General features: G+C 46.0%; 2 protein-coding genes across 2 annotated transcripts in view; one reads left to right on the top strand and one right to left on the bottom strand.

Moving 5' to 3' along the window:
- pde12 (phosphodiesterase 12) overlaps positions 1-8,224 on the top strand; it is a 23,233-nt gene extending 15,009 nt beyond the window's left edge. Inside the window, exon 3 of the mRNA XM_055869982.1 lies at positions 6,932-8,224. Within this exon, the coding sequence (XP_055725957.1) occupies positions 6,932-7,374 (443 nt within the window). The 3' untranslated portion in view covers positions 7,375-8,224. The remainder of the gene's footprint in view (positions 1-6,931) is intronic.
- A 7,371-nt stretch (positions 8,225-15,595) lies between these two features.
- dennd6aa (DENN/MADD domain containing 6Aa) lies at positions 15,596-64,111 on the bottom strand. Its single transcript, XM_055869981.1, has 18 exons — positions 63,772-64,111; positions 63,493-63,531; positions 63,355-63,397; positions 52,937-53,049; positions 49,696-49,776; positions 48,603-48,708; positions 48,283-48,362; positions 47,746-47,805; positions 47,491-47,546; positions 47,037-47,159; positions 46,083-46,178; positions 43,606-43,766; positions 41,840-41,904; positions 40,704-40,793; positions 34,169-34,332; positions 32,443-32,545; positions 30,063-30,137; positions 15,596-20,063 (listed from the first exon to the last, which is right to left on the bottom strand). Exons 1-18 carry the CDS (start codon positions 63,994-63,996, stop codon positions 19,932-19,934), a joined length of 1,812 nt encoding a protein of 603 aa, XP_055725956.1. The 5' UTR covers positions 63,997-64,111; the 3' UTR covers positions 15,596-19,931.
- Positions 64,112-72,089: the final 7,978 nt, after the last annotated feature.

Raw genomic sequence — 72,089 nt, 5'->3', positions numbered from 1 at the left:
CCCCTAACCACTAGGCTACCTGCCCCCCCCCCCCTCTCTAACCACTAGGCTACCTGCCACCCCCCCCCCTCTAACCACTAGGCTACCTGCCACCCCCCCCCCTCTAACCACTAGGCTACCTGCCCCCCCCCCCCCCTCTAACCACTAGGCTACCTGCCCCCCCCCCCCCCTCTAACCACTAGGCTACCTGCCACCCCCCCTCTAACCACTAGGCTACCTGCCCCCCCCCCCCTCTAGCCACTAGGCTACCTGCCCCCCCCCCCCTCTAACCACTAGGCTACCTGCCCCCCCCCCTCTAACCACTAGGCTACCTGCCCCCCCCCCTCTAACCACTAGGCTACCTGCCCCCCCCCCCCCTCTAACCACTAGGCTACCTGCCACCCCCCCTCTAACCACTAGGCTACCTGCCCCCCCCCCCCTCTAACCACTAGGCTACCTGCCCCCCCCCCCCCTCTAACCACTAGGCTACCTGCCCCCCCCCCCCCCCCCCTCTAACCACTAGGCTACCTGCCCCCCCCCCCCCCCCCCCCCCCCCCTCTAACCACTAGGCCACCTGCCCCCCCCCCCTCTAACCATTAGGCTACCTGCCCCCCCCCCCCCTCTAACCACTAGGCTACCTGCCCCCCCCCCCCCCCCCTCTAACCACTAGGCTACCTGCCCCCCCCCCCCCCTCTAACCACTAGGCTACCTGCCCCCCCCCCCCCCTCTAACCACTAGGCTACCTGCCACCCCCCCTCTAACCACTAGGCTACCTGCCCCCCCCCCCTCTAACCACTAGGCTACCTGCCCCCCCCCCCCCCCCCTCTAACCACTAGGCTACCTGCCACCCCCCCTCTAACCACTAGGCTACCTGCCCCCCCCCCCCCTCTAACCACTAGGCTACCTGCCCCCCCCCCCCCCTCTAACCACTAGGCTACCTGCCCCCCCACCCCCCCCCCCCCTCTAACCACTAGGCTACCTGCCACCCCCCCTCTAACCACTAGGCTACCTTTCCCCCCCCCCCCTCTAGCCACTAGGCTACCTGCCACCCCCCCCTCTAACCACTAGGCTACCTGCCCCCCCCCCCTCTAACCACTAGGCTACCTGCCCCCCCCCCCCCTCTAACCACTAGGCTACCTGCCCCCCCCCCCCCCCCTCTAACCACTAGGCTACCTGCCACCCCCCCTCTAACCACTAGGCTACCTGCCCCCCCCCCCCCCTCTAACCACTAGGCTACCTGCCCCCCCCCCCCCCCTCTAACCACTAGGCTACCTGCCCCCCCCCCCCCCTCTAACCACTAGGCTACCTGCCCCCCCCCCCCCCCCCCCCCCCTCTAACCACTAGGCTACCTGCCACCCCCCCTCTAACCACTAGGCTACCTGCCCCCCCCCCCCCCTCTAACCACTAGGCTACCTGCCACCCCCCCTCTAACCACTAGGCTACCTGCCCCCCCCCCCCCTCTAACCACTAGGCTACCTGCCCCCCCCCCCCCCCCCCCCCTCTAACCACTAGGCTACCTGCCCCCCCCCCCCCCCCCCCCTCTAACCACTAGGCTACCTGCCACCCCCCCTCTAACCACTAGGCTACCTGCCCCCCCCCCCCTCTAACCACTAGGCTACCTGCCCCCCCCCCCCTCTAACCACTAGGCTACCTGCCACCCCCCCTCTAACCACTAGGCTACCTGCCCCCCCCCCCCTCTAGCCACTAGGCTACCTGCCCCCCCCCCTCTAACCACTAGGCTACCTGCCCCCCCCCCCCCCCCCCCCCTCCCTCTAACCACTAGGCTACCTGCCCCCCCCCCCCTCTAACCACTAGGCTACCTGCCCCCCCCCCTCTAACCACTAGGCTACCTGCCCCCCCCCCCTCTAACCACTAGGCTACCTGCCCCCCCCCCCCCTCTAACCACTAGGCTACCTGCCCCCCCCCCCCCCCCCCCCCTCTAACCACTAGGCTACCTGCCACCCCCCCTCTAACCACTAGGCTACCTGCCACCCCCCCTCTAACCACTAGGCTACCTGCCACCCCCCCTCTAACCACTAGGCTACCTGCCCCCCCCCCCCCCTCTAACCACTAGGCTACCTGCCCCCCCCCCCCCCCCCTCTAACCACTAGGCCACCTGCCCCCCCCCCCCTCTAACCATTAGGCTACCTGCCCCCCCCCCCCTCTAACCACTAGGCTACCTGCCCCCCCCCCCCCCCCTCTAACCACTAGGCTACCTGCCCCCCCCCCCCCTCTAACCACTAGGCTACCTGCCCCCCCCCCCCCCTCTAACCACTAGGCTACCTGCCCCCCCCCCCCCCCTCTAACCACTAGGCTACCTGCCCCCCCCCCCCCTCTAACCACTAGGCTACCTGCCACCCCCCCCTCTAACCACTAGGCTACCTGCCCCCCCCCCCTCTAACCACTAGGCTACCTGCCCCCCCCCCCCCCTCTAACCACTAGGCTACCTGCCCCCCCCCCCCCTCTAACCACTAGGCTACCTGCCACCCCCCCTCTAACCACTAGGCTACCTGCCCCCCCCCCCCCCTCTAACCACTAGGCTACCTGCCCCCCCCCCCCCCCCCTCTAACCACTAGGCTACCTGCCCCCCCCCCCCCCCCTCTAACCACTAGGCTACCTGCCACCCCCCCCTCTAACCACTAGGCTACCTGCCCCCCCCCCCTCTAACCACTAGGCTACCTGCCCCCCCCCCCCCCCTCTAACCACTAGGCTACCTGCCCCCCCCCCCCCCCCTCTAACCACTAGGCTACCTGCCCCCCCCCCCCTCTAACCACTAGGCTACCTGCCCCCCCCCCCCCCTCTAACCACTAGGCTACCTGCCCCCCCCCCCCCCTCTAACCACTAGGCTACCTGCCACCCCCCCCTCTAACCACTAGGCTACCTGCCCCCCCCCCCCTCTAACCACTAGGCTACCTGCCCCCCCCCCCCCTCTAACCACTAGGCTACCTGCCCCCCCCCCCCCCCCCTCTAACCACTAGGCTACCTGCCCCCCCCCCCCCCTCTAACCACTAGGCTACCTGCCACCCCCCCCTCTAACCACTAGGCTACCTGCCCCCCCCCCCCTCTAACCACTAGGCTACCTGCCCCCCCCCCCCCCCCCCGCCCCCACCCCTCTAACCACTAGGCTACCTGCCCCCCCCCCCTCCCCCCTCTAACCACTAGGCTACCTGCCACCCCCCCCTCTAACCACTAGGCTACCTGCCACCCCCCCTCTAACCACTAGGCTACCTGCCCCCCCCCCCCCCCCTCTAGCTACTAGGCTACCTGCCACCCCCCCTCTAACCACTAGGCTACCTGCCCCCCCCCCTCTAACCACTAGGCTACCTGCCCCCCCCCCCCTCTAACCACTAGGCTACCTGCCCCCCCCCCCTCTAACCACTAGGCTACCTGCCCCCCCCCTCTAACCACTAGGCTACCTGCCCCCCCCCCCCTCTAACCACTAGGCTACCTGCCCCCCCCCCTCTAACCACTAGGCTACCTGCCCCCCCCCCCCCCCCCCTCTAACCACTAGGCTACCTCCCCCCCCCCCCCCCTCTAACCACTAGGCTACCTCCCCCCCCCCCCCCCCTCTAACCACTAGGCTACCTGCCACCCCCCCTCTAACCACTAGGCTACCTGCCCCCCCCCCCCCCTCTAACCACTAGGCTACCTGCCACCCCCCCTCTAACCACTAGGCTACCTGCCCCCCCCCCCTCTAACCACTAGGCTACCTGCCCCCCCCCCCTCTAACCACTAGGCTACCTGCCACCCCCCCCTCTAACCACTAGGCTACCTGCCCCCCCCCCCCCTCTAACCACTAGGCTACCTGCCCCCCCCCCCCCCCCTCTAACCACTAGGCTACCTGCCCCCCCCCCCCCCCCCCTCTAACCACTAGGCTACCTGCCCCCCCCCTCTAACCACTAGGCTACCTGCCCCCCCCCCCCCCCCTCTAACCACTAGGCTACCTGCCCCCCCCCCCCCCCTCTAACCACTAGGCTACCTGCCCCCCCCCCCCCCCCCCCCCCAACCACTAGGCTACCTGCCCCCCCCCCTCTAACCACTAGGCTACCTGCCCCCCCCCCCCCCTCTAACCACTAGGCTACCTGCCCCCCCCCCCCCCCCCCCCCCTCTAACCACTAGGCTACCTGCCCCCCCCCCCCCCCCCCCTCTAACCACTAGGCTACCTGCCACCCCCCCTCTAACCACTAGGCTACCTGCCCCCCCCCCCCCCTCTAACCACTAGGCTACCTGCCCCCCCCCCCCCCCCCCCCTCTAACCACTAGGCTACCTGCCCCCCCCCCCCCCCCCCCCCCTCTAACCACTAGGCTACCTGCCCCCCCCCCCCCCTCTAACCACTAGGCTACCTGCCCCCCCCCCCCCCTCTAACCACTAGGCTACCTGCCCCCCCCCCCCTCTAACCACTAGGCTACCTGACACCCCATGTTGTGTTATGCAGCACAACATTACCTATTTCACACTACTGGGCTGGCCCGGTTACACATACCATACTGAGCCAAGCTGGAACCATGCTGTAAATTAAATATCCAAGCCAGCCTATCACAGTTTGAGTTGCTGTAAACTAAATATCCAAGCCAGCCTATCACAGTTTGAGTTGCTGTAAACTAAATATCCAAGCCAGCCTATCACAGTTTGAGTTGCTGTAAACTAAATATCCAAGCCAGCCTATCACAGTTTGAGTTGCTGTAAACTAAATATCCAAGCCAGCCTATCACAGTTTGAGTTGCTGTAAACTAAATATCCAAGCCAGCCTATCACAGTTTGAGTTGCTGTAAACTAAATATCCAAGCCAGCCTATCACAGTTTGAGTTGCTGTAAACTAAATATCCAAGCCAGCCTATCACAGTTTGAGTTGCTGTAAACTAAATATCCAAGCCAGCCTATCACAGTTTGAGTTGCTGTAAACTAAATATCCAAGCCAGCCTATCACAGTTTGAGTTGCTGTAAACTAAATATCCAAGCCAGCCTATCACAGTTTGAGTTGCTGTAAACTAAATATCCAAGCCAGCCTATCACAGTTTGAGTTGCTGTAAACTAAATATCCAAGCCAGCCTATCACAGTTTGAGTTGCTGTAAACTAAATATCCAAGCCAGCCTATCACAGTTTGAGTTGCTGTAAACTAAATATCCAAGCCAGCCTATCACAGTTTGAGTTGCTGTAAACTAAATATCCAAGCCAGCCTATCACAGTTTGAGTTGCTGTAAACTAAATATCCAAGCCAGCCTATCACAGTTTGAGTTGCTGTAAACTAAATATCCAAGCCAGCCTATCACAGTTTGAGTTGCTGTAAACTAAATATCCAAGCCAGCCTATCACAGTTTGAGTTGCTGTAAACTAAATATCCAAGCCAGCCTATCACAGTTTGAGTTGCTGTAAACTAAATATCCAAGCCAGCCTATCACAGTTTGAGTTGCTGTAAACTAAATATCCAAGCCAGCCTATCACAGTTTGAGTTGCTGTAAACTAAATATCCAAGCCAGCCTATCACAGTTTGAGTTGCTGTAAACTAAATATCCAAGCCAGCCTATCACAGTTTGAGTTGCTGTAAACTAAATATCCAAGCCAGCCTATCACAGTTTGAGTTGCTGTAAACTAAATATCCAAGCCAGCCTATCACAGTTTGAGTTGCTGTAAACTAAATATCCAAGCCAGCCTATCACAGTTTGAGTTGCTGTAAACTAAATATCCAAGCCAGCCTATCACAGTTTGAGTTGCTGTAAACTAAATATCCAAGCCAGCCTATCACAGTTTGAGTTGCTGTAAACTAAATATCCAAGCCAGCCTATCACAGTTTGAGTTGCTGTAAACTAAATATCCAAGCCAGCCTATCACAGTTTGAGTTGCTGTAAATTAAATATCCAAGCCAGCCTATCACAGTTTGAGTTGCTGTAAACTAAATATCCAAGCCAGCCTATCACAGTTTGAGTTGCTGTAAACTAAATATCCAAGCCAGCCTATCACAGTTTGAGTTGCTGTAAACTAAATATCCAAGCCAGCCTATCACAGTTTGAGTTGCTGTAAACTAAATATCCAAGCCAGCCTATCACAGTTTGAGTTGCTGTAAACTAAATATCCAAGCCAGCCTATCACAGTTTGAGTTGCTGTAAACTAAATATCCAAGCCAGCCTATCACAGTTTGAGTTGCTGTAAACTAAATATCCAAGCCAGCCTATCACAGTTTGAGTTGCTGTAAACTAAATATCCAAGCCAGCCTATCACAGTTTGAGTTGCTGTAAATTAAATATCCAAGCCAGCCTATCACAGTTTGAGTTGCTGTAAATTAAATATCCAAGCCAGCCTATCACAGTTTGAGTTGCTGTAAACTAAATATCCAAGCCAGCCTATCACAGTTTGAGTTGCTGTAAACTAAATATCCAAGCCAGCCTATCACAGTTTGAGTTGCTGTAAACTAAATATCCAAGCCAGCCTATCACAGTTTGAGTTGCTGTAAACTAAATATCCAAGCCAGCCTATCACAGTTTGAGTTGCTGTAAACTAAATATCCAAGCCAGCCTATCACAGTTTGAGTTGCTGTAAACTAAATATCCAAGCCAGCCTATCACAGTTTGAGTTGCTGTAAACTAAATATCCAAGCCAGCCTATCACAGTTTGAGTTGCTGTAAACTAAATATCCAAGCCAGCCTATCACAGTTTGAGTTGCTGTAAACTAAATATCCAAGCCAGCCTATCACAGTTTGAGTTGCTGTAAACTAAATATCCAAGCCAGCCTATCACAGTTTGAGTTGCTGTAAACTAAATATCCAAGCCAGCCTATCACAGTTTGAGTTGCTGTAAACTAAATATCCAAGCCAGCCTATCACAGTTTGAGTTGCTGTAAACTAAATATCCAAGCCAGCCTATCACAGTTTGAGTTGGCACACTAGTGTGAATCAAGTCCATATTCCAGCCATAAACACATCACATCGTTACAACAGTTCTCTGTCCCCGCCACAGGTGGGAATGTGCGTCTGGTCCAGATGTCAGTAGCTCTGAAACAGCTGCAGCAGGTGATCACCCAGAGTTACCCCGACGCCTCGCTCCTCTTCTGCGGGGACTTCAACAGCACCCCGTCTTCGGGGGTCTTCCAGCTGGTGAACCGGGGGGTTCTGCACAGCACCCACCCAGACTGGAGCTCCAACGGACCGGACGAGCTCTGTCCCATGGAGGTCTCCAACCCCTTCCAGCTGAGTAGCGCCTGCGGCGAGCCGGCCTATACGAACTACGTAGGGGGATTCCACGGTTGCCTGGACTATATCTTCATGGACCCGCGGGTGCTGCAGGTAGATCAGATGATCCCTCTGCCTAGTCACCAGGAGATCACTACCTGTCAGGCCCTTCCCAGCGTCTCACACCCCTCTGACCACATAGCGCTGGTCTGTGACCTCAGGTGGAACTGAAGTTAAGCTCTTCCCTCTGTATACAGCAGTCTGTGGCGGATCAACCATGTCTTTCTCTAAACTAGGACCATTACAGTGTGTCTCTGTACCGTGTCTGTCTCTAAACTAGGACCATTACAGTGTGTCTCTAAACCATGTCTGTCTCTAAACCAGGACCCTTACAGTCTGTCTCTGTACCGTGTCTGTCTCTGTACCGTGTCTGTCTCTGTACCGTGTCTGTCTCTGTACCGTGTCTGTCTCTGTACCAGGACCATTACAGTGTGTCTCAGGGTTCAGGCCATAAAGCTTCTCAGAGTAGGACCGCTGATCTAGGATCAGGCCATAAAGCTTCTCAGAGTAGGACCGCTGATCTAGGATCAGGCCATAAAGCTTCTCAGAGTAGGACCGCTGATCTAGGATCAGGCCATAAAGCTTCTCAGAGTAGGACCGCTGATCTAGGATCAGGCCATAAAGCTTCTCAGAGTAGGACCGCTGATCTAGGATCAGGCCATAAAGCTTCTCAGAGTAGGACCGCTGATCTAGGATCAGGCCATAAAGCTTCTCAGAGTAGGACCGCTGATCTAGGATCAGGCCATAAAGCTTCTCAGAGTAGGACCGCTGATCTAGGATCAGGTCATAAAGCTTCTCAGAGTAGGACCGCTGATCTAGGATCAGGCCATAAAGCTTCTCAGAGTAGGACCGCTGATCTAGGTTTTCCCTTTTTAGAGCATTCTGATTATATACTGGATATGGGGGGAGCTGATCCTGGATCTGTAGTCCTACTCTCGAGATGCTTTCTGAGTACGTGCCCCCCCCCCCCCCGAGACACTTTCTGAGTACGTGCCCAGTGCTTGAGACACCGACCAGGCCCCCCCCCCCTCCCCCTCCCGAGACACTTTCTGAGTACGTGCCCAGTGCTTGAGACACCGACCAGGCCCCCCCCCCCCCCCCCCCGAGACGCTTTCTGAGTACGTGCCCAGTGCTTGAGAAACCGACCAGGCCCCCCCTCCCGAGACGCTTTCTGAGTACGTGCCCTTGAGAAACCGACCAGGCCCCCCCCCCCCCCGAGACGCTTTCTGAGTGCGTGCCCTTGAGAAACCGACCAGGCCCCCCCCTCTCCCGAGACGCTTTCTGAGTACGTGCCCTTGAGAAACCGACCATGGCCCCCCTCCCCTCCCGAGACGCTTTCTGAGTACGTGCCCTTGAGAAACCGACCAGGCCCCCCCCCCCCCCCGAGACGCTTTCTGAGTACGTGCCCAGTGCTTGAGAAACCGACCAGGCCCCCCCCCCTCCCGAGACGCTTTCTGAGTACGTGCCCAGTGCTTGAGAAACATTAATCTAGTCAAATCCATAAACAATGGGATGTGGAGGATCTGTTAACAGTTTGAGTAATGAAATGGTTTGTTCTTCACTATATCCTCCAACCAACAAGTTGATCCATGTATGACTGCTGTTTATCTTATAGGACCTTTTCCCTTTGATTATATTCAGTTGTAATTTAATTGAATAAAGAGGAGTCTTGCTCTCCATCACACAAACCCTTCAGTGATGGAAACACTTGTTTTGTTGCTTCTGAATTGAGTTGCAATGTGATGGTGTTTACCCATAAAGAAAACCACTGCAGATATAGTTACATTCATTCAGTGATCAAACAGATACTATCACAGTGTAATACAGAGGGCATCATAATACAAATATTATGTATGGAATATAACATAGCATGAAACAGATGGCACTTCTCAGAAAGACACTTCTCTGGTCTGGTAAAAACGTGCTGAAGAAAACAGTCTTGTATATAGTAGACCAAGTTAAGAAAACAGACTAATATATAGTAGACCAAGTTAAGAAAACAGACCAATATATAGTAGACCAAGTTAAGAAAAAAGACCAATATATAGTAGACCAAGTTAAGAAAACAGACTAATATATAGTAGACCAAGTTATGAAAAAAGACCAATATATAGTAGAACAATTATGAAAACAGACCAATATATAGTAGACCAAGTTAAGAAAACAGACCAATATATAGTAGACCAAGTTAAGAAAACAGACCAATATATAGTAGACCAAGTTAAGAAAAAAGACCAATATATAGTAGACCAAGTTAAGAAAACAGACTAATATATAGTAGACCAAGTTAAGAAAACAGACTAATATATAGTAGACCAAGTTAAGAAAACAGACTAATATATAGTAGACCAAGTTAAGAAAACAGACTAATATATAGTAGACCAAGTTAAGAAAACAGACTAATATATAGTAGACCAAGTTAAGAAAACAGACTAATATATAGTAGACCAAGTTAAGAAAAAAGACCAATATATAGTAGACCAAGTTAAGAAAACAGACCAATATATAGTAGACCAAGTTAAGAAAACAGACCAATATATAGTAGACCAAGTTAAGAAAACAGACTAATATATAGTAGACCAAGTTAAGAAAACAGACCAATATATAGTAGACCAAGTTAAGAAAACAGACCAATATATAGTATATATAGTATATAGAAAACAGAGCGTCTGCTAAATGACTTAAATGTAAATGTAAAACAGACCAATATATAGTAGACCAAGTTAAGAAAACAGACTAATATATAGTAGACCAAGTTAAGAAAACAGACCAATATATAGTAGACCAAGTTAAGAAAACAGACCAATATATAGTAGACCAAGTTATGAAAACAGACCAATATATAGTAGACCAAGTTAAGAAAACAGACCAATATATAGTAGACCAAGTTATGAAAACAGACCAATATATAGTAGACCAAGTTAAGAAAACAGACCAATATATAGTAGACCAAGTTATGAAAACAGACTAATATATAGTAGACCAAGTTATGAAAACAGACTAATATATAGTAGACCAAGTTAAGAAAACAGACCAATATATAGTAGACCAAGTTAAGAAAACAGACCAATATATAGTAGACCAAGTTAAGAAAACAGACTAATATATAGTAGACCAAGTTATGAAAACAGACCAATATATAGTAGACCAAGTTAAGAAAACAGACTAATATATAGTAGACCAAGTTATGAAAACAGACCAATATATAGTAGACCAAGTTATGAAAACAGACTAATATATAGTAGACCAAGTTAAGAAAACAGACCAATATATAGTAGACCAAGTTATGAAAACAGACCAATATATATAGTAGACCAAGTTAAGAAAACAGACCAATATATAGTAGACCAAGTTAAGAAAACAGACTAATATATAGTAGACCAAGTTAAGAAAACAGTAGACCAAGTTATGAAAACAGACCAATATATAGTAGACCAAGTTATGAAAACAGACCAATATATAGTAGACCAAGTTAAGAAAACAGACCAATATATAGTAGACCAAGTTAAGAAAACAGACTAATATATAGTAGACCAAGTTATGAAAACAGACCAATATATAGTAGACCAAGTTATGAAAACAGACCAATATATAGTAGACCAAGTTATGAAAACAGACCAATATATAGTAGACCAAGTTATGAAAACAGACCAATATATAGTAGACCAAGTTAAGAAAACAGACCAATATATAGTAGACCAAGTTAAGAAAACAGTAGACCAAGTTATGAAAACAGACCAATATATAGTAGACCAAGTTATGAAAACAGACCAATATATAGTAGACCAAGTTAAGAAAACAGTAGACCAAGTTAAGAAAACAGACCAATATATAGTAGACCAAGTTATGAAAACAGACTAATATATAGTAGACGTATAACGTCTGAGAAAATGGTGTGAAGAATTAACAAAAAATCAGGAGAGAGTACCAGACTTGAATGTAGCACTAACTAGTTGCCTTGAACGCAGCTCCCTAGCAACTCAACAAGCACCAGCTGCTACAAATTGCCAAATCGGCCTCCACACCGGTTTGCAACACTTTAACTAGTTGCCTTGAAAGCTGCTCCTCAAAAATCATCAGCTGCAACTCATTGCTAACCAGCCTCCCAACACCTGCCCTCACTCTCCTTAAATCACCGCTACCACCCTTGTTAAACCTCACTAAACTAACATTCCTCTTTGTTCTGCAGTGCATGGCGCGTTACCAGCATGATCAAGTGGTGCCTCCCTTGATCTCTAGTATCTCTTAGGTTCTTCCAAGGATCTCCTGGGGGTGGATTGTTATCACCACAGCAGCCTAATTATCATGGCCTGGCGATGACGTCTACTTGAAACATTCATCTGCAGCCCTCTGCTTCATCCGGTCCGTTCCCCTCTCTCTTGAATCCATCTGCAGCCCTCTGCTTCATCCGGTCCAGTCCCCTCTCTTGAATCCATCTGCAGCCCTCTGCTTCATCCGGTCCATTCCCCTCTCTTGAATCCATCTGCAGCCCTCTGCTTCATCCGGTCCATTCCCCTCTCTTGAATCCATCTGCAGCCCTCTGCTTCATCCGGTCCAGTCCCCTCTCTTGAATCCATCTGCAGCCCTCTGCTTCATCCGGTCCATTCCCCTCTCTTGAATCCATCTGCAGCCCTCTGCTTCATCCGGTCCATTCCCCTCTCTTGAATCCATCTGCAGCCCTCTGCTTCATCCGGTCCATTCCCCTCTCTTGAATCCATCTGCAGCCCTCTGCTTCATCCGGTCCGTTCCCCTCTCTTGAATCCATCTGCAGCCCTCTGCTTCATCCGGTCCATTCCCCTCTCTTGAATCCATCTGCAGCCCTCTGCTTCATCCGGTCCATTCCCCTCTCTTGAATCCATCTGCAGCCCTCTGCTTCATCCGGTCCATTCCCCTCTCTTGAATCCATCTGCAGCCCTCTGCTTCATCCGGTCCATTCCCCTCTCTTGAATCCATCTGCAGCCCTCTGCTTCATCCGGTCCAGTCCCCTCTCTTGAATCCATCTGCAGCCCTCTGCTTCATCCGGTCCATTCCCCTCTCTTGAATCCATCTGCAGCCCTCTGCTTCATCCGGTCCAGTCTTCTCTCTTGACTCGTTCAGCTAGTCTATCAGACCTGAACCCGACCCTGCACTCTGCCTTGCAACATGACCGCTCTCCTGAAGCGTCTTCGAGTAACGCCACCTTAAAGCTAGCTATTCGTCAGCGTAGGTGGAAACACTTCAGGCTGTGGAGTGAGTTTCCCAGATCCATCTGCTATAAAAACGCAAGCCTCCTCTAGGAGGTGGGAGGACTTTGAGTTCGGTGTCATTCTAGCTAAGCACGGACTCCCACCCAACAATTTTACAGTCTTACTTACAGGGGTCCTGAGCAGAAGCGCCCCCCCCCCCCCCCCAGTCCCAGTTTATCTGTGACGTCACTGACAGACATGGCGTTGGGTAGGTCATGTTTATTGGCGAACACCAGCAGAGCTACTTCTCTCAGCTGGTCCTGTGGGGGATCATTAACAAACACAGTACTTCTCTCATGTTGGTGGCCAATGTGACCGCAGACGAAAGGCTGCTACCAGAAAAGGCTGTGGTGTGTGTGTGTGTACAGATGACGCACCATATTCTGTAGCATCCTTTAATCCTCTCAAGGATCGCTGCTGTCCACCACAAAAGGGCCCTGGATGAACACGTCACAAGAGATGCCATTTTAGGTCCAATAGGTCGGAGTAGGCCAGTGCCTTACAGATGCAATACACTCACACAGATCTTTAATACTCTGTTGGAACACAGACAAGCTTTGAAAAGGAGGAAAATTGGTCCCATAGTTAAGGCTGTTAGGGTTATATACTGCACCTCCATGCTCCTGGGGACTAGGTGTGTGTGTAAATATGAACTCAGCAAAAAAAGAAACGTCTGGTTTTCAGGACACTGTCTTTCAAAGATAATTCGTAAAAATCCAAATAACTTCACAGATCTTCATTGTAAAGGGTTTAAAACACTGTTTCCCATGCTTGTTCATTGAACCATAAACAATTAATGAACATGCACCTGTGGAACGGTCGTTAAGACACTAACAGCTTACAAACGGTAGGTAATTTAGATCACAGTTATCAAAACTTAGGACACTAAAGAGGCCTTTCTACTGACTCTGAAAAACACCAAAAGAAAGATGCCCAGGGTCCCTGCTCCTCTGCGTGAACGTGCCTTAGGCATGCTGCAAGGAGGCATGAGGACTGCAGATGTGGCCGGGGCAATAAATTGCTGATATTCCTGGCAGTGGCAGACCATGTGTAACAACACCTGCACAGGATCGGTACATCCGAACATCACACCTGCGGGACAGGTACAGGATGACAACTGCACGAGTTACACCAGGAACGCACAATCCCTCCATCAGTGCTCAGACTGTCCGCAATAGGCTGAGAGAGGCTGGACTGAGGGCCTGTTGTAAGGCAGGTCCTCACCAGACATCACCGGCAACAACGTCGCCTATGTGTAACGGATGTGAAATGGCTAGCTAGTTAGCGGGTACGCGCTAGTAGCGTTTCAATCAGTTACGTCACTTGCTCTGAAACCTAGATGTAGTGTTGCCCCTTGCTCTGCAAGGGCCGCAGCTTTTGTGGAGCGATGGGTAACGATGCTTCGTGGGTGACTGTTGTTGATGTGTGCAGAGGGTCCCTGGTTCGCGCCCGAGGTCGGGGCGAGGGGACGTACTAAAGTTATACTGTTACATATGGGCACAAATCCACCGTCGCTGGACCAGACAGGACATGCAAAAAGTGCTCTTCACTGATGAGTCGCGGTTTTGTCTCACCGGAGGTGATGGTCGGATTCGCGTTTATCGTTGAAGGAATGAGCGTTACACCGAGGCCTGTACTCTGGAGCGGGATCGATTTGGAGGTGGAGGGTCCGTCATGGTCTGGGGCGGTGTGTCACAGCATCATCGGACTGAGCTTGTTGTCATTGCAGGCAATCTCAATGCTGTGCGTTACAGGGAAGACATCCTCCTCCCTCATGTGGTACCCTTCCTGCAGGCTCATCCTGACATGACCCTCCAGCATGACAATGACAATGCCACCAGCCATACTGCTCGTTCTGTGCGTGATTTCCTGCAAGACAGGAATGTCAGTGTTCTGCCATGGCCAGCGAAGAGCCCGGATCTCAATCCCATTGAGTACATCTGGGATCTGTTGGATCGGAGGGTGAGGGCTAGGGCCATTCCCCCCAGAAATGTCCGGGCTCTTGCAGGTGCCTTTGGTGGAAGAGTGGGGTAACATCTCACAGCAAGAACTGGCAAATCTGGTGCAGTCCATGAGGAGGAGATGCACTGCAGTAATTAATGCAGCTGGTGGCCACACCAGATACTGACTGTTACTTTTGATTTTGACCCCACTCCCCTTTGTTCAGGGACACATTCCATTTCTGTTAGTCACATGTCTGTGGAACTAGTACAGTTTATGTCTCAGTTGTTGAATCTTATGTTCATACAAATATTTACACATGTTAAGTTTTCTGAAAATAAACACAGTTGACAGTGAGAGGACTTTTCTTTATGTACTACAGTTCAAAAGTTTGGGGTCACTTAGAAATGTCCTAAGTGTTTCTAAAATCCCCTATGGGGAACAATGTTGGAAAAACTATTGGAACCATTTCCCTGTTTGACCGCTAGGTTTTATGGGTCATACTGTGGTGCTCTATAGTTTCAATATATATACTTTTTTTTGCTTTTTCAAAGAACCCAAAATGAGCAAAATGTCAACATCTTTAGCAGCCAATCTGGCTCTTCCTCCAGGGGTAGACAGGCTGCGGCATCCCCCGATGTTTCTGCCACACTTACACTGTGCTGCTTATATAGTCTCGAGTAGCAGCTACATCGCACAAGGCCACTGAGTCTGTCACCTAAGAGAGTGTCCACCCTTAGATTGGCAGGTTGGGAGTTCCATCCCCATACAGAAGACTGGATCAATGCTTGGCACTCAACATTAAGGCGATAGATTGAGGGTAAGGCCCTGCGATAAGACTAGCGTCCTGGCCAGGGGGTGTACTTGTACATCAAGCTGCCTCACGCTACACAAAACAGGAGATTGGCTTCTATGAGCCATTCCGCCTCACACAAGCCAAGGGCTTCTTAGTCGATAGGTGTCGACTGTCAGGCGCCACCCACTGGTACAAAGGCGCTAGTGACTGCAGCGATATCTCTCCAACCATTTCCTCCACGTCACTTTCCCCGCTGTTGGAGTCATGAAAGACGATGTTATAAAAACGCTCTTATAGAGAGATAGCAGCCTTGTGAACCAATCAGATTCTATTTCCTGTTATTCTAAATGCTGTGTGTAGTGTGTGTTTTTATACTTTATGTAACAAAACAAACTGGGATGAAAAAAATGAAATACAAAAAAAACATGTATTAGTGAGATCCTAGAGGCCCGTTTATTCATGTTAAAATACCTCCACTCACTGAAAGCCATTGTTGTCTGTAAGCATTAAGTGGTTCCTCAGTACTTCTATTAAAAAGGCATCAATAGTGGTTTCCTCAGTAGTTATTATAGTAAGGCTTCAATACAAAACGATCAAACATTGCAAATGTAAAAATACTGAGTGCCCCAAAGCAATTACGACAGTATATTATGCTTTGTTATCATCCTTATTCTAATTCTTTAACATCTAACCAGCCCATTGGAAGATATTACAAATGTATAGTATTCCGTGTCAGTAATATCTATATTTAGTAAAATAATCATTGTAATATAATGAATATCATCATCATCAACGGTGATGACTGGGTATTTCAACATATGTACAAAACATCACTTTTTTTTTTAGATTCATGGAATATGAGAATAGCCCTTTATACAAAATTCTCTTGTTAAAATAAAGTATTTTCAAAATATAAAACCAATCACAGGTGTGTACCAAACAATATTCATTTAACTGAAATGTTCCCTCAGAGGACAGACAGTTCCAACGGAATTCTGATGGGTTCCGACGGAATTCTGATGGGTTCTGACGGGTTCCAACAGAATGATGGTGTTCCATGGTGTTTGAAGCAGATGAGAATATGACAGGTTACTGAGTGAGCCACTACTGTAGATATCAGAAGTTATTATTAGCCTACCACACAGTCACAGTTCGATATTTAACCTAAAAAAAAAGTCTGTCTTCAGTTCTGTTTTTCCTAACCATCATCCCTTAAGGCACACCCTATGAGAAAAGCGGATCAAGAAAAATAACGTATTCTGTAACATCAAAATATTCAAGAAATCAAATATCAGTTTTCAAAAACGTAAGACGTAAAACCCATAGGTAGTCCAAAGTCCGACAGCAAAATATGTGTTTAGAAAAACATCCTCTGCAGTAATGTTGTTCAGCATACATGTAGATACGTTTAACAGTTCAGAGGAAGAATGCTCTCTACACTAACATATGATGGTCGAGCACACCACACACGGATTACGCTCCAAACAAAACTACTACTCAAAGCATAAAAACAAAGTTGCTTCATTAAAAACAGCATGAATACAAACATAAACCGTATCAACATCCTAGCCTGGGAGACCAGTCTGTTCAGCCAACATCCCACTCCTCTGTGTCATATACCAAAGACAAGGAGTGGAATGATAGCTAAACAGACCGGTACCCAGGCTAACAACATCCATTATGATCAGCAAAATGTGTTTCGGACGATACAGTTGGTGTGAACCAAATCAATGACATTGAGACAGTGGCTGGGTGCCACATGAAACCCAGACAGTGGCAGAGGACCGGTAGGAAACCCCTACTCTGGTTTAGCTAGCCGCTAGAAAGCCCTGGTGTACAAGGACTGTTCATATGGGTTGTGGTGGGCCTACACAGATGAATAATGTGGTACAAGGGGTTGTGGTGGGCCTACACAGATGAATAATGCGATAACAAGGGGTTGAGGTGGGCCTACACAGATGAATAATGTGGTAACAAGGGGTTGAGGTGGGCCTACACAGATGAATAATGCGATAACAAGGGGTTGAGGTGGGCCTACACAGATGAATAATGCGATAACAAGGGGTTGTGGTGGGCCTACACAGATGAATAATGCGATAACAAGGGGTTGTGGTGGGCCTACACAGATGAATAATGCGATAACAAGGGGTTGTGGTGGGCCTACACAGATGAATAATGTGGTACAAGGGGTTGTGGTGGGCCTACACAGATGAATAATGTGGTACAAGGGGTTGAGGTGGGCCTACACAGATGAATAATGTGGTACAAGGGGTTGAGGTGGGCCTACACAGATGAATAATGCGATAACAAGGGGTTGTGGTGGGCCTACACAGATGAATAATGTGGTAACAAGGGGTTGAGGTGGGCCTACACAGATGAATAATGTGGTACAAGGGGTTGGGGTGGGCCTACACAGATGAATAATGTGGTACAAGGGGTTGTGGTGGGCCTACACAGATGAATAATGTGGTACAAGGGGTTGTGGTGGGCCTACACAGATGAATAATGTGGTACAAGGGGTTGAGGTGGGCCTACACAGATGAATAATGTGGTAACAAGGGGTTGTGGTGGGCCTACACAGATGAATAATGTGGTACAAGGGGTTGTGGTGGGCCTACACAGATGAATAATGTGGTACAAGGGGTTGTGGTGGGCCTACACAGATGAATAATGTGGTACAAGGGGTTGGGGTGGGCCTACACAGATGAATAATGTGGTACAAGGGGTTGGGGTGGGCCTACACAGATGAATAATGTGGTACAAGGGGTTGGGGTGGGCCTACACAGATGAATAATGTGGTCGCAAGGGGTTGTGGTGGGCCTACACAGATGAATAATGTGGTACAAGGGGTTGTGGTGGGCCTACACAGATGAATAATGTGGTCGCAAGGGGTTGTGGTGGGCCTACACAGATGAATAATGTGGTACAAGGGGTTGGGGTGGGCCTACACAGATGAATAATGTGGTACAAGGGGTTGGGGTGGGCCTACACAGATGAATAATGCGATAACAAGGGGTTGTGGTGGGCCTACACAGATGACTAATGCGATAACAAGGGGTTGAGGTGGGCCTACACAGATTAATAATGCGATAACAAGGGGTTGAGGTGGGCCTACACAGATGAATAATGTGGTAACAAGGGGTTGTGGTGGGCCTACACAGATGAATAATGTGGTAACAAGGGGTTGTGGTGGGCCTACACAGATGAATAATGCGATACAACTTCACAAAAATCAGGTCCAAAATCAATATGACAAGGCAATGTGTCAGTCAGTTGGTTTTAGTCAGTTACCCTGTTGCCTTTTTTAACATGATGTAGAATGAAGGCATCGCAAATGGCTCCCTATTGCCTATGCAGAATACACATCAGAAGTAGTACTGCAATATAAGGACTAGGGTTAGTGACGGTCTTTTTTCCTTATGTTCTTCTAATAATGAGTAGAAATTATATACACAAGTTCGATCCTATTGGTCTAATATAGCAACAGCACTCTACTGTTCTATTCCAACACACACACACAGATCAACCTCCAACAAACCATTGGTTATTGCACAAGCTTTTAGGTTCCTTCTTGTTTCGATCTGTTTCGTGCCTCGTGAAGAGACCACACCCTGACGTCGCCTCCTCAACCACTATACACTGAGTGGACAAAACATTAGGAACACCTGCTCCTTTCCGTGACAGACTGACCGGCTGAAAGATATGATCCCTTATTGATGTCACTTGTTAAATCCACTTCAAAATCAGTGTAGATGAAGGGGAGGAGACGGGTTACAGAAGGATTTTTAAGCCTTGAGACATGGATTGTGTATGTGTGTCATTCAGAAGGTGAATGGACAAGACAACAGATTTAAGTGCCTTTTGGTATGGTAGTAGGTGCCAGGCGCACCGGTTTGTGTCAAGAACTGCAACACTGCTGGGTTTTTCCACACGTGTATCAATAATAGTCCACCACCCAAAGGACATCCAGCCAACTTGACACAACTGTGGGAAGCATTGGAGTCAACATGGGCCAGCATCCCTGTGGAACGCTTTCAACACTTTGTAGAGTCCATGACCCAACTAATTGAGGCTGTTCTGAGGGCAACTCAATATTAGGAAGGTGTTCTTAATGTTTTGTCCACTCGGTGTATAGTGACGTAATACAACACAGCTCTTCATGTCGCCATGTCTTCAACATTTATACAAACAGCACAGCAACCTTTCATAAACGTACAAGTATTGTTGACAATGAGACCGTATATTACAACCGGTCTACAGTTTATTGTAACTGCAAGTTTAAGTTATCGGCGCACCATAGAATCCAAACAAGGTCGTTTTTAAAAAAAGTGTGTAGACTAAAAGGGTGGGTTTCCCGGACACAGATTGAACCGTTTTAGAAATCTGTCAACCATTATGACTTCATCAACGTCACAAGACGCATGATTCACTAGAGACGCTACCTCTGAGGAATAAACCCACTTATTGGCTTGTCTTCTTATTTCTGACTGGTTGCATAAATCAATAATCATCAGTGGAATTTTTTTTTTGGTCAATGCCAGCATTGCACGTGAAGGTGGAGAGAGGTTGGAGGTGGCACAGTCACACCGATATTAAAGGGTGAAGTGCACTTTAAAAAAACAAAACAAAAAAAGTCTGTTAAAAATACATAGTTCAATGATGAGACTGGAGCAGTCTTTCCTTGGGCCTCCCTTCCTCCTACCCCCATGGGTTATAGGTCAATGATTAGTGGTCAGGGGTTAGAGGTCAGAAGTCAGGGTCAGAGGTCAGGGTGTGGAGGGCTTGTGCAGGATTCCCTGTAGATCGTCAGGTAAAGACAGGATGACAGAGTCGATGTGGGCCTGTAGTTTAGTCAGCGTCCCCGGCCTCAGAGGAAGCTGCTCTCTCTCTGCCTGAGTCTAGAACATGCCGGAAGAACATACAGGAAGAACAGGTCAGCAATACACAACAAAGCATCAAATAAATCGGAATGACTTACAAGTTCTTTAAAATACTTTGGGTTAGCTAACATAAATCAAGTTCATTTAGCATACTCTGAACATACAAGTGGCCAAAAAGTATGTGGACACCCCTTCAAATTAGTGGATTCGGTTTTTTCAGCTGACAAATATATAAAATCGCGCACACAGCCATGTAATCTCCATAGATAAACATTGGCAGTAAAATGACCTTAATGAAGAGCTCAGTGACTTTCAACGTGGCACCGTCATAGGATGCCACCTTTCCAACAAGTCAGTTCGTCAAATTTCTGCCCTGCTAGATCTGCCCCCGGTCAACTGTAAGCGATGTTATTGTTCAGTGGAAACGTCTAGGAGCAACAACGGCTCAGCCGTGAAGTGGTAAGCCACAGAAGCTCACAGAACGGGACCGCTGAGTGCTGAAGAGCGTAAAAATCCTCTGTCCTCGGTTGCAACACTCACTACCTGAGTTCCAAACTGCCTCTGGAAGCAACGTCAGCACAAGAACTGTTTCGTCGGGAGCTTCATGAAATGTGTTTCCATGGCCGAGCAGCCGCACACAAGCTTAAGATCACCATGCTCAATGCCAAGCGTCGGCTGGAGTGGTGTGAAACTCACCGCCATTGGACTCTGGAGCAGTGGAAACGTGCTCTCTGCAGTGCTGAATCACGCTTTACCATCTGGCAGTCCGACGGACGAATCTAGGTTTGGCGGATGCCAGGAGAACGCTACCTGCCCCAATGCATAGTGCCAACTGTAAAGTTTGGTGGAGGAGGAATAACGGTCTGCGGCTGTTTTTCATGGTTCGGGCCCCTTAGTTCCAGTGAAGGGAAATCTTAACGCTACAGCATACAATGTCATTTCTAGACCAGGGGTGTCAAACTCAAATACCCAGTGGGCCAAAATGTTAAACCTGAACAAAGTCGCGGGCCAACATTGAACAAATGAACCTTTTAATATGGACCCAAGCAAATTTTGCTTTAACATTGAATATGGAACAAGCATCGCTTATTACCATACAATATATAATTTAATAGTGGAGACATGCAAAATCGAATTTCAAATGAAAAAACACAATGGCATTCATTTATTAAATAAATAAAATTTAAATAAAAATCGTATGCCTCTTTTCTATTTGCAGCCTTCTGATTTAAATACCAAAATAAACTTTTTCCACTGGCTAATAATTTTACAAATAAAATGATAAATCAATCAACCATTCAAGCCCATGCCTTGTAGCAAGAAAAAGTGCACAAAGAAAACGTTAATTATTGCACACTGATCTAATCTGATGTGCCCAAGCCAGATACCTGGCATCTCTTCTTGGATGCTAGTTCATCAATGTCTGGGCTCAGGCTCTGAGCTGAAGAAATCCTCAGTATCGAGCGAAGGTGTTCATCAGTCAGACGTCTCCTGTGAGTTGTTTTGGTCATCTTCATCGAGGAGATAAGTTCCTCGCATAGATAAGTGCTGCCGAACATGGAGAGCATCTGAGCAGCTTGGGTGCAGAGCTGAGGCATTGTGTCAGGGATGAACCGTGGAAACTGTGCGGCGCCCACAGCATCATACTTTGACTTCAGCGTGTCGTTGCACTGGAGTTCAATCAGCTCCATTTGGATGTTGGTTGGTGCATTTTCCACATCAACTGCGAAGGGATTACTAAGCAGTTCAAACCTACATTTCTGGACATCGAAGTTGGCAAATCGCCGGCTAAACTCAGCGGCGAGAACACTGAGTTTTTCAGCAAACTGTGCGCATGGGAACACGGCGGTAGAGTTCTGCGCTTTTATGGTTTGGCAGCAGGGAAAATGGCAAGGGTTTCCTGGCAGCATCTGATTCTCCCACAGGCACAGTTTAGTTTTAAAGGCCCTCACTGCAGCGTACATGTCTGTGATGATGCGCCCCCGCCCCTGAAGCTGCAGGTTCAGCGCATCGAGATGGCTCGAGATGTCACAGAGAAAGGCCAGCTCACACAGAAACTTTTGCTCCCGGAGCTCTGCTGTATCCTTCCCTTTGGTTTCCAGGAATTGACATATTTCCTCACGCAGCTCGAAACATCTGTTCAGTACTTTTTCTCTGCTTAGCCATCTCACCTCTGTGTGATACGGCACGTCTGCGTATTTCCGAACCACACTCCTCTAGAAAAAATTTAAACTGGCGGTGATTCAGACCTTTGGCTCTTATAAAGTTAACTACCTGTGTTACTGTGGTCATAACATGTTCCATCTTTAGGGCTTTGGCACACAGTGATTCCTGATGTATGATGCAGTGGTAAACAGTTAGCTCACCTGCACAGTTCTCTTCCCGCATCTTCTCCCGAACCAGTCCACTCTTTTTACCGCACATCGCTGGCGCACCATCTGTCGTTAATCCAACGAGTTTATCCCACGGCAGCTTTATTTCAGTTACACATTTGGAAACCTCCTCAAAGATTTCCTTTCCTGTGGTTGTGCCATTCGTTGATTTGAATCCCAATAGCTCCTCCGTAACACACAGATTTGAGTCCACTCCACGGATGAAGACTGACAGCTGAGCAGTATCAAAATGCGTCGCAGCTCTCATCCACAGCGAGGGAGAACGCAACGAAATCTTTTCCCTTTTCCGTCAGCTGGTCATACAGATTGGTGGCAAGATCACATGTGCGATCAGCTACTGTGTTCCTGCTCAGGAACACGTTTGAAAATGCTTGCTTTTTCTCTGGGCATACGAGGTCACAAACTTTCATCATGCACTTTTTCACAAACTCTCCCTCATTAAAGGGCCGGGCTGATTTTGCGATCTCTGCTGCCACTATATAACTAGCCTTTACAGCAGCCTCACTTTGTGATGTGGCTTTTTTGAACATATTCTGTTGTGAAATCAAACTTCTTTTCATCTCCTCTACTTTCTGGCTCCTTTGAGTCATGTCCAGGTCCTTGTATTTGTCATGGTGTTTCGTTTCATAGTGTCGTCTAATGTTGTACTCCTTACTTACAGCCACGTTGACTCCACAAACAAGAAAAACAGGTTTGTCTTTTACATATGTAAACAGATATTCTGCCTCCCACTTGTTCAGAAAGCTCCTGTTTTCAGCCTTTCTTTTAGCGCGCTGACAGTTGTAGCGTCTATGTTGCTATGACTACTGTCACAGAGGAGAGGGCGTTTCTGGGTCCTGTCCTGATTGGCGCGCGAAAACAACAGCAGAGCATTATGGGATTCGTAGTATTAGCGGTGAATGCGCTGTATAATACCGGCGGGCCAGCTCTAGTAGTAATTTGGTATTGTCTCGCGGGCCAAATATAATTACCCCGCGGGCCAAATTTAGCATGACAATGCCCCCATGCACAAACTGAGGTCCATACTGTCACGGCTCCTCCTCTGCAGTGCAGGGGGCGGTTCCTCCTGCAGGCAGAGGAGGGTCGTTAGTGATTGGAGCCACCTGGGCTCAGGGTATAAAACTGCTTACTAATCACCTCTCTCTCTCTCTCTCTCTCTCTCTGCTCCTCCAGGTATGCTCATGATTTGTTTGTTCCTTTTTAGTTTTGCATAGTTTTCACTCAGTCATGTTCACACACACATATTCATGCACTTTACATACACCTTACATTCTGATACATCCACACCTCATTCCTGTTTCTTAGTTTAAGTTAATAGTTTGTTTAATAATAAAGAACACTTTTGAATTGGCCTATACCTGTTGTTCGTGTCCCCTCATTTTTGTCACAGGCTATGAGCCGGCTTGTGACAAGTGGGGACTCGTCCGGGATAGTAGTTAACTTGGGTTAGTTTAGTTCAGATTGACAATTTTTTTTGTTTGAGTGGATGTTTTGGTTGGGCCAATTTTGTTTAAGATAGAGTTGAGAGCCATGTGTTCTTTTGGTTCAGTTAGCTTGGTAGCTAAGCAATTCACTCTGTGTTTTTCTGGGTTTTGTTCAGGTGGGAGTCCTCTCCTGTTCAGGCATATCAGCAAGTGTCCATAGGAGGCTTGTGGTGTTTTTGTTTTAGGTGGCAGTGAACGTGGGTAGAGCATCCCTTTCCCTTTTCCCCTACATCGGCTCGGGAGCACCTCCGTGGTTATGGGAGGGCCGCCAGTTTCTGGTTGTTTTTTCCACTCCACTGGTTTTGTGTGCATAAAACCCCACCACATGTGACTGCACGAAGACCAGGGCCAGTTAGTTAGTAGTTTTTGGAGGATAGTGGGGTGTGGCTCCTGTCCTTGAACCCAGATTGACAGCAGGTGAGTTGTGTTTTTTTGAGCATTTGTAATAGTTGTATTGGTTGAGGAAAATGTCTTCCATTTTGAGTAGTTTTGTTCAAGCTCCTTCAGAGGTAGCCTTAGAGTTGTGTACTAAGGAACAGTTAATTGAAATTGCTGAACATTATCAGATTGAGATTGTTGATAAAAAAATTAAAGAGACTGTTAAAACTAGCTTAAAGCAGGGTCTTAGGGAAATGGGTGTTTTTGGTGGTCAGTCTGCTAGTAGTGAGGGTGCAAGTTTTCAGGCTAGCCCTTCATTAACTTTTGAGCAGCAGAGGGAACTGTTGCAAATGCAATTAGAGCAAATGCAAATGCAATTAGAGATAGAGCGATTGAGAAATGCTAATAGACCGGAAAGACTACCACAGTTTGATGTTTCACAGAATCTTCATTTGTTGCCTAAATTTGATGAGTCAGATCCAGACACATACTTTACTTTATTTGAGCGTATTGCGGAAGCTAGAGCTTGGTCAGATTTGGACATGACTATGTTGTTGCAATGTGTACTTACAGGTAAAGCACGTGAGGCTTTTGCAGCACTGAGTGTAGCTGACAGTAAAGTTTATGCTAAAGTTAAATCAGCAGTTCTGAAGGTCTACGAGCTTGTGCCAGAGGCATATCGTCAACGTTTTCGTTACAGGAAAAAGTTAGATTCACAAACCTATTCTGAGTTTGTTTGTGATTTAACTTCTGCATTTAATCGTTGGTGTACAGCTTCTGAAGTTAGTACTTTTGAGGGTCTGTCTAATTTGATTGTGTTAGAACAGTTCAAAAATTCTGTTCCTGACCAGGTTGCTACATACATGAATGAACGTAAAGTTAAGTCTCCAAGTGATGCAGCAATCCTTGCAGATGAGTACAGGCTAACACATAAAAGCCATTTTGAGTCAAACAGTGATATGTACCATAAGAATAACTTTACTCCTAGGAATAGTAGGTCACCTTTTTGGGGGGCATCTTTCCAAAGGCCTCAGCAGAAGTTTGGGTCTGGAGGACTTAAAGCACCGGTTAATGCTAATACCTGTCGCTACTGTTTAGTTGAAGGACATTGGAAGAAAAATTGTCCTCTGCTTAAATCAAAACAGTCAGTTCAAGTTAAACCTGCTGTGATGGCAAGTCCTGTTACAGCCTCTGACCACCAGGGTGAGCTGTTTCAGCCACTAGTTGAGTTTGATTCTCAGTTTTCCCGCTGTGATTTTTCAGCCTTTATTTCAGATGCTGTAGTGTCCCTGGTAGATGGCAACCAGAATGTTAAAATCAAGATCCTAAGAGACACTGGAGCTTTAGATTCTTTTATTCTGGAATCTGTTTTGCCGTTCTCTAAAGAGTCTGATACTGGCCGTTGTGTAATGGTATGTGGTATGGGTTTAGTTCCATTCTCTTGTCCTTTACATGAAGTTACCCTAAAATGTGGTCTGGTAGAGGGTGATGTAGATGTTGGGGTTAGACCTCAGTTGCCAGTAGAGGGAGTGCACATGATTTTGGGGAATGACTTGGCAGGTAGTAAGGTGTGGGCAGATGGCAAATTAAACATCTGTAAGAAGCAACCTTCAGTGACCCCTGCAAGGGAATCTCCGGATCAGAACTGTGTGTCTCCTGAGGTATTTCCAGTTTGTGCGGTTACCCGCGCAGCCTCTCGTAAGGAGATTGAGAGTAAGCCAGAAAGTCTTGAGTTGCCAGTCAAACTCCAGACAGAACAGTTGACTAGTTCTAGAGATTCATTGATGGCTGAGCAAAAAGCCGATACTACTTTGGCTGATCTGTTTGATAAAGTGGTTCCTGATTCAGTGGTGAGGAATAGTGCTCAGTGTTATTTTCTTCTTGATGGGCTGTTGGTCAGGAAATGGGTTCCACACTATGATAAGGGTTTAGGAGAACCAGTCTTTCAGATAGTTGTACCTACTACTTTGCGAAATAAAGTGTTGCAAACTTCACATGGTGATGTGGCAGGTCATATGGGTGTTCGTAAAACGTATGATCGTATACTTCGTTATTTTTTCTGGCCACGTTTAAAGCGGGATGTATCTCAGTTTATTAAAACTTGTGATACGTGTCAGCGCACAAGCAAGCCAAATCAGGTTGTAAAGCCTGCACCGTTGTATCCAATACCAGCCGTAGGGCAACCTTTTGAGCATCTTATTATCGATTGTGTTGGGCCATTACCAAGGTCCAAGTCAGGTCATAGCTACTTATTAACTGTTATGTGTCAAGCAACCAGATATCCGGCAGCTTTTTCTTTGCGTACCATAACTTCAAAATCAGTAGTTAAAGCTTTAACTCAATTTATTTCAACATTTGGGATTCCAAAAACCATCCAGTCAGATCGGGGGTCTAACTTTACCTCTCATTTATTTGCTCAGGTTCTCAAACAGCTTAAAGTTAAACACAACAAGTCTACTGCGTTCCATGCCCAGAGCCAGGGAGCTTTGGAACGTTTTCATCAAACTTTAAAATCCTTGCTTCGTGCATATTGTACGGAACTGTCTGCCGACTGGGAGGAGGGGTTACCTTGGCTGTTACTAGCTGCTCGTGAAGTAGTGCAGGAAAGCACAGGGTTTAGCCCAAATGACTTAGTGTTTGGCCATAAGGTGCGTGGGCCTTTAGCAGTGTTGCAGGATGGTTGTTTGCCTGAGGAACCACCTCGGAACCTTATTGACTATGTAAATGGTTTTAGGTTGAAGTTGTATAGGGCTGGTGAACTAGCGAAAGAAAAACTAAAATGTTCTCAACGGAAAATGAAACTGAAATATGACGGACAGGCTGAGCTGCGTGAGTTTAGTCCCGGTGATCGGGTACTTGCTCTTCTGCCTCTTGTAAGTTCACCTTTTCAGGCAAAATACTGTGGTCCTTTCACTGTGTTGCGTAAAGTGTCAGATTTGAACTATCTTATTGAAACCCCTAGTCATAGGAAGTCCTCTAAATTATGCCATGTGAACCTGTTAAAATGTTATCACTCCCGTGATCTAAGCAAAGTTGAAGGCACTCCAGCAGTGAGGTCAGTGTTGACTGCTGCCCCAGTCCCTGCATCTTGTGGCTTTAATTTGGTGGAGGGGGGAGAAGAGGAAGTTAAAGTTTCAGATGAGGTCTTACAAGGACGGTTGAAAAACTCCCAGACTTTGCAAAACCTTGGGGTTTTGGTAGATCATTTAGACTCTGAGAAACGTGATGAATTGGTAGCTCTTATTAGAAACTACCCTGTTTTGTTTTCTGACACTCCATCACAAACCCACTTAATTGAACATGATATAGACATCGGAGATGCTAAGCCTATCAAACAGAGATTTTATCGTGTGTCTGAGGAGAAGAGATTGAAACTGGAAACAGAGGTGCAGTATATGTTGGACAATGGTATTGCGGAGCCATGTTGTTCAAATTGGGCTTCACCCTGTCTATTGGTCAAAAAGTCTGATTCTACTTTCAGACCTTGCACTGATTATAGAAAAGTTAACAATATTACTAAAGCAGACCTTTACCCTCTTCCTAGGATGGAGGACTGTATTGATCAAGTTGGGTCAGCAAAGTATGTTAGCAAATTTGATCTTTTAAAGGGATATTGGCAAGTACCCCTTACCAAAAGAGCTTGTGAGATTGCTGCCTTTATAACTCCATCTGGTTTGTTCTCTTATAAAGTGATGCCTTTCGGCTTGCGGAATGCTCCAGCCACCTTCCAGAGGCTAATGAATCGGGTGGTCTCAGGTCTGGAAGGGTGTGCCGTGTATTTGGACGACGTCGTCGTCTACTCAGACTCCTGGGAGGAGCATGTTCGGAGAGTGCAAGGCCTGTTTGAAAGACTGGTGTGGGCCAGGTTGACTATTAATTTGGCAAAATGTGAGTTTGCCAAAGCTACAGTCACATACCTAGGCAAGGTTGTTGGTCAGGGATTTGTCTGTCCTGTGGAAGCCAAGGTTCAGGCTGTGAGGCAGTTCCCACAGCCCTCTACAAAGAAAGAACTGATGCGCTTCCTGGGAATGGCGGGGTACTACCGTGCTTTCTGTAAAAACTTTTCGGTAATAGTGTCCCCACTGACCAATCTGTTGAAGGCCAAGGCTGAATTTATCTGGTCCACCCAGTGTCAAGAGGCATTTGATGCAGTTAAGACTCTTTTGTGTTTGGCACCTGTGTTGGCAGCACCAAATTTTGGGAAACCTTTCAAATTGCAGGTAGACGCCAGTCAAATCGGTGCTGGGGCTGTGCTTCTCCAGGAGAATGACGACAAGGTTGAATGTCCAGTCAGTTTCTTCTCCCGAAAATTTAATAAGTATCAGAAAAACTATTCTGTAATTGAAAAGGAGGCTTTAGGTCTCATTTGGGCTTTACAGCACTTCGAGGTCTATGTTGGTTCTGGTTTGACCCCTTTAACTGTGTTCACTGACCACAACCCACTGGTTTTTCTGAGGTCCCTGCAAAACCCCAACCAGCGCCTGATGCGTTGGGTTTTGTTCTTGCAACCATTCAACCTTGATATTAGGCACATTAAGGGTAAGGATAATATCATTGCTGATGCTCTGTCCCGTGCTCCTTTAACCTAGCTTGTACCTTTTCTCTGTTGACCCCTACGGGCTGTCTGTGCCTCTTTCCTCTTAAATTGCTCCCCAGGTACCAGGGCTGCCGAGTTTGAGGGACAGACAGTCGGCTGGGGGACACGGGGCTACTGCTAGGAGCCGGGATTGTTTTTTTTTTGTTTATTTGTTTTTTTTGGGAAATTTGAATTATTTTGATTATGTTGGAGGAAGTTGGGTTGAGGGTGGGACCCTCATTTTAAGGAGGGGGGTGTCACGGCTCCTCCTCTGCAGTGCAGGGGGCGGTTCCTCCTGCAGGCAGAGGAGGGTCGTTAGTGATTGGAGCCACCTGGGCTCAGGGTATAAAACTGCTTACTAATCACCTCTCTCTCTCTCTCTCTCTCTGCTCCTCCAGGTATGCTCATGATTTGTTTGTTCCTTTTTAGTTTTGCATAGTTTTCACTCAGTCATGTTCACACACACATATTCATGCACTTTACATACACCTTACATTCTGATACATCCACACCTCATTCCTGTTTCTTAGTTTAAGTTAATAGTTTGTTTAATAATAAAGAACACTTTTGAATTGGCCTATACCTGTTGTTCGTGTCCTCTCATTTGTCACAGGCTATGAGCCGGCTTGTGACAATACAGAAATTGTTTGTCGAGATCGTTGTGGAAGAACCGGACTGACTTGCACAGAGCCCTGACCTCAACCCCCATCGAACACCTTTGGGATGAATTGGAACGCCGACTGCGAGTCAGGCCTAATCACCCAACATCAGTGTCCGACCTCACTAATGCTCTTGTGGCTGAATGGAAGCAAGTCCCTGCAGCAATGTTCCAACATCTAGTGGAAAGCCTTCCCAGAAGAGTGGAGGCTGTTATAGCAGCAATGTTCCAACATCTAGTGGAAAGCCTTCCCAGAAGAGTGGAGGCTGTTATAGCAGCAATGTTCCAACATCTAGTGGAAAGCCTTCCCAGAAGAGTGGAGGCCTGTTATAGCAGCAAAGGGGGGGGACCAACTCCATATTAATACCCATGATTATGGAATGAGATGTTTTGACGAACAGTTGTCCACATACTTTTGGTCATGTAGTGTACAGGAACCCCTACTGTTACGTGTTCTACCACTAATGAACAGAAGACTGCTCTGAAGTCCATGTCGATCTGTTACAAATGAAACAACCGGATACTGACCAGTTTGTCTTTGAGTTTGAGAACGAGGTCCACAGTCTCCACCTCCGTGTGTTGCTGCACTCGCACCTGCAGATCCTACATGAAGAATAGAAATGGAGAGAGAGAGAGAGAGAGGTGAATAGGCTCCGAGCATGATGTGGTCTGGCTGTACAACGGATTGGAAAACGTACTGCAAAATTGAGAAATCATGTGACTAAACTGAATAAAACGAAGAAACTATACTATGAAACAAAAGATAAATTATATAAAGAATGATTGTAAAAAGCTTTGGAGCACCTTAAAATAGATTGTGAAAAAAAGGCAAACTCCGCTCCATCATTCATTTAATCAGATGGCTCATTCATCACAAAACCCCCTGATATTGCCAACTACTTTAATGATTTTTTTCATTGGCAAGAATAACAAACTTAGGCTAAAAACCTGCCAGCAACAAACGCTGACGCTACACATCCAAGTATATCTGATCAAATTATGAAAGACAAGCACTGTCATTTTGAATTCCGTAAAGTGAGTGTGGAAGAGGTGAAAAAAAAAATAGTTGTCTATCAACAATGACAAACCACCGGGGTCTGACAACTTGGATGGAAAACTACTGAGGATTATATTGCCACTTATATTTGCCAGATTTTAAAATTTCATCCTACTAGAGAGCGTGTGCCCTCAGGCCTGGAGGTAAGCCAAAGTGAGTATAGTAAAGCCCCCTTTTCATTGGCTATAATAACTGACCAATCAGCCTGTTGCCAACCCTTATTAAACTTCTGGGGGGAAAAAATTGTTTGAGACCAGATGCAAAGCTATTTTACAGTAAACAAGTTGAGACGTTCAGCTTATAGGGAAGACAATTCAACAAGTACAGCACTTACACAAATGACTGATGATTGGCTGAGAGAAATTGATGATAAAACGATAGTGGGGGCTGTTACGTTAGATTTCAGCGCGGCTTTTGACATTATCGATCAGTCTGTTGCTGGAAAAACATGTGTTATGGCTTTACACCCCCTACTATAATGTGGATAAAGAGTTACCTGTCTAACAGAACACAGGAGGGTGTTATGGCTTTACATAACTCTATGATAGACTCTATGATATTAAATACATCAGAACATCCCACCAGACAGAGCAGATATGAATCAACCAATAACATACGGGACAAGAGAGCGGTACGTTTTTACAATCATTTATTCCTCTTTTTTCCACCATCGCAGAATGGTGATTTTACTAAATGACTGAAGAGTTTGACTGTGTGATGTTAGGTGGCTTCTTGTGTAAATATTTTCCGTCTGGATTTTAATGATTTGTATGCTGGATCCATAATAAACCCCAGGAAGAGTAGCTGCTGCCTTGGCAGGAACTAATGGGGATCCATAATAAACCCCAGGATGAGTAGCTGCTGCCTTGGCAGGAACTAATGGGGATCCATAATAAACCCCAGGAAGAGTAGCTGCTGCCTTGGTAGGAACTAATGGGGATCCATAATAAACCCCAGGAAGAGTAGCTGCTGCCTTGGCAGAAACTAATGGGTATCCATAATAAACCCCAGGAAGAGTAGCTGCTGCCTTGGTAGGAACTAATGAGGATCCATAATAAACCCCAGGAAGAGTAGCTGTTGCCTTGGCAGAAACTAATGGGTATCCATAATAAACCCCAGGAAGAGTAGCTGCTGCCTTGGCAGGAACTAATGGGGATCCATAATAAACCCCAGGAAGAGTAGCTGCTGCCTTGGCAGGAACTAATGGGGATCCATAATAAATCCCAGGAAGAGTAGCCGCTGCCTTGGCAGGAACTAATGGGGATCCATAATAAACCCCAGGAAGAGTAGCCGCTGCCTTGACAGAAACTAATGGGTATCCATAATAAACCCCAGGAAGAGTAGCCGCTGCCTTGGCAGGAACTAATGGGGATCTATAATAAATACACCTCCTCACAGACAGCCTCTAGGTGAAGGGCCTCTAGTTTCATCATTACTCACCTCCTCACAGACAGCCTCTAGGTGAAGGGCCTCTAGTTTCATCATTACTCACCTCCTCACAGACAGCCTCTAGGTGAAGGGCCTCTAGTTTCATCATTACTCACCTCCTCACAGACAGCCTCTAGGTGAAGGGCCTCTAGTTTCATCATTACTCACCTCCTCACAGACAGCCTCTAGGTGAAGGGCCTCTAGTTTCATCATTACTCACCTCCTCACAGACAGCCTCTAGGTGAAGGGCCTCTAGTTTCATCATTACTCACCTCCTCACAGACAGCCTCTAGGTGAAGGGCCTCTAGTTTCATCATTACTCACCTCCTCACAGACAGCCTCTAGGTGAAGGGCCTCTAGTTTCATCATTACTCACCTCAGACAGCCTCTAGGTGAAGGGCCTCTAGTTTCTTCATTACTCACCTCCTCACAGACAGCCTCTAGGTGAAGGGCCTCTAGTTTCTTCATCATCTCTCTCTTGCGATTCCTGAACCAGCCATCAAAGTTAGGACACCTCAGGAACTGTCTGGATGGGGGAAAAAATACACCAAGATGAAACAAAAACACACCAACAGGCTTTTAGGATGCATAGACCATGTCACATTAAAAAAGTCTGCAAACAGGAAATACACAGACTGTCATTATATTACATTATAAAACAGACTTGTGTTTCCTGGTAAACAGAAAGAAAAAATAAAGTTCTCCAAAAAAAAACATGTTGAGGAATGATTAAGAACACACATGTATAAAACAAATAAATATCGGGCTTCTCTTATAGGAAATGTCTTTCATTAGATAGCAGAAAAACGAATCACCCAGTCGACATTCATCTCAGCTTTAGACTGTGGCGATGTCATCTACCAGTCCCATCCTTCAGCTCCCCTCAACCCCTCCCATCTATCTCTGAACACCATCCATCTATCTCTGAACACAGTGGGAGCTGACACTGTATTGAAGTCATTGGATACAGTTTTTCATCACACACTACGCTTTAGTTCAGTACACATCACTGCATTCTACATCAGAAAGTAGGCTGGCCTTCTCTTTTAGTCTCAAAGATCAATGCACTATTCTCTCGTTTCGTTTATAAAAAGAAAGCGATTTCACCAAAACTCCCACTGTACCTAACATCATTAATAACTGTTAGATGTCCTGTACAAGTCGCCCCGGTCTCAGGGATCGTCAACACCGGAAACTCCTTCGTCAAGTCGCCCCGGTCTCAGGGATCGTCAACACCGGAAACTCCTTCGTCAAGTCGCCCCGGTCTCAGGGATCGTCAACACCGGAAACTCCTTCGTCAAGTTGCCCCGGTCTCAGGGATCGTCAACACCGGAAACTCCTTCGTCAAGGTGCCCCGGTCTCAGGGATCGTCAACACCGGAAACTCCTTCGTCATGTCGCCCCGGTCTCAAGGATAGCCATCACCGGAAACTCGTTCGGCAAGTTTCCCCCGGTCTCAGGGATCGTCAACACCGGAAACTCCTTCGTCAAGTCGCCCCGGTCTCAGGGATCGTCAACACCGGAAACTCCTTCGTCAAGCCGCCCCGGTCTCAGGGATCGTCAACACCGGAAACTCCTTCGTCAAGTCGCCCCGGTCTCAGGGATCGTCAACACCGGAAACTCCTTCGGCAAGTTTCCCCCGGTCTCAAGGATAGCCATCACCGGAAACTCGTTCGGCAAGATTCCCCCGGTCTCAAGGATAGCCATCACCGGAAACTCGTTCGGCAAGTTTCCCCCGGTCTCAAGGATAGCCATCACCGGAAACTCGTTCGGCAAGTTTCCCCCGGTCTCAAGGATAGCTAACACCAGAAACTCCTTCGTCAAGTCGCCCCGGTCTCAAGGATAGTCAACACCGGAAACTCCTTCGGTCTCCACATAGTTAGGTGAATCAGCTTTATTTTTGTGCACCTTATTTATGGAATAATCTCAAAAACTGTTTAAAATTGCATCTAGTGAAATTCAGAAAACTGATTGAGGAGCTTATTACTGATGTGTCCGTTTCCTACGGCTGCGGTTGTTTATGTTCGGCATATTTGATGCGTGTTGTCGTCATTCATGGATCATCCGTAAAACAGACAGTAGGACTCCCTGGTTAAAAAAGGTTAACGACACGTGGAACCAGGCTATCTGTGTGCGGTGGACGTCAGTACCTGTAGAGTCCCATCCAGTCTCCTTTGAGTGGTGAGGTGAGCTGAGGACCAGCCTTCTCCAGAGTCTTCATAAAGTCCTCCTGGAGGAAGGGCCTCAGCTGGGGAGGACTCTTCCAAGGACAGATGTTCTTCTGTAGAGGCATCAGACTGGCCACATAGCGCTCCTGTGAGATGGAGAATGGAAGACTTGTGTGTTAGTGTAGTTTTCATAAAACCCTTCTTCACAACAACTGTTGGAAGTTCTCAGCACAGTGATGTTCTATCTAAAAAAGAATATACGTCGCGGCTCGCCCGAGGTTATCCCATTGACTGACAGTAAAAACTTCACCTTTTTCAAAACGCAATTTTCTTATTGTCTGCTTGTTTTAGTCGATAACAAAACTAGATTCAAGAAATGTACATGTTGGCCTCCCGGGTGGCGCAGTGGTCTAGCTGCGCCACCAGAGTCTCTGGGTTCGCGCCCAGGCTCTGTCGCAGCCGGCCGCGACCGGGAGGTCCGTGGGGCGACGCACAATTGGCTTAGCGTCGTCCGGGTTAGGGATCTTTTATTTCAGCTCATGAAACATGGGACCAACACTTTACACATTGCATTTATAATTTTGTCTAGGGATATCCTTGTCTCATCGCGCTCCAGCGACTCCTGTGGCGGGCCGGGCACAGTGCGCGCTAACCGAGGGGGGCGGGTGCACGGTGTTTCCTCCGACACATTGGTGCGGCTGGCTTCCGGGTTGGAGGCGCGCTGTGTTAAGAAGCAGTGCATGTCTAAAGAGGACTTTACAACACGGCCCGCGTTCTCACTACTTAGAAACGCGTCATAATGTAGGGCTTCCCTCAAGCGTCTTGTCATGACGTCGCTAGCAGCCAGTGTGTGTGTTAGCTAGCTACTGACGGGAACATTAAGCTAGCCATGACCAACAACACAAACAGACTGACTAGACAGCTACAAGTAGTGAGTGAAGTTACAAATGGAATATATTAAACAACATGTCTTAACTGTGATCAAGTAATGTGATTCTTCCTGGTGCAAAAACAACATCCTAGCACGAAGCTCGAGTAAATGACATTACTGAGCTGCTCCTGAATGTACTACGTCAGGACATTGATTCTATCCTAGTCCATGTGGGTTTTAATGACATTACTAAGCTGCTCCTGAATGTACTACGTCAGGACATGTGGGTTTTAATGACATTATGAAGGGCAGCTAAAGAGCTGATTGACACTAGTAAAAGACCCATCATATCTGTCCCCTCTCTGAATCGTGGCATTGAACGCTTTAGCAGGATTCTCTCTCTTCACAACTGTCTATGTGATTATTGCAGCTCAATGGGTGTAACTTTTGACGACAATGTCAACACCTTTAGGAAACAAAACACGTTTTATAAGGAGGATGGGATCCACCCAAATAATTTCAAAGCATTATACGGCTGCGTTAAGACAATGACCCAAGCCTAGCTCAGTTTATACCAGTGGCGTTGGTAGACACAATGTAAGTAACCAAATTGATGTCCCTCTTACTGCCCTGAATGCCTCTGCTGATCCTACAGTATGCAGTAATCATGTGCCTATGAACCAGAGTTATACTGTTAGCACTGAGGCATTGTGCCCTAGTAGGAAGTCCACTGTGTGCAGCTCACACAACACTAACATAAATAACATAAGCACATCTACTGCTGCTAAGCTTCCCAGTAAAGTAAAGTAAAACAATCAAGCATCCCAGAAGAAAAGTGCTCAAAATAAGCCCACGTTAACATATGTAGCTTAAGAGACGAGGTTCATGAAATCAATTTTGCTAGTAACAGATAACATTAATCTCTGGAACTCATTCCGGAAGCTTATAAGACATCCTGCTATGCCCTCCAACGAACCATCAAACAATTGTACGACACCGGCCCCCGACGACAGTCGGATGTGGCAGGGCTTGCAAACTATTACAGACTACAAAGGGAAGCACAGTCGCGAACTGCCCAGGGACACGAGCCTACCAGACGAGCTAAATCACTTCTATGCTCGTTTCGATGCAAGCAACACCGAGGCATGCATGAGAGCGTCAGCTGTTCCGGACGACTGTGTGATCTCGCTCTCCTCAGCCGACGTGAGTAAGACCTTTAAACAGGTCAACATACACAAGGCTGCGGGGCCAGATGGATTACCAGGACGTGTGCTCTGGGCATGTGCTGACCAACTGGCAGGTGTCTTCATGAACATTTTCAACATGTCCCTGATTTAGTCTGTAATACCAACATGCTTCAAGCAGAATACCATAGTCACTGTGCCCAAGAGCACTAAGGTAACCTGCCTAAATGATTACATCTAAATGACTACCGACCCGTAGCACTTACATCCATAGCCATGAAGTGCTTTGAAAGGCTGGTAATGGCTCACATCAACACCATTATCCCAGAAACCCTAGACCCACTCCAATTTGCATACTGCCCGAACAGATCCACAGATGACGCAATCTCTATTGCACTCCACACTGCCCTTTCCCACCTGGACAAAAGGAACACCTATGTGAGAATGCTATTCATTGACTACAGCTCAGCGTTCAACACCATAATGCCCTCAATGCTCATCACTAAGCTAAGGACCCTGGGACTAAACACCCCCCTCTGCAACTGGATCCTGGACTTCCTGACGGGCCGCCCCCCAGGTGGTGAGGGTAGGCAACAACACATCTGCCACGCTGACCCTCAACACTGGAGCCCCTCAGGGATGTGTGCTCAGTCCCCTCCTGTACTCCCTGTACACTCATGACTGCATGGCCAGGCACGACTCCAACACCATCATTAAGTTTGCTGATGACACAACAGTGTTAGGCCTGATCACCGACAACGATGAGACAACCTATAGGGAGGAGGTCAGAGACCTGGCCGGGTGGTGCCAGAAAAACAACCTCTCCCTTAACGTAATCAAGACAAAAGGAGATGATTGTGGACTACAGGAAAAGGAGGACCGAGCACGCCCCCATTCTCATCGACAGGGCTGCAGTGGAGCAGGTTGAGAGCTTCAAGTTCCTTGGTGTCCACGTCACCAACAAACTAGAACGATCCAAACACACCAAGACAGTCGTGAAGAGGGCATGACAAAACCTTTTCCCCCTCATGAGACTGAAAAGATTTGGCATGGGTCCTCAGATCCTCAAAAGTTTCTACAGCTGCAACAGAGAGCATCCTGACTGGTTGCATCACCGCCTGGTATGGCAACTGCTCTGCCTCCGACCGCAAAGCATTACAGAGGGTAGTGCGTACAGCCCAGTACATCACTGGGGCCAAGCTTCCTGCCATCCAGGACCTCTGTACCAGGCGGTGTCAGAGGAAGGCCCTAAAAATTGTCAAAGACCCCAAACATAGACTGTTCTCTCTGCTACTGCATGACAAGCAACTTGAGAAATCATGTGACTAAACTGAATAAAAAGATGAAGAAACTAAACTATGAAACGAAGATAAATGACAAAGAATTATAGTAAAAAGATTTGGATTAGCTTCAATTAAATATTGGACAAAAAGGCAAACTCCGGTCCATCATTCATTGAATCAGATGGCTTATTCATTACAAAACCGACTGATATCGCCAACTACTTTTTATTGGAAAGATTAGCAAACTTGGACATGACAGCAACAAACGCTGACACTTCACATCCAAGTATATCTGACCAAATTATGAAAGACAAGAATTGTAATTTTTAATTCTGTAAAGTCAGTGTGGAAGAGGTGAGAAAAATTGTTGTCGATCAACAACGACAAACCACCGGTGTCTGACAACTTGGACGGAAAACTACTGACGATAATAGCGGACGATATTGCTACATTTTCAATTTAAGCCTACTAGAAATTGTGTGCCCTCAGGCCTTGAGGGAAGCTAAAGTCATTCCGCTACCTAAGAATAGTAAAGCCCCCTTTACTGGCTCAAATAGCCGACCAATCAGCCTGTTACCAACCCGTAGTAAACTTCTGGGAAAAAATGGTGTTTGACCGGATACAATGCTATTTTACAGTAAATAGATTAACACCAGACTTTCAGCACACTTATAGAGAAGGGCATTCAACAAGCACTTACACAAATTACTGATGAGACTCCTGAACAGCTAATCAAATGGCTACCCAGACTATTTGCATTGCACCCCCCCCCTTCTTCGCTGCTGCTACTCTGTTATTATCTATGCATAGTCACTTTAATAACTCTAACTACCTGTACATATTACCTCAATTATCTCGACACCGGTGCCCCGCACATTGACTCTGTACCCCCTGTATATAGTCTCCACATTGACTCTGTAGCGGTACCTCCTGTATATAGCCTCCACATTGACTCTGTACCGGTACCCCCTGTATATAGCCTCCACATTGACTCTGTAGCGGTACCCTCCTGTATATAGCCTCCACATTGACTCTGTACCGGTACCCCCCTGTATATAGCCTCCACATTGACTCTGTACCGGTACCCCCCTGTATATAGCCTCCACATTGACTCTGTACCGGTACCCCCTGTATATAGTCTCCACATTGACTCTGTACTGGTACCCCCTGTATATAGCCTCTACATTGACTCAGTACCGGTACCCCCTGTATATAGCCCCGCTATTGTTAATTACTGCTGCTCTTCAATTATTTGTTATCTCTTACTTTTTTTGTTGTATTTTCTTAAAACTGCATTGTTGGTTAAGGGCATTTAACTGTAAGGTCTACACGTGTTGTATTCAGCGCATGTGACAAATAAAATTTGATTTGGCTGAGACAAATTGATGATAAAAAAAATAATTGTCGGGGCCGTTTTGTTAGACTTCAGTGCGGCTTTTGACATAATCGATCATATTCTGTTGCTGGAAAAACGTACGTGTTATGGCTTTACACCCCCTGCTATAATGTGGATAAAGAGTTACTTGTCTAACAGAAGACAGAGGGTGTTCTTTAATGGAAGCCTCTTCAACATAATCCAGGTAGAATCAGGAATTCCCCAGGGCAGATGTCTAGGCCCCTTACTTTTTTCAATCTTTACTAATGACAAGCCACTGGCTCTGAGTAAAGCCCGTGTCTATGTATGCTGATGACTCAACACTTTACACGTCAGATACTACAGCGACTGAAATTACGGCAACACTTAAAGAGCTGCAGTCAGTTTCAGAGTGGGTGGCAAGGAATAAGTTAGACCTAAATATTTATAAAAGTAAAAGCATTGTATTTGGGACAAATCATTCACTAAACCTTAATTAAATCTGGTAATAAATAATGTGGAAATTGAGCAAGGTGACTAAAGTAACCCTGGATTATAAACTGTCATGGTCAAAACATATTCATAAAACAGTAGCTAAGATAGGGAGAAGTCTGTCCAAAATAAAGAACTGCTCTACCTCCTTAACAACACTATCAACAAGGCAGGTCCTACAGGCCCTAGTTTCTACCTTCTTAACAACACTATCAACAAGGCAGGTCCTACAGGCCCTAATTTCTACCTCCTTAACAACACTATCAACAAGGCAGGTCCTACAGGCCCTAGTTTCTACCTTCTTAACAACACTATCAACAAGGCAGGTCCTACAGGCCCTAGTTTCTACCTTCTTAACAGCACTATCAACAAGGCAGGTCCTACAGGCCCTAGTTTCTACCTTCTTAACACTATCAACAAGGCAGGTCCTACAGGCCCTAATTTCTACCTTAACAACACTATCAACAAGGCAGGTCCTACAGGCCCTAGTTTCTACCTTCTTATCAACAAGGCAGGTCCTACAGACCCTAGTTTCTACCTTCTTATCAACAAGGCAGGTCCTACAGGCCCTAGTTGTCACACCTGGACTACTGACACCTGACTACTGTTCAGTCGTGTGGTCAGGTACCACAAAAAGGGACCAAGGCTCAGAAAAGGCAGCACGGCTGGCCCTTGGATGTACAAAGAGAGCTAACATGAATAATATGCATGTCAATCTGTCCTGGCTCAAAGTGGAGGAGAGATTGACTTCATCACTACTTATATTCATGAGAGGTATTGACATGTTGAATGCACCCGAGCTCTCTGTTTGAACTACTGGCACACAGCTCGGACACCCATACATACCCCACAAGACATGCCACCAGACGTCTGTCTAAACTACTGGCACACAGCTCAGACACCCATACATACCCCACAAGACATGCCACCAGAGGTCTCTTCACAGTCCCCAAGACCAGAACAGACTATGGGAGGCGCACAGTACTACATAGAGCCATGACTACATGGAACTCTATTCTATATCAGGTAATGGATTCAAGCAATAGAATCAGGTTTTTAAAAAACATTTAAAAAAATAAAATAAATAGCGGCGACTGTTAAACAAACATAGGCACAGACACACAATACACATGGATTTAGTACTGTAGATATGTGGTAGTGGTGGATTAGGGGCTGAGGACACACAGTGTGTTGTGAATGTATTGTACTGTTTTTATTCTAATTCTAAGGTTCCCAGGTTCCCAGGTTCTATGGTTCCCAGGTTCTATGGTTCCCAGGTTCTATGGTTCCCAGGTTCTAAGGTTCCCAGGTTCTAAGGTTCCCAGGGTCTCACCAGTGGAATGATGAAGCTCTGCGTCAGCTCCAGGAAGTACCGTCGCAGGATGGCATTCTGTGCCGCTGAGGGACGTTTCTGTTGGACACCCTGAGGGAAGGACACAATAAAAACATCAGTTTACACAGCAGGCAGTCAGTCCCAAATGGCTCGCTACTGCCAATACACCCCCCATTACTTTCTGTAGTTCCCCAGTTCCCCCCATTACTTTCTGTAGTTCCCCCCCCATTACTTTCTGTAGTTCCCCCCATTACTTTCTGTAGTTCCCCCCATTACTTTCTGTAGTTCCCCCCATTACTTTCTGTAGTTCCCCCCATTACTTTCTGTAGTTCCCCCCATTACTTTCTGTAGTTCCCCCCATTACTTTCTGTAGCTCCCCCCATTACTTTCTGTAGCTCCCCCCATTACTTTCTGTAGCTCCCCCCATTACTTTCTGTAGCTCCCCCCATTACTTTCTGTAGCTCCCCCCATTACTTTCTGTAGCTCCCCCCATTACTTTCTGTAGTTCCCCCCCATTACTTTCTGTAGTTCCCCCCCATTACTTTCTGTAGTTCCCCAGTTCCCCCCATTACTTTCTGTAGTTCCCCCCATTACTTCCTGTAGTTCCCCCCATTACTTCCTGTAGTTCCCCCCATTACTTCCTGTAGTTCCCCCCATTACTTTCTGTAGTTCCCCAGTTCCCCCCATTACTTTCTGTAGTTCCCCCCATTACTTCCTGTAGTTCCCCCCATTACTTCCTGTAGTTCCCCCCATTACTTCCTGTAGTTCCCCCCATTACTTTCTGTAGTTCCCCAGTTCCCCCCATTACTTTCTGTAGTTCCCCCCATTACTTCCTGTAGTTCCCCCCATTACTTCCTGTAGTTCCCCCCATTACTTCCTGTAGTTCCCCAGTTCCCCCCATTACTTCCTGTAGTTCCCCAGTTCCCCCCATTACTTCCTGTAGTTCCCCAGTTCCCGCCATTACTTCCTGTAGTTCCCCAGTTCCCCCCATTACTTCCTGTAGTTCCCCAGTTCCCCCCATTACTTCCTGTAGTTCCCCAGTTCCCCCCATTACTATCTGTAGTTCCCCAGTTCCCCCCATTACTTTCTGTAGTTCCCCCCATTACTTTCTGTAGTTCCCCAGTTCCCCCCATTACCTTCTGCAGTTGTTTAATGATATCCTCATCTTTGTTGAGGAAGGGCTTGTACGCGCTGTAGACACCTGCCATGGAACACACAAAGTAGTTTCACACAGTGAAGGGCAATGCTGATATGAAAACACTAGTTTCACACAGTGAAGGGACAACGCTGATATGAAAACACTAGTTTCACACAGTGAAGGGGCAATGCTGATATGAAAACACTAGTTTCACACAGTGAAGGGCAACGCTGATATGAAAACACTAGTTTCACACAGTGAAGGGACAACGCTGATCTGAAAACACTAGTTTCACACAGTGAAGGGGCAATGCTGATATGAAAACACTAGTTTCACACAGTGAAGGGCAACGCTGATATGAAAACACTAGTTTCACACAGTGAAGGGCAACGCTGATATGAAAACTAGTTTCACACAGTGAAGGGGCAACGCTGATCTGAAAACACTAGTTTCACACAGTGAAGGGCAGTGTCGGTCCTGGACGTTTAAGATTAGGGAAGACGATTCTATTTTTTTGTGTGTGTGTGCATGGCCTTATTTCTATTACAGTATATTGGATGACTGTCATTCATAATCCGTTCACCGAGTTCAATGTAACATCGACACGTTACTAAGGCTACTAAAACGTTTCCTATACTCATGAGGTTGCTACAACATAGCAATGGAATTAAAGTTTATAAAGTAGGTGCACAAGTCGGAACACAAGTCGGCGTAATCAAGGCGACCGACAATACCGCTTTGCACACTCTCTCTACGGTGTAATCATTAGTCCAAACAAGAGTTTTCTATTGGACAAATTCAGCTAGGTTTATCCCCCGTTTCGTTCTGTTTAAGAAACCCTTTTCAACAGAAATCAGTGGAATGAATACACCCCTGGTCACCCACACAGTTCACTTTCATAGCAGCCACATACAAACAGCATGATCACTTTGCTCGTTGTATAATTCCTTCTCACATCTATGTGCTCTCCCCCTCTCGCTCATTCGCTTGTGGACTTCAGTATATAGCTCCCTCTCTGCAGCCTCCCCATTTTTGAAAGAATGTATTTGTTCAATAATTGTCTTTTAAGTCAACTACTCACCACATTTTACACACTGCAGTGCTAGCTAGCTTTAGCTTACGGTTTCAGTACTAGATAAATGATCTGAACCTTTGATTGGGCGGACAACGTGTCAGTTAATGCTGCAAGAGCTCTGATAGGTTGGAGGACGTCCTCTGGAAGTTGTCATAATTACTGTGTAAGTCTATGGAAGGAGGTGAGAACCATGAGCCTCCTATGTTTTGTATTGAAGTCCATGTACCCAGAGGAGGACGGAAGCTAGCTGTCCTCTGGCTACACCATGGTGCTACCCTACAGAGTGCTATTGAGGCTACTGTAGACCTTCATTGCAAAACAGTGTGTTACTAAATGATTGTGACGTGAGAATATGTTACATAAATATATAAAAAGGATAACTTTAATGTTATATTATTTTTATGAAATTCACTGAGTAAGTGGATCCTCCCCTTTCTCCTCTGAGGAGCCTCCATTGGTGAAGGGGGAATGTGGATATTAAAACACCAGCAGCCATCCATTCCAGTCATGTGAAGGGTTGTAAAACTCCCGAAACGTTCACAAAATGTAAAAGTTTTTCAGAAATCCCAGAAACAAGCATTTTTGGAATCATCCATCCTGGAATTCCTCAACCAGGATAAAAAACAAAAAATGTAAAAAGGGAATTTCGCAACCCTAGTCATGTGAGAGTAAAGCCTCCGGTCAATCACCTGGTTTAGAGTCTAGGGTCTTCAGGTTCTTCAGCTTCTTGACCTTCATCTGCTTGACCGTCTCTCCAGCCTGCTTCATGTCTCCAATACGGATGATGTGAGGCCAGTGTTGGAGGGTCTTAGCAAAGAATGGGTTGGTCACACCAAGAATCACAGATGGCCTGAGAGACAGACATAGACAGGCACAGACAGACCCATAGACAGGCACATAGACAGACACGTGTTAATAAATCATAGCTAGCATGTCCATACTCCATAGCTAGCTTGTCCATACTCCATAGCTAGCTTGTCCATACTCCATAGCTAGCTTGTCCATACTCCATAGCTAGCTTGTCCATACTCCATAGCTAGCTTGTCCATACTCCATAGCTAGCTTGTCCATACTCCATAGCTAGCTTGTCCATACTCCATAGCTAGCTTGTCCATACTCCATAGCTAGCATGTCCATACTCCATAGCTAGCATGTCCATACTCCATAGCTAGCATGTCCATACAACATAGCTAGACAAATCAAATGTGAAGTATAAAGAGATTGGTATTCCTCCTGTTACTCACAGGGCCTGTGTAGATAACTAGCTTGAGAGTAAAGATCAGGCCAGAGCGGTATACTACAATGCAGGATCAAGGAGTTAGCTAGCCAACTTATCTAAATACTTAGAAATATATAAACTCAGCAAAAACAAAAAGAAGAAACGTCAGTTTTTCAGGACACTGTCTATCAAAGAATTTGTAAAAATCCAAATAACTTCACAGATCTTCATTGTAAAGGGTTTAAACACTGTTTCCCGTGTTTGTTCAATGAACCACAAACAATTAATGAACATGCACCTGTGAAACAGTTGGTAAGACAGTAACAGCTTCCGAACATCACACCCGCGGGACAGGTACAGGATGGCAACAACAACTGCCCGAGTTACACCAGGAACGCACAATCCCTCCATCAGTGCTCAGACTGTCTGCAATAGGCTGAGAGAGGCTGGACTGAGGGCTTGTAGGCCTGTTGTAAGGCAGGTCCTCACCAGACATCAGACATGGGCGTTATACCGAGGCCTGTACTCTGGAGCGGGATCGATTTGGAGGTGGAGGGTCCGTCATGGTCTGGGGCGGTGTGTCACAGCATCATCGGACTGAGCTTGTTGTCATTGCAGGCAATCTCAATGCTGTGCGTTACAGGGAAGACATCCTCCTCCCTCATGTGGTACCCTTCCTGCAGGCTCATCCTGACATGACCCTCCAGCATGACAATGCCAACAGCCATACTGCTCGTTCTGTGCATGATTTCCACAAGACAGGAATGTCAGCGTTCTGCCATGGCCAGCGAAGAGCCCGGATCTCAATCCCATTGAGCACGTCTGGGACCTGTTGGATCGGACGGTGAGGGCTAGGGCCATTCCCCCCAGAAATGACCGGGAACTTGCAGGTGCCTTTGTGGAAGAGTGGAGTAACATCTCACAGCAAGAACTGGCAAATCTGGTGCAGTCCATGAGGAGGAGATGCACTGCAGTAATTAATGCAGCTGGTGGCCACACCAGATACTGACTGTTACTTTTGATTTTGACCCCCCCTTTGTTCAAACACATTATTCCATTTCTGTTAGTCACATGTCTGTGGAACTTGTTCAGTTTATGTCTCAGTTGCTGAATCTTATGTTCATACAAATATTTACACATGTTAAGTTTTCTGAAAATAAACAGTTGACAGTGAGAGGACGTTTCTTTTTTTGCTGAGTTTATATATATATATATTTTTAAGATAATCTTGAAATGGGTATGCTCTAATTGATTCAACAAAACAAAACACATAAGCTTTTTTAATGAATAAGCAAATCCATAGTTATTTCTGCTTTGTAGTATACCCCTCAGCTGAGAGTACAAGGTGTTTTCAGTTGTGCCAGTTACTCACGGGGCCTGTGTCCTGGTGGTGTACTCTTACTATACTATAGTGTTACTCACGGGGCCTGTGTCCTGGTGGTGTACTCTTACTATAGTGTTACTCACGGGGCCTGTGTCCTGGTGGTGTACTCTTACTATAGTGTTACTCACAGGGCCTGTGTCCTGGTGGCGTACTCTTACTATACTATAGTGTTACTCACGGGGCCTGTGTCCTGGTGGCGTACTCTTACTATACTATAGTGTTACTCACGGGGCCTGTGTCCTGGTGGCGTACTCTTACTATACTGTTACTCACGGGGCCTGTGTCCTGGTGGTGTACTCTTACTATACTATAGTGTTACTCACGGGGCCTGTGTCCTGGTGGCGTACTCTTACTATACTGTTACTCACGGGGCCTGTGTCCTGGTGGTGTACTCTTACTATACTATAGTGTTACTCACGGGGCCTGTGTCCTGGTGGTGTACTCTTACTATACTATAGTGTTACTCACGGGGCCTGTGTCCTGGTGGTGTACTCTTACTATACTATTACTCACGGGGCCTGTGTCCTGGTGGTGTACTCTTACTATACTATAGTGTTACTCACGGGGCCTGTGTCCTGGTGGTGTACTCTTTAAACTCGCTGTCGTGGATGGTGAAGTACGGTCTGAAGTCACTGCAGTAGCGCAGTGGAGAGATGCAGCTGTACACACACACACACAGACACTAATTAGTGATTGAACTCCAGACACACAGATAATCTTCTTATTAAGGGTTTGTGTCTGGCGCAGACCGCTGGCAGCTACCGGCGCAGACCGCTGGCAGCTACCGGCGCAGACCGCTGGCAGCTACCGGCGCAGACCGCTGGCAGCTACCGGCGCAGACCGCTGGCAGCTACCGGCGCAGACCGCTGGCAGCTACCGGCGCAGACCGCAGGCAGCTACCGGCGCAGACCGCAGGCAGCTACCGGCGCAGACCGCAGGCAGCTACTGGTACAAAATGCTGTGAAAAAGTAATTGCCTCTTTTTCAAAACACAAAATCAAGTCTACATCAGAATGGCTGAAAAGCAACTCATTTAATGTTTTGGAATGGCCTTGTCAAAGTCCAGTCCTAAAACCGATTGAGATGTTGTGGCAGGACCTGAACTGAGCAGCTCGTGCTCGAAAACCACTCACATGTCGCTGAGTTACAGCAGTTCTGCATGGAAGAGAGAGACAAAATTCCTCCACAGCGATGCGAGAGACTGATCACCAACAACAGGAAACGTTTGGTTGGAGTCATAAGGGGGAAAATACTTATTGTTGCATAACTTTGTTAAATTAATTAAATAATTGTCCAAATGTTGAGTTATTTGTTCACTCAGGTACCCTTTATCTAATATCAGGTTTTGATTGAAGATAAAAACATTTAGTGTCAAAAATATGCAAAAAGAGAGAATTGTAAAGGGGAAACATACTTTTTCACAGCACTGTATTTTTTTTACCTTATAGCTGTGTACTTTTTAAAAAATAAAAACAAAATGGTATGTTAATCTTCCTAGCCACACCCTCCTTGTCTCACCTGACCAATGCCAGAACAGTATCGGAGGATTCTGCCGGTGATGGTGCCATGACAACCAGAGCCTCACCTAGCAACACCAGCTCCCATAACATCTGAATGTGGAAGAAGACTGGGTGGAAACACCTGTAGAGAAGAAGAGACAGAACTGTATCTGCTCTCCACTTCCTCCTGGGTGGATTCTCGACAGAAACCCCAATGTTACCGTGGCAACCAGTCAGTGTGTCAACAACATGAAGCAGCTCAGTGTCCTCCTGGCTGGAGTCAACCTGCACTCCCACTCCCTACCAACAGGTGGCATCAGAGAGCTGGGGAGGTAGTACAACAACCCATCAATAGTCCAGCACCCTATTCCCTATATAGTGCACTACTTTTGCAGACCCTGGCCATAAGTAGTGCACGATATAGGGAATAGGGTGCCATTTGTGATTGAACACCACTACTAACGTGTACTCACGTGAACAAGTCTACCTCGTGGACCGTGGGGAGGACTATGGACACCAGGTTGTCATTCTGTAACAAAAACAGTCATCAGGTATAATTAGGGTTACAGGGTTTTGGACAGACTACCAGCAGCGTATCAGAATGACATGGTAGGAGTGTGAAATGGCATCCTATTCTCTATATGGTGCACTGGTAAAACGTAGTTCACTATAGGGAACAGGGTGCCATTTTGTAGTGTTGTTTGTAGCAGGGTGATCCTCATCCTCACCTGTGTTGACTGAACCAGCTGAGAGGTTCCAGGCTTGTCGTAACATGTTGGGATCCGAACCTAGAAAAAACAGAAAGATTATTGAGTTGCTTATTAACACTAGAATCATTACTGTAAAATATAAGTACTTTGTGACCACTGTTGGTGTAAAAATAATTATTAAAAAATATATTTAATTGGTAATCGTAGAAAAGGCCTATATTAATATTTAGCTGTACTGCACCCATTATAGAGGGTTAGTATTTTCCCTGGGTTAGACGTACCTTCCTAACTGTACCCATTATATAGAGGGTTAGTATTTTCCCTGGGTTTGACATACCTTCATAACTGTACCCATTATATAGAGGGTTAGTATTTTCCCTGGGTTTGACATACCTTCATAACTGTACCCATTATAGAGGGTTAGTATTTTCCCTGCGTTAGACGTACCTTCATAACTGTACCCATTATAGAGGGTTAGTATTTTCCCTGGGTTAGACATACCTTCATAACTATACCCATTATAGAGGGTTAGTATTTTCCCTGCGTTAGACGTACCTTCATAACTGTACCCATTACAGGGAGGACCAATATTTTGCCTGGATGAGGAGTGGGCCAGCGGTCGATGTCGTTGCAGGCTGTCACACACAGAAACGAGCCACATGAAGACACACAGACGGACTACAGGGTTCACCGGGCCAATAATAGTTGTTACGACTGAACACCATTAATATAACAGGAAGAGAGACAGATCAGACAACACTTTATAAAAAGGGACCACAGACTAGACCCTCTACTAAAAATCAGCCAATAGTAGTCCCCTCCCGGTTTCAACTGACGTTTCCCCCATTGGAATAGGATGAAATGAGGAGACCCACCAGCCTCCAGACATGGCTCCTGCTTCTCAAAGTACTCTGGAGCGATGAGCTTCAGCAGGGAGTGGAAGAACATGACGTAGGGTAGCTTGCTGATTAGGACCAGGGACTGGAACACACACACACACACAGATGAACAGTTAAAAATCATACTGCAATAAGATCAGGAAGTTTTAGAAAAACTAAAAATGTGCCATGAATAAAAAACTGTGTTACAATGTAGTCTGATATCTGGTGGTGAACTGAGTTCAAATGTTGTCTGATACCTGGTGGTGAACCGAGTTCAAATGTAGTCTGATATCTGGTGGTGAACCGAGTTAAAATGTAGTCTGATACCTGGTGGTGAACCGAGTTAAAATGTAGTCTGATACCTGGTGGTGAACCGAGTTAAAATGTAGTCTGATACCTGGTGGTGAACTGTGTTAAAATGTAGTCTGATACCTGGTGGTGAACTGAGTTAAAATGTAGTCTGATAACTGGTGGTGAACTGAGTTAAAATGTAGTCTGATACCTGGTGTTGAACTGAGTTAAAATGTAGTCTGATATCTGGTGGTGAACTGAGTTAAAATGTAGTCTGATACCTGGTGGTGAACTGTGTTAAAATGTAGTCTGATACCTGGTGGTGAACTGTGTTAAAATGTAGTCTGATACCTGGTGGTGAACCGAGTTAAAATGTAGTCTGATATCTGGTGGTGAACTGAGTTAAAATGTAGTCTGATACCTGGTGGTGAACCGAGTTAAAATGTAGTCTGATACCTGGTGGTGAACCGAGTTAAAATGTAGTCTGATACCTGGTGGTGAACTGTGTTAAAATGTAGTCTGATACCTGGTGGTGAACTGAGTTAAAATGTAGTCTGATAACTGGTGGTGAACTGAGTTAAAATGTAGTCTGATACCTGGTGTTGAACTGAGTTAAAATGTAGTCTGATATCTGGTGGTGAACTGAGTTAAAATGTAGTCTGATACCTGGTGGTGAACTGTGTTAAAATGTAGTCTGATACCTGGTGGTGAACTGTGTTAAAATGTAGTCTGATACCTGGTGGTGAACCGAGTTAAAATGTAGTCTGATATCTGGTGGTGAACTGAGTTAACTCACTTTCTGAAAGTAGCCCCTCTTGAGTGACTTGTCCCGGACTTGTCTGAAGTAGACGTAACCATAGTAATGGCCTTGGTCCCTCTACACACACACAAACAAACTCACATTTAGTATGGACACACATCTACAATAAAACACACAGACACTATATTTCATTAGTCATTGATGTAAGCCTAAACACTGCATGGTTGGAAGTGAACATTTGACAAGTGAATTGAGGCAGTGGATAATACTGATATCACACCAGCTCCTTCTCTATAGGACAGGTTATATACTGACATCATACCAGCTCCTTCTCTATAGGACAGGTTATATACTGATATCATACCAGCTCCTTCTCTATAGGACAGGTTATATACTGACATCATACCAGCTCCTTCTCTATAGGACAGGTTATATACTGACATCATACCAGCTCCTTCTCTATAGGACAGGTTATATACTGACATCATACCAGCTCCTTCTCTATAGGACAGGTTATATACTGATATCATACCAGCTCCTTCTCTATAGGACAGGTTATATACTGACATCATACCAGCTCCTTCTCTATAGGACAGGTTATATACTGACATCATACCAGCTCCTTCTCTATAGGACAGGTTATATACTGACATCATACCAGCTCCTTCTCTATAGGACAGGTTATATACTGATATCATACCAGCTCCTTCTCTATAGGACAGGTTATATACTGACATCATACCAGCTCCTTCTCTATAGGACAGGTTATATACTGATATCATACCAGCTCCTTCTCTATAGGACAGGTTATATACTGATATCATACCAGCTCCTTCTCTATAGGACAGGTTATATACTGACATCATACCAGCTCCTTCTCTATAGGACAGGTTATATACTGACACCACACCAGATCCTTCTCTATAGGACAGGTTATATACTGACATCATACCAGCTCCTTCTCTATAGGACAGGTTATATACTGACATCATACCAGCTCCTTCTCTATAGGACAGGTTATATACTGACATCATACCAGCTCCTTCTCTATAGGACAGGTTATATACTGATATCATACCAGCTCCTTCTCTATAGGACAGGTTATATACTGACATCATACCAGCTCCTTCTCTATAGGACAGGTTATATACTGACACCACACCAGATCCTTCTCTATAGGACAGGTTATATACTGACATCATACCAGCTCCTTCTCTATAGGACAGGTTATATACTGACATCATACCAGCTCCTTCTCTATAGGACAGGTTATATACTGACATCATACCAGCTCCTTCTCTATAGGACAGGTTATATACTGATATCATACCAGCTCCTTCTCTATAGGACAGGTTATATACTGACATCATACCAGCTCCTCTATAGGACAGGTTATATACTGACACCACACCAGATCCTTCTCTATAGGACAGGTTATATACTGACACCACACCAGATCCTTCTCTATAGGACAGGTTATATACTGACACCCAGACATCATACCAGCTCCTTCTCTATAGGACAGGTTATATACTGACATCATACCAGCTCCTTCTCTATAGGACAGGTTACATAGTGACACCACACCAGATCCTTCTCTATAGGACAGGTTATATACTGACACCCAGACATCATACCAGCTCCTTCTCTATAGGACAGGTTATATACTGACATCATACCAGCTCCTTCTCTATAGGACAGGTTATATACTGACATCATACCAGCTCCTTCTCTATAGGACAGGTTACATAGTAACACCACACCAGATCCTTCTCTATAGGACAGGTTAAATAGTAACACCACACCAGATCCTTCTCTATAGGACAGGTTACACTCCCAAGTAATATTGTTTTGTTTTCCAACTTCAGTATTTTCCAGTGTGTGACCAGAGCTGGCAGTCAGAGTGCAGTAGGAAACCATGGATGGCCGGCTGGTGGCTGGCTGAGGCGTGTACTGGCTGGCTGAGGCGTGTACTGGCTGGCTGAGGCGTGTACTGGCTGGCTGAGGCGTGTACTGGCTGGCTGAGGTGTGTACTGGCTGGTTGGTGACTGACTGACTGAGGTGTGTACTGGCATGGGGAAAGTGTTGGCTGAGACTGTACGGCTCTCACAGAGTTTCTCATCTCTCAGGTGTGAGTCAATGTTCACCTGTAGAGTCATGAGGAGTTTCCCCTTAGTGGACATAAATGCCATTCTAACCCAGCTGGCCCCATATCCATTCTAACCCAGCTGGCCCCATATCCATTCTAACCCAGCTGGCCCCATATCCATTCTAACCCAGCTGGCCCCATATCCATTCTAACCCAGCTGGCCCCATATCCATTCTAACCCAGCTGGCCCCATATCCATTCTAACCCAGCTGGCCCCATATCCATTCTAACCCAGCTGGCCCCATATCCATTCTAACCCAGCTGGCCCCATATCCATTCTAACCCAGCTGGCCCCATATCCATTCTAACCCAGCTGGCCCCATATCCATTCTAACCCAGCTGGCCCCATATCCATTCTAACCCAGCTGGCCCCATATCCATTCTAACCCAGCTGGCCCCATATCCATTCTAACCCAGCTGGCCCCATATCCATTCTAACCCAGCTGGCCCCATATCCATTCTAACCCAGCTGGCCCCATATCCATTCTAACCCAGCTGGCCCCATATCCATTCTAACCCAGCTGGCCCCATATCCATTCTAACCCAGCTGGCCCCATATCCATTCTAACCCAGCTGGCCCCATATCCATTCTAACCCAGCTGGCCCCATATCCATTCTAACCCAGCTGGCCCCATATCCATTCTAACCCAGCTGGCCCCATATCCATTCTAACCCAGCTGGCCCCATATCCATTCTAACCCAGCTGGCCCCATATCCATTCTAACCCAGCTGGCCCCATATCCATTCTAACCCAGCTGGCCCCATATCCATTCTAACCCAGCTGGCCCCATATCCATTCTAACCCAGCTGGCCCCATATCCATTCTAACCCAGCTGGCCCCATATCCATTCTAACCCAGCTAGCTCCATATCCATTCTAACCCAGCTGGCTCCATATCCATTCTAACCCAGCTAGCCCTATTCAGCATGGTCCTCAGTTTGATAGAGCAAAAATATTTACACATAACCCTCCCTTTGTACTGTCAAATAAATTGCAGAGCCCCCCCATAGAATTAACTCAAAACAATGTTTACGACCACAATTAACTGTAGCGACCCCGCGTTGAAGCCCACCCGCCCAAGACAGCCAGAAAGACAGAGACATGTAGAGTCCCTGAACCCATTTTTACCTTGAGGCAGACTGGAGCGTCACGATCAAACTGGTCCAGAAAACATCCCAGAGAAGACTTCCTGCCTGAGGCCTGGCGGAAACGGAAGCAGAACTGTGTGTCCCCTAGACAACCTGCCAAACAGGAAGAGGAAACACATGTATTTATCGTCTTCCTTCATGCTCCAGCTCTTTCCTCTAGCCTGGATGGAATTCCAGCACTGACATGGGGAAGGGGACAGGGGAGGATTGTTGTGAAGGGGACAGGGGAGAATTGTTGTGATATCAAAACAACAATCTGAGATGGAGGTTTTTAAACCAGACCGTTAAAGCAGTGTTTAATCATACAAAAGAAGCTGTTTCACTCAAAGGTTCCTGAAATAGCTATAAGAATTCAGCCTGGGTGCTAGTCTGTTTGTGTTGTTTTACCAACTCCTTACGGTATTATCATGCTTTTGACAATGACAGCAACAGAGTTGGCAAGAACACAAACAGATCTGGGACCAAGCTAATAAAATGTTCATACAGGGGGCAAATAAGACAAAAGTCTAACAAAGCATTCGGTGAAGACATTTGAAATGGGTAAACGTTAACGTAACAGGTCAAGTAGACAGACATTCCAGCAGGCAGCCAGAAGAGAAGTGATGTAATTAAGGTTAGATTCCCCCTCAGGTACTGCCCAGTGAAACACCGGTGCTACATTCCAGAGCAGAGCCAAGCCTGTGTCTATCTGCACACCACATGGGGACAGGAGGTTTTCCCAGGCGCCCAGTGCAGCAGAGCCAAGCCTGTGTCTATCTGCACACCACATGGGGACGGGAGGTTTTCCCAGGTGCCCAATACAGCCAAGCCTGTGTCTATCTGCACACCACATGGGGACAGGAGGTTTTCCCAGGTGCCCAGTGCAGCAGAGCCAAGCCTGTGTCTATCTGCACACCACATGGGGACGGGAGGTTTTCCCAGGCGCCCAGTGCAGCAGAGCCAAGCCTGTGTCTATCTGCACACCACATGGGGACAGGAGGTTTTCCCAGGTGCCCAGTGCAGCAGAGCCAAGCCTGTGTCTATCTGCACACCACATGGGGACAGGAGGTTTTCCCAGGCGCCCAGTGCAACAGAGCCAAGCCTGTGTCTATCTGCACACCACATAGGGACAGGAGGTTTTCCCAGGTGCCCAGTGCAACAGAGCCAAGCCTGTGTCTATCTGCACACCACATGGGGACGGGAGGTTTTCCCAGGTGCCCAGTGCAACAGAGCCAAGCCTGTGTCTATCTGCACACCACATGGGGACAGGAGGTTTTCCCAGGCACCCAGTGCAACAGAGCCAAGCCTGTGTCTATCTGCACACCACATGGGGACAGGAGGTTTTCCCAGGCGCCCAGTAAAGCAGAGCTCCAATCTCTCCAACGTGTTTACGTAGGAGTATTTCAAAGGGACTGGAATACACCGAGTCAGATTTCAGTTGGACCTAGTGTTGATTAAATACAGTGCTGTTAATATTTTCCGTAGTTTCTCCTCTGAAGCAGGTAACAAGTGGGCTGAGTTCCAGTCACTTCTTGAACAACGTCTGTAATTCCGGGCTATGCTTTATTTGCTGAACTCAGTCACTGCTCACCTCCATCGTAAATCGTGGAGATCAAATCGGCTAAGACAGCCTGGTAGAGTGACACAGTAGAGTATATCGAGGTAGAATATAGTACATCACAGTAGAGTATATCGAGGTAGAATATAGTACATCACAGTAGAGTATATCAAGGTAGAATATAGTACATCACAGTAGAGTATATCGAGGTAGAATATAATACATCACAGTAGAGTATATCAAGGTAGAATATAGTACATCACAGTAGAGTATATCAAGGTAGAATATAGTACATCACAGTAGAGTATATCAAGGTAGAATATAGTACATCACAGTAGAGTATATCAAGGTAGAATATAGTACATCACAGTAGAGTATATCAAGGTAGAATATAGTACATCACAGTAGAGTATATCAAGGTAGAATATAGTACATCACAGTAGAGTATATCGAGGTAGAATATAGTACATCACAGTAGAGTACATCACAACGTAAAGAAAAGTAGAGTTGAGTGTAGTACAGTAGAGCACACACGAATTGAGTACCCTACCGAGCGCCACCCTACCCGAGCGCCACCCTACCCGAGCGCCACCCTACCCGAGCGCCACCCTACCCGAGCGCCACCCTACCCGAGCGCCACCCTACCCGAGCGCCACCCTACCCGAGCGCCACCCTACCCGAGCGCCACCCTACCCGAGCGCCACCCTACCCGAGCGCCACCCTACCCGAGCGCCACCCTACCCGAGCGCCACCCTACCCGAGCGCCACCCTACCGAGCGCCACTCTACCGAGCTCTACCCTGATGTCTGTTCCACAGGTTTTGGACATCTATGATTGGTTCATATTTGGTCCGGTCCAACCAAATGTGGTCTTGTTTGGTGGCGGAGGTCTTTAAAATAATAGCCAGTGTGTAAAATAAATTCCCAAATACGTAGAGGAGGATCATGTATATTTCTACCTATTTCAGGATGCATCTCTATAAAAGAGAATGTCAGATCCATCATTATGTTTCAGTAAAATGTGTAAATTACTAAAAGTAGTCGTTGTGCATAGAGTTGTATGGTTTGTTAAACTTAAAAAATCAAATGGTATTTGTTTGGCATACATTTTAAGCCAAACATCTTGAGTTACTGTGGAATTGCCCTACAGATTATTACAGGTGTCAACTCAACAACTAAAAGAAAACCTGACTGTATTCGTCACATGCTTATGGTGATTCTCATGAAACCAGTTTAAATGTCTGCAGCAAAATGAGTTACATTTACATTTAAGTCATTTAGCAGACGCTCTTATACAAAACAATGACGTATCTGTAAAAATCGACTAAGACTCTAGTTTTGGGAAAGTGTCTTTTTAAATATATTTTACATTTGTGCCTGAATTTCTTGAATTTTTTTTACTCCAAATACTCATTACCGAAATGCATCCGGATTAAATTCTAGGATGTTTTAATTTAAATTTTTCGAAAAACCTAACTTATCTGAATAAAATATGTTGCTGTAGTTTGTCCATAAATCATCAAGCGTATACTAGTTTACGTTTACATTAAAACTATAATATTTATTAAGTACAAAAAAAAATCTGTGGACATGGGTCTAATTAACGTAATACTTTTTTAAGGTCCTGTAAAAACTTGAATCCATTTTTAAAATAAAAGCTTTATTAACTCATGATGCATCAATTTAGAGAAGTAGTCAGATGAGCTTAAAGTTATGTTAATTTCTTTGCTTATATGCCTTCAAAGTTTAGTTCATATTCTAAAAACACCTGCCTTACCCCACAACTCTGCCAAATGGGGTGGAGAAGCAATCTACTGCAGAGTTCTGTCATGCCATCCAGGTCTGTGCCCAAACAGTTTGAGCTTCTACTTTTAAAATCCACCTTTCCAGAAACAAGTCTCTTGTTGCTTGTTATAGACCCCCTTCAGCCCCCAGCTGTGCCCTGGACACCATATATGAATTAATTGCCCCCCATCTATCTTCAGAGCTCGTGCTGCTAGGCGACCTAAACTGGGACATGCTTAACACCCCGGCCATCCTACAATCTAAGCTAGATGCCCTCAATCTCACACAAATTATCAATGAACCTACCAGGTACAACCCCAAATCCGTAAACACGGGCACCCTCATAGATATCATCCTATCCAACATGCCCTTCAAATACATCTCTGCTGTTTTAAACCAAGATCTCAGCGATCACTGCCTCATTGCCTGCATCCGTAATGGGTCTGCGACCAAACGACCACCACTCATCACTGTCAAACGCTCCCTAAAACACTTCAGCGAGCAGGCCTTTCCAATCGACCTGGCCCGGGTACCCTGGAAGGATATTGACCTCATTCCGACAGTAGAGGATGCCTGGTTGTTCTTTAAAAAGTGCTTTCCTCACCATCTTAAATAAGCATGCCCCATTCAAAAAAATGTAGAACCAGGAACAGCTCACTCCAGACCTGACTGCCTTTGACCAGCACAAAAACATCCTGTGGCGTTCTGCATTAGCATCTAATAGCCCCTGCGATACGCAACTTTTCAGGGAAGTTAGGAATCAACATACACAGGCAGTTGGGAAAGCAAAGGCTAGCTTTTTCAAACAGAAATTTGCATCCTGTAGTACTAACTCCAAAAAGTTTTGGGACACTGTAAAGTCCATGGAGAATAAGAGCACCTCCTCCCAGCTGCCCACTGCACTGAGGCTAGGAAACACTGTCACCACCGATAAATCTACTATAAATCGAGAATTTCAATAAGCATTTTTCTACAGCTGGCCATGCTTTCCACCTGGCTACCACTACCCCGGTCAACAGCCCTGCACTCCCCACAGCAACATGCCCAAGCCTCCTCCATTTCTCCTTCACCCAAATCCAGATAGCCGATGTTCTGAAAGAGCTGTAAAATCTGCACCCCTACAAATCAGCCGGGCTAGACAATCTGGAACCCTACAAAATAAGCTGGAATAGACCATCTCTACCGTCTCTTTCTAAAATTCTGCCGAAATTGTTGCAACCCCTATTACTAGCCTGTTCAACCTCTTTCATATCGTCTGAGATCCCAAAAGATTGGAAAGCTGCCACGGTCATCCCCCTCTTCAAAGGGGGAGACACTAGACCCAAACTGTTACAGACCTATATCTATCCTGTGTGCGGCTCACAGCAAATCTAAAAATCACATTTTCCACAAACACAATTTTTTCTTGTTTGTTGTAGTCAATTACAAAACTAAATGTAAGTAAAAACACAACGTCTAAAGGTTCCATACCAACATGGCCTGCTCCCTCCGAGCCATAAGATTGGTGAACAGGTCATCCAACGGCTACACAGACCATTTGGATTGACAACCGTTTTATGTTGCACCGGACTCTACCCGCACGCACACACACACACACACCGGACTCTACCCGCCCGCCCGCGCACACACACACACACCGGACTCTACCCGCCCGCCCGCGCACACACACACACACCGGACTCTACCCGCCCGCCCGCGCACACACACACACACCGGACTCTACCCGCCCGCACACGCACACCGGACTCTACCCGCCCGCACACACACACACACACACCGGACTCTACCCGCCCGCGCACACACACACACACCGGACTCTACCCGCCCGCGCACACACACACACACCGGACTCTACCCGCCCGCGCACACACACCGGACTCTACCCGCCCGCGCACACACACCGGACTCTACCCGCCCGCGCACACACACCGGACTCTACCCGCCAGCGCACACACACACACACACCGGACTCTACCCGCCCGCGCACACACACACACACACACACACACACACACACACCGGACTCTACCCGCACACCGGACTCTACCCGCCAGCGCACACACACCGGACTCTACCCGCCAGCGCACACACACACACACACCGGACTCTACCCGCCAGCGCACACACACACACACACCGGACTCTACCCGCCAGCGCACACACACACACCGGACTCTACCCGCCCGCGCACACACACACACACACCGGACTCTACCCGCCCGCCCGCGCACACACACACACACCGGACTCTACCCGCCCGCGCACACACACCGGACTCTACCCGCCCGCGCACACACACCGGACTCTACCCGCCCGCGCACACACACCGGACTCTACCCGCCCGCGCACACACACACACACACACCGGACTCTACCCGCACACCGGACTCTACCCGCCAGCGCACACACACACACCGGACTCTACCCGCCAGCGCACACACACACACACCGGACTCTACCCGCCAGCGCACACACACACACACCGGACTCTACCCGCCAGCGCACACACACACACACCGGACTCTACCCGCCAGCGCACACACACACACACCGGACTCTACCCGCCAGCGCACACACACACACACCGGACTCTACCCGCCAGCGCACACACACACACCGGACTCTACCCGCCAGCGCACACACACACACCGGACTCTACCCGCCAGCGCACACACACACACACCGGACTCTACCCGCCAGCGCACACACACACACACCGGACTCTACCCGCCAGCGCACACACACACACACCGGACTCTACCCGCCAGCGCACACACACACACACCGGACTCTACCCGCCAGCGCACACACACACACACCGGACTCTACCCGCCAGCGCACACACACACACCGGACTCTACCCGCCAGCGCACACACACCGGACTCTACCCGCCCGCACACACACACACACCGGACTCTACCCGCCCGCACACACACACACACACCGGACTCTACCCGCCCGCACACACACACACACACACCGGACTCTACCCGCCCGCACACACACACACACACACCGGACTCTACCCGCCCGCACACACACACACACCGGACTCTACCCGCCCGCACACACACACACACCGGACTCTACCCGCCCGCACACACACACACACCGGACTCTACCCGCCCGCACACACACACACCGGACTCTACCCGCCCGCGCACACACACACCGGACTCTACCCGCCCGCGCACACACACACCGGACTCTACCCGCCCGCACACACACACACCGGACTCTACCCGCCCGCACACACACACACCGGACTCTGCCCGCCCGCGCACACACACCGGACTCTGCCCGCCCGCGCACACACACCGGACTCTGCCCACCCGCGCACCAGACTCTACCCGCGCGCGCTGTATGTCACACACACGCACTGGACTCTACACATACACACACATATATATTGATGTCACACACACTCACTGCTACTACTCTGTATATTATCTATCCTGATTGCCTAGTCACTTTTACCTCTATCCACATGTACATATTACCTTAATTATCCAGTAGCCCTTGCATATAGCCTCGTTATTGTGTTACTAGTTCCTTATTTTGTCTTGCTGATGGTTCTTATTGTTTAACTCTGCATGGAGTGTGCAAAGCTGTCATTAAGGCAAAGGGTGGCTACTTTGAAGAACACAATATGTTTTGATTTGTTTAACACTTATTTGGTTACTACAGCATTCCATAGTTTTGATGTCTTCACTATTATTCTACAATGTAGAAAATAGTAAAAAATAAAAATGAAAAACCTTTAATCAGTAGGTGTATCCAAACTTTTAACTGGTACTGTATGTGTGTACTTACTACTTAGAAAAGTGGGAGAGTCCAGAGAAAATATTTGAACAGCTTTATATAAACTCAGCTGTTGCCTGACACCCAATCAGCTGTGGAGTAAATGACTGACTCAGTGCCTGGAGCAGCGTGTCAGGGGCGTGTCTAACACGGGTGCGATACAGCGTGTCAGGGGCGTGTCTAACACGGGTGCGATACAGCGTGTCAGGGGCGTGTCTAACACGGGTGCGATACAGCGTGTCAGGGGCGTGTCTAACACGGGTGCGATACAGCGTGTCAGGGGCGTGTCTAACACGGGTGCGATACAGCGTGTCAGGGGCGTGTCTAACACGGGTGCGATACAGCGTGTCAGGGGCGTGTCTAACACGGGTGCGATACAGCGTGTCAGGGGCGTGTCTAACACGGGTGCGATACAGGGTGTCAGGGGCGTGTCTAACACGGGTGCGATACAGGGTGTCAGGGGCGTGTCTAACACGGGTGCGATACAGGGTGTCAGGGGCGTGTCTAACACGGGTGCGATACAGGGTGTCAGGGGCGTGTCTAACACGGGTGCGATACAGGGTGTCAGGGGCGTGTCTAACACGGGTGCGATACAGGGTGTCAGGGGCGTGTCTAACACGGGTGCGATACAGGGTGTCAGGGGCGTGTCTAACACGGGTGCGATACAGGGTGTCAGGGGCGTGTCTAACACGGGTGCGATACAGGGTGTCAGGGGCGTGTCTAACACGGGTGCGATACAGGGTGTCAGGGGCGTGTCTAACACGGGTGCGATACAGGGTGTCAGGGGCGTGTCTAACACGGGTGCGATACAGGGTGTCAGGGGCGTGTCTAACACGGGTGCGATACAGGGTGTCAGGGGCGTGTCTAACACGGGTGCGATACAGGGTGTCAGGGGCGTGTCTAACACGGGTGCGATACAGGGTGTCAGGGGCGTGTCTAACACGGGTGCGATACAGGGTGTCAGGGGCGTGTCTAACACGGGTGCGATACAGGGTGTCAGGGGCGTGTCTAACACGGGTGCGATACAGGGTGTCAGGGGCGTGTCTAACACGGGTGCGATACAGGGTGTCAGGGGCGTGTCTAACATGGGTGCGATACAGGGTGTCAGGGGCGTGTCTAACATGGGTGCGATACAGGTTCAGGGGCGTGTCTAACATGGGTGCGATACAGGTTCAGGGGCGTGTCTAACATGGGTGCGATACAGGTTCAGGGGCATGTCTAACATGGGTGCGATACAGGGTGTCAGGGGCGTGTCTAACATGGGTGCGATACAGGTTCAGGGGCGTGTCTAACATGGGTGCGATACAGGTTCAGGGGCGTGTCTAACATGGGTGCGATACAGCGTTTCAGGGGCGTGTCTAACATGGGTGCGATACAGCGTTTCAGGGGCGTGTCTAACATGGGTGCGATACAGCGTTTCAGGGGCGTGTCTAACATGGGTGCGATACAGGGTGTCAGGGGCGTGTCTAACACGGGTGCGATACAGGGTGTCAGTAAAATGTGGCCCCGGACATTTGACCTGCAGCATTTAAACATATCGTACATTTGAGAAATGTACCGGACCCATATGCATTGGGTGGGTAACCTGATTAGAGCGTCCACCCACGGTGCTCAGAATGACACAAATCATATTTAGATTATGTTAATTCATAATTCAACAGAACATGCAAATTGAGGCTACGCGTCCTTCTTACCGAATTGCAACGCACACTTTGAAGATGTTACAATAACTGTCAATTACCTTTCCTCAGCCAACAAGACAAATAACAAACAGCAAAATCACTAGCCTATGTCAATCTACTAACCCCCATAGTAGAAACATTTATCTATTGTATTGGCCAGTTTGTCAAGAAAAAGAAAATGTCCTACTCCAAACAGACTTTGGGACGATAAATCACAAATTCATACAACCAGTAGGCCTAGGCAACACAAACACCTTATAAAAAGCAATGAGGCTGATGCAACAGATTAGAACGTTTAGTTTAAAACCTTAAGCGCAGAAATGTGCACAAGGCAGTAGGCTATGTATGAATGTTTGTTCCATAATGCAATTAGCTGGGAAAATACTGATGGAAAGAGGGGAGATCTAAAGATGCAACAACTAGCATGGGATGCTAATATGACTAGGATTATCATCAACTAGCATGGGATGCTAATATGACTAGGGTTATCATCAACTAGCATGGGTTGCTAATATGACTAGGATTATCATCAACTAGCATGGGATGCTAATATGACTAGGGTTATCATCAAATTGCATGGGTTGCTAATGACTAGGGTTATCATCAACTAGCATGGGATGCTAATATGACTAGGGTTATCATCAACTAGCATGGGATGCTAATATGACTAGGATTATCATGGGTTGCTAATATGACTAGGGTTATCATCAACTAGCATGGGTTGCTAATATGACTAGGGTTATCATCAACTAGCATGGGATGCTAATATGACTAGGGTTATCATCAACTAGCATGGGTTGATATTATAATAGGGTTATCATCAACTAGCATGGGTTGCTAATATGACTAGGGTTATCCATCAACTAGCATGGGATGCTAATATGACTAGGGTTATCATCAACTAGCATGGGATGCTAATATGACTAGGGTTATCATCAAATAGCATGGGATGCTAATATGACTAGGATTATCATCAACTAGCATGGGTTGCTAATATGACTAGGGTTATCATCAACTAGCATGGGTTGATAATATAATAGGGTTATCATCAACTAGCATGGGTTGCTAATATGACTAGGATTGTGCCTTTGGTTGATGGACAATGAAAGTTTATTTGAAAACCAATAGAACAGGAGAGAAAGTGTTTTCAATGGCATATGGAAGTCAATAAAAGAATTGCCTGCAATGGTCGGATTTTACTCTGAAGCAAGATAAGACGTGCCTTCAAACAAGTAGACATATAAGTTTTCAAAATGTATACTGCCTCCAGCTCATTGTCTGATGCAATGAAGCCTACGTACTGTTGCCTATATGCAATAGCATGGCGAATGGGAAGCGTGCTTCAATTACCAGCTAAGGGAGAAAAATGATATGCTATTTTTAAATCATGGGCATCAAAACTGCATTCAACTTTATTTAGACCTTTTTTGGCAGTATATACATGCCGAGGCGGCAGTTATGACAATAGTTGCTCATCGAGACTCCATTCTTTGCTAAGTAACGAACGTATTTTAACGTTATTGATCGTCATATTCAACGTTTCCTTTAAACCCAGATTCTGGTTCATGAGAGACTATGAAGTTAGGAGCTTACCTGAGTTGGAGTCTGGGAATGACAAGTAGCAGATACTTGTTTTCTGGAACAAAAATAATTGATAGTTTGTTTGATGTGACGTTTCAATACAAGACAGTCAGTGTGTTACATGACGTTACTTATGAAAACATAACTTGCCTCCTTCTCGGATAGTTTGGAATGGTGTGGGTAGATGACCTGCAAGAGAGAGAAACAACAGTTGGCTAACGTAACGTCAGCTGTTAACGCGGATAGCTCACTGGTTAGCTAGCTAACTAAATGCTAACTGTATAACGTTACTTTAAATTCCAATAGCTTGCTAAAGAACGTTAGCCAGATATAGTTAGCTATGACTAACACCATTAGTTAGTTAGCCAGCTAAGTTTAGCTATCCATCTAACGAACTGACAACAAGCAGAGAAAGGTATTTCACTGTACCTCCACCGCCTGGCCGAGTTCTAGATCGAACCCGACGACACAGATGCAGTGTAGCCAGGCAGAGAAGCGATCCCACGGCAGGAGAAGCGGGTCCGTGTCCTCCTCTCCTCCAGGCCCGACGGTTAACGTTATTTCTTCAGCTGGAGAGATGCTCACATCCTCGTCTCCAACCTCTTCAGGCTCTGCGAGTTGCTCCTCTATCTCCTCAGAGCCCTGCAAAGCCATCACGAAACCCGACGGTGGAAATTGCTTCCTTTCGATAACTTTTATACTGGTCACTTTATCCTTTGATAGCAAGCTAACAAACGTACCCCACGCAGAAAATAACACAGAAAACGTAGTCCAGCGTGGCTACGCTGCGTAAGTACGTAACGTTCTAACCAGAAATGCAGTAGCGGCACAAGCCCACTAGTCAGCGCTACAATCATGGGCGTTTTTTATTTATTTTTAAATTTCAATTTTTATTAACAAATATAAACAAACTAAAGAGGAATAGTCACATGCAAACAAGCGTACAAACAAACTTTTTACATTGCCAGGAATCGTAAACAAACAAATCATATTCATTAATAATACAAGTTTTAATTGCCTTTTTGTTTTTCATTTTAGTTAAAGTAGTGCCATATTGTGTAAACTCATTTATAAAGTGAAATAAGTTAGGTTTTGAATTAGACCATTTGTGAATATGAAATGTACCTAGTATTATTAGCAATTTAATTAAATATACTTCATCTTTATCTATGTCAGAATTTCTGAAATAAATCATTATATCAAAACCATTAAATTGTACAACCAGTCCTTTTTTTTTGTAACAAAATTCTGGATGTCAATCCAAAAAATTCTACTATAAATACAGGCAAAAAACAAATGCAAAATGGTCTCCTCCATTCCACAGAAATCACAGTTATATTCAATATTCAGCTTGAATCTTTCCAAAACATGTTTCACAGGATAAATGTAACATTTTAAATGAAACTTCCTTTACTTTGTTACTGATACAATATTTGTTAGCATAGATATTTGACCAAAGTAATCTTGCTGAGGGAATTGTAGTATCACAAACAATATTCCTAATCTGTTTATTACTACAGTTATCTTTGATGTTAATATTACCAATGAATATATTTTCATGTAAATCTGTTACTTACATCAACCACAGAGGAATATAAAAGAGATACAACCCCTCTTGGAATCGCATCAAAAACAATTGCATATTCTTTTGGGGTTATTGGAATTTTAAACTTATCAAGAAATTCCCCATATGAGAGTAGATCTCTATCCTCATTCAGTAACTGACCAACTAAAATAATTTTATTGTCAAACCAGTTCCGGAAAAAAATAGACTTATTTTTAAATCGTATATCCTTGTTGTTCTATATAAAGTATCTGTGAGGGGGGAAATTGTGTTTATACGCTAACATCCAAGCTAAAATTGCCTGCTTATGGAATTTGGCCAACTTTAATGGGATTTTATCAACATCAAAATTACAACGAAGCAAAAATTCTAAACAACCAACAGAGTCAAATAAATACTTGGGGAAGACATTCCAAATACTGTTCTGGTTGTTAATATACTTCAGAATCCAATTAATTTTAAAATTATTATTTAGAGTATTGAAATTGAAAACCTCAAGACCTCCTTGTTCTTGGATATTAGTGAGAATATATTTCTGTAGACAGTGAGGCTTGTTCCTCCAAATAAAATTATTAAGAATCTTATCTAAGTCCTTTACAATTTTGGGGGGTAAGTCAAGTGATAACGAGACATAAACCGATCTGGATAACCTTTCAGCTTTGGATAATAACTCCCGACCGTATCATGAAATATCTCTCATCAACCAGAGGTTCAATTTCTTCTTTGTTTTCTCAATAATGGGCCTTATTAGGTTTGGGAATCAAAGTAATTACACCTTGCTTTAAGGAAGCCGGTAACTCCCCTTTTTCTATTGATTCTTGAAACATTGCAAGAATGAAAGGAATCAATTTATCATTGTATCTTTATAAAACTCGCTTATTAAACCATAATTTCCAGGGGACCTATTGTCCTTAAGGCTTTTAATACAGTCTTTTATCTAAATTTCAGATAACTCATCACAAAAATCCTTGAAATCATTATCTATCTTCTTAGCAATGTTTGCTATATTGTCTAAGAAAAGATCCATATTGGAAGTTGGCTGGGCTGATGTATACAGGAAGTTGGCTGGGCTGATGTATACAGGAAGTTGACTGGGGTGATGTATACAGGAAGTTGACTGGGGTGATGTATACAGGAAGTTGACTGGGCTGATGTATACAGATTCTGATAAAACTGGGCAACAGGCTGAGAGATTTTTGGGGGATTTTCATTGGGAGTATTATTAATCATTAATTTACATATGGAAGTCTTTTCGCCTGCCCTTTTTTCTAAATTAAAGAAATATTTAGTATTTCTCTCTCCCTCTTCCATCCGTTTTCGTCTTGATCTTACAAACGCTCCCCGGGTCTTATCCTCGTAGATACAGTCTAACACCATTTGTAGTGATGACAGCTCCAGTAATTCCTGATTAGTTAGTTCACTTTTTTTAGTATAATCCATTATTCCCTTTATGATGTCATATTCTTTCTCTCTCTTGGCACAAGTAATTTCTTTCCCCATTGAAATAGCCAAAAGCCTTATATCAAATTTTATTAGCTCCCAGTAACTTCCAAACGTATTCATAACACAGGCACAATTCCAGTATTTATCAATAATTCCTGCTACTTCCTTCTTAAATACTTCATTCTCTAGTAAAGTCTTGTTCATTTTCCAGTAACATAACTTTTTTTGTTGACAAACCATGCATATTTATCTTTATTGAGATCCCTCTGTGGTCTGTTAAAATCGATGGTTCAATCGAGACTGTATCAACCTTGTCAGCCATATCTTCAGATATCAGCCAGAAATCAATACGGGATTGTATAGATACATCTTTGGTACTCCCTGTAAACATAATCTTATCTGGGTTCTTATGTCTCCATATATCTAGAACACCTAACCTTAGACATATATTCCTTATCTCACAAACAGAATTGCTATCCTTAGGAGGCCATCTGTCACGGCTTTCTTCCTGGGATGAAAGAGAGGACCAAAATGCAGCGCGGCTAGTGTTCAACATGTTTAATTAGAACGAAATAAACGGGAACACTATAGAAATAACCAAATAACAAATGTGAAAACCGAGATAGTCCTATCTGGTGCAGAACACAAACACAGAGACAGGAAACAATCACCCACAAAATCCCAACACAAAACAAGCCTCCTATATATGATTCTCAATCAGGGACAACGATTGACAGCTGCCTCTGATTGAGAACCATATTAGGCTGGACACAGAAACAGACAAACTAGACACAACATAGAATTCCCACCCAGCTCACGTCCTGACCAACACTAAACAAGCAAAACACATAAGAACTCTGGTCAGGACGTTACACCATCTATCTAGATTATCATGTAATACTGTGTTAAAATCTACACCCCATATTACTTTAGCCAATGGAAATTTAGACATCATTTTACTTATTTTCCTCTCAATTTCTCTAAATAAAATACAGTTACTTGACTTGTTATTGGAAGCATAAGTATTTACAACAATGAATTGAATGTGGTTGACATCTACCAATAGTATAATCCATCTCCCTGTATTATCTGCTTCATGACTCAATATATGACCCTTAAAGTTGCCTTGTAAAATAGCGACACCTGCTGACCGATTAGTACCAAACGAAAACCAAATATCATTCTCCCATTGACACTTCCAAAACGCAGTATCTGTGGAACAGGCATGAGTTGTTTTAATGAACTAAAAGTCGGCACTCTTATCCTTACAATACAAAAATAAAGATTTCCTTTTCAAAATATTACTGATTCCCCTGGCATTAACAGAAGAAACAGAAATGGACATTTACTATCACAGTGACTACATGAAGAATATTTAACTTGTATACGTTCACATGAATCGGCCCAGCGTCGTCCAGATTAGGGGAGGGTTTGGACGGGGTAGGCCATCATTGTAAAATAAGAATTTATTCTTAACTGACATGCCTAGTTAGATAAAGTAACAACTGTCCCCCCCGTTTACTTTATCTAACTAGGCAAGTCAAGAATAAATTCTTATTTTACATTGATGGCCTACCCCGTCCAAACCCTCCCCTAACCTGGACGACGCTGGGCCAATTGTGCACCGCCCTATGGGACTCTCGATCACGGGCAGGTTGTGATACAGCCCGGGATCAAACCAGGGTCTGTAGTGATGCTTCTAGCACTGAGATGCAGTGCCTTAGACCGCTGTGCCACTCGGGAGCCAATTGGGTTATTGGTTCTCTCCCCTCTTTACCACAATGTTGAGATAGGTTCCTCCTCTCCAGAACTGGAGTCCGAGCCGAATTGCAAACCCCACTATCCCGGACAGTGGCACTGCCACCAATGTAGAGATTCAAGTACAAGCCTTGGTCTGGCTCTTCCCCGCTTAATCAAAACCAAATGTTAAAAACTCACATCTCGGATAGTGGCTTCGGTGGCAACTACTGCCTTATCTTTCATTTAATTGTATTTCATTTGTTGAAATAAAAAAATCCTATAATTGCAAAACACTGCATCATGTAGGTCGAACACTGCATCAAAACACTGCATCATGTAGGTCGAACACTGCATCATATAGGTCGAACACTGCATCATGTAGGTCGAACACTGCATCATATAGGTCGAACACTGCATCATGTAGGTCGAACACTGCATCATGTAGGTCGAACACTGCATCACGTAGTTCGAACACTGCATCGTGTAGGTCGAACACTGCATCATGTAGGTCGAACACTGCATCATGTAGGTCGAACACTGCATCATGTAGGTCGAACACTGCATCATGTAGGTCGAACACTGCATCATGTAGTTCGAACACTGCATAATGTAGGTCGAACACTGCATCATGTAGGTCGAACACGGCATCATGTAGGTTGAACACTGCATCATATAGGTCGAACAATGCATCAAAACACTGCATCATGTAGGTCGAACACTGCATCAAAACACTGCATCATATAGGTCGAACACTGCATCATGTAGGTCGAACACTGCATCATATAGGTTGAACACTGCATCATGTAGGTCGAACACTGCATCATGTATGTCGAACACTGCATCATATAGGTCGAACACTGCATCATGTAGGTCGAACACTGCATCATGTAGGTCGAACACGGCATCATATAGGTCTAACACTGCATCATGTATGTCGAACACTGCATCATATAGGTCGAACACTGCATCATGTAGGTCGAACACTGCATCATGTAGGTCGAACACTGCATCATATAGGTCGAACACTGCATCATGTAGTTCGAACACTGCATCATGTAGGTCGAACACTGCATCATGTAGGTCGAACACTGCATCATGTAGGTCGAACACTGCATCATGTAGGTCGAACACTGCATCATGTAGGTCGAACACTGCATCATGTAGTTCGAACACTGCATAATGTAGGTCGAACACTGCATCATGTAGGTCGAACACGGCATCATGTAGGTTGAACACTGCATCATGTAGGTTGAACACTGCATCATATAGGTCGAACAATGCATCAAAACACTGCATCATGTAGGTCGAACACTGCATCAAAACACTGCATCATATAGGTCGAACACTGCATCATGTAGGTCGAACACTGCATCATATAGGTTGAACACTGCATCATGTAGGTCGAACACTGCATCATGTATGTCGAACACTGCATCATATAGGTCGAACACTGCATCATGTAGGTCGAACACTGCATCATATAGGTCGAACACTGCATCATATAGGTCGAACACTGCATCATGTAGGTCGAACACTGCATCATGTAGGTCGAACACTGCATCATGTAGGTCGAACACTGCATCATGTAGGTCGAACACGGCATCATGTAGGTCGAACACGGCATCATGTAGGTCGAACACTGCATCATGTAGTTCGAACACTGCATCATGTAGGTTGAACACTGCATCATGTAGGTCGAACACTGCATCATGTAGGTCGAACACTGCATCATATAGGTCGAACACTGCATCATATAGGTCGAACACTGCATCATGTAGGTCGAACACTGCATCATGTAGGTCGAACACTGCATCATGTAGGTCGCACACTGCATCATGTAGGTCGCACACTGCATCAAAACACAAAACCATGTTTTGTGACATCATGAGATTCATGATCATAATCTAAGGGCAAATCCTTTAATTCCTCTATCAGCCACAACACTGACAAAGCAATGAGATTACAGAGAGGAGGGGTCCAAGACCCTGGTGAACCCCAGAATGACTGTGACAGCTGTTGTCCATTCCCCAAAGACATCCCAGTCTCTATTTTGGAGGTTTGTGAGAGATTTAGGGCCAGGAAATGTGCTATGTGGTTTACTTAGGGCCATGAGTTTTTTCTAGCTACTTTATGGCTCTAGCTATCACCCACTAAATGTATATGTGTTTCCCTCCTTAGACATGTCACTGACCTGGTGTAAATGTAACCGATGTGAAATGGCTAGCTAGTTAGCGGTGGTGCGCGCTAATAGCCTTTCAATCGGTGACGTCACTCGCTTTGAGACCTTGAGGCCGCGGCCCTTGCAGAGCACTTTACTATGCAAAGTACTCTCATGTTCAAGTTTGTTTATTTGTCATAGAAACATGATATACACTGAGTGTACAAAACATTAGGAATACCTTCCTAATATTGAGTCAGTCTGTCATGGAAAGAGCAGGTGTTCTTAATGTTTTATACACTCAATGTACCTGGAGCATACAGTGAAATAAAAATGCTTCCTTGCAGGTTCACCTCTAAACAATGCAACTCACAATAGAATCGTACTAGAAAATAAAAGCTCAATTAATTAAAACAATGTTTTTCAGAAATATAATACAAGAAGGAACTGAAACGAATTGAAGTCGGATATTTAGACATGTGCAGGGGAATTAAGAAATAGATTGTTCAGCGGCAGCGTAGCCTAGTGGTTGGAGCGTTGGACTAGTAACCGAAAGGTTGCAAGATTGAATCCCCTGAGCTGACAAGGTACAAATCTGTCTTTCTGCCCCTGAACAAGGCAGTTAACCTACAGGGTGTCATTAAAAATAAGAATTTGTTCTTAACTGACTTGCCTAGTAAAATAAAAAATAAAAAAATAAAAAAATTGTGTAGTGGTAATAAAAACCAGTTCAGTAGCAGCAGTCAGTGTGTCTGTGACTAGGACGACAACGGAAGTTGAGTTGAAATCTTCATTGTACAAAAACAATGTTTGTCATAGGCCTAAAGCCTTGATCAGAGAGCCTTTATGGTGACTAGAGGTGCAAAGGCACTGACCACGTTTACATGCGCACAGTATTCCTCGTAGTAGCTCATTTCCCACTTAAGGCCTCTTTCAGGACAAGCTGTTTACATTTTCCTTTGATATCCCGCTCATGAGTGTCCCTGTTTACATGAATGAACAAAATATTCCTAATTTATGTATATGGATTAAATGGAATAGCAACTGAAATGTGGACACGGACTGTAGGCCTATAACCTCCCATATGTAACAAAATATAATGTTAACTCCTGCAGAATTATGCATTTCTTGCAGTGAAATTTTACAACACATGTATATTTTGTCTTGGGAACAGGATTGGAAAAATATGATTTATTTCCTTCAAAATCTCTTGAGAAAATGCGAATGCATATGTAATGTGTATTTCAACCACATACAATATGCACCCAAGATGAACTGAAGACTTAACAGAAAAGTGTTTCATTGGTTTTCTCAGCTTTTCATTTCCTTAAAACCGGTCAAACTGATGACATTTCGCGCAGGAGTAATCTTTCCCCTGTTTTGAAGTTCATTCCTTTTCTCCCCGGTCCCCTAAACGAAACTAGATTACTAATGCATTAATTTTATCAATGTAAGACATTATTCTGGTGAGGAGTACTTTATTTAGTCTTCTGGGGAAACAAGTATATCACAGAAGAGAAACTGCACGTAGGCCTTTCAAACTACTTGACAAACAAATGGCCAACCAAGTGTCGGGAAATTATTAGCAGAAATGTGTCTAAATTAGGGGTGTAAGTATCCAGTAGTTAATTAATTATACTAAATTATTATGGTGGATCAGACTGACACAGGTACTTGTTGACATGTTTGACAATCAGAGAAAAACATCACACAACATCCATCATATCATATCATATATCAAATCAAATCGTATTTGTCACATGCGTCAAAATACAACCGTGAAATGCTTACTTACAAGCCCTTAATCAACAACGCAGTTCTAAGAAAAATAAGTGTTAAGTA

The sequence above is a fragment of the Salvelinus fontinalis genome, chromosome 18 (assembly GCF_029448725.1).
Source record: "Salvelinus fontinalis isolate EN_2023a chromosome 18, ASM2944872v1, whole genome shotgun sequence".
In the NCBI taxonomy this organism is placed as follows: domain Eukaryota; kingdom Metazoa; phylum Chordata; class Actinopteri; order Salmoniformes; family Salmonidae; genus Salvelinus; species Salvelinus fontinalis.
This window is presented reverse-complemented; position numbering and strand designations above follow the sequence as displayed.

What these genes read in the sequence shown, in the direction of transcription:
- dennd6aa (XM_055869981.1), bottom strand. Translation starts at nt 63,996, where the DNA reads ATGGCTTTGCAGGGCTCTGAGGAGATAGAGGAGCAACTCGCAGAGCCT. An exon ending in ACTGTTCTGGCATTGGTCAG is followed by an intron (nt 46,179 to 47,036) that starts GTGAGACAAGGA and finishes GTGTGTGTACAG; the next exon opens with CTGCATCTCTCCACTGCGCT. An exon ending in TCAAACTCAAAGACAAACTG is followed by an intron (nt 20,064 to 30,062) that starts GTCAGTATCCGG and finishes GGCATGTTCTAG; the next exon opens with ACTCAGGCAGAGAGAGAGCA.